Source organism: Rutidosis leptorrhynchoides, chromosome 6 (genome assembly GCF_046630445.1).
Source record: "Rutidosis leptorrhynchoides isolate AG116_Rl617_1_P2 chromosome 6, CSIRO_AGI_Rlap_v1, whole genome shotgun sequence".
In the NCBI taxonomy this organism is placed as follows: Eukaryota; Viridiplantae; Streptophyta; class Magnoliopsida; order Asterales; family Asteraceae; genus Rutidosis; species Rutidosis leptorrhynchoides.
The window spans coordinates 390,761,492-390,833,580 of record NC_092338.1 but is presented as its reverse complement, the minus strand read 5'-3'; the positions used below and the strand labels follow the sequence as shown (position 1 = coordinate 390,833,580).

The window sequence follows — 72,089 nt, the reverse complement described above, 5'->3', positions numbered from 1 at the left end:
TGATCTTTCTTAGTGTTCATGAACTTGTTCATAAACTTACATGTAACCTTGGTCATGATTACTAGTTAATCTTGATCTTATATTTCTTGGATCTAACTTGTTAGTTCAAGAACAACACTTTAAACTCTCTAACTTGTGTTGATTTGACTTAAGAACTATAGATCTAGACTTTGAGTCTTGAATCTTCAAGACCTAACTAAGAACTATGTTCTACAAGCTAAGATCTTGCTTACTTAAGTTCAATTCAAGTTTGTAACTTATTATTGTTTTAAAAGTTCATGTGTGTGCTAGATCTAAGACTTTGACGAAACCTTGGTTCATCAAACATTATACAACTCTTAAGTGAGTTGATCTACATGTCTTAGACTCACACTTGTGTTGCTAGTGTCAAAACTTAGTTAGAATTACTTTCATTGTTCATGTGTGTGTAGATCTAGGACTTGATGTAACTTTGGTTCATCAAATTCATGTCTTAGACTTGCACTAAGGTTGATGGACAAATCTTGGTTAAGATGATGTATACACATCCATGAGTTGTGCCCTTGAAGCTAGACGCATCAAGGATGAGAACCATGATGAGCATCCAACACCAAGATCACCGGAACCCTTGAAAACCCACTGCATTCTGTCCAAAAGTTTCTGACCTACTGCTTCTGGAACAGACCAGTAGACCTGGGCTGTTCTAACCTTGATTTTTAGATAGAACTTTTCGAGTAGATAACTTTTCATATAGGACTCGTCTTAATCCGAGTTACGGTTTAGGATTTATGGCCCTCCGATCGTTACCATGTCCTTTAACGTTGTGCAGAAATTTCTGACCTACTCGCACTTAGACCGTCGCCACGGTCAAACCAAGACGAGTTTGCTTCTGTAAATTTTACCACACTTAAGGGGCTCATAGACGGAGCCATGACCACTGGTCTCACCTTAATTCAGTAAGGGTAGAGGCTGTGGTGACTGACCGAAGTCAGCCTTTGTTTTAAACGACTTTCATAAACGAGTCTTACTTGTTACCTTTTGTTTAATGATGATTGATGATGACCCTTATGACCTTAACTACGTACTTGTAAACCTTTTGAGACGACTTATTGACTTAGTGCTATTTGACTTAGGTTGAGGACGTTTGGACCGTTACTTGCACACCACTTTCCGACTACTACCTTACCATTACTACTAATCATTGTGAGTTATAGCATTCCCTTTTTACTTTAACTTATTTTGGGAACTGAGAATGCATGCGGATTTTATGTTTTACATACTAGGCATGAGTACTTAAACTTTATATATGTGTGGGTTATACAACGGCATAAACATTCCCTTTAGCTCGGTAACGTTTAATCATTGGTTTTTGAACCATGAACGCGAATCTTAGATATGGATCCATAGGGTTTGACATCCCCACTCGGGCTAGTAGCGCTAGCATTTAACGAGTGTTTAATACTTCGAGGTTATACGCACTTGCCAAGTGCACTTTAAGGGGGTACATTAAACGTTAAGTTAGTTACCGGGTGCCCACGGTTAAGCATATACTTTTACATACTTTTGAAACGCTCGTTGTAGCACTGAAATCTCGTGGCCTACTTACATCACTGTTATACTTAAACTATAGCTCACCAACCTTTGTGTTGACCTTTTTAAGCATGTATTTTCTCAGGTGCTTGAAGTCGCTTCCGCTATCTTACTAGTCGTGCTGTAGAACCCGCTGCCTAGTGTTGTTATCGCATGACTACTTATGTTGCATTCAAACTTTTTACTTATGAACTTATGTTATGTAACGACCATTATGGTCACGTACACTTATTTAATGCTTCTACTCAGTGAAGCATACTTTGATTTGTAAAACAATTGACGTATGTTATGACGTCACTTTTATTAATGAATGCAACTCTGTTTTGAAAACGCATATAGTACTTAACCTTGTAATGATCCTGTTGATGATGGTCCGTACATGATGATTTAGTACGGGGCGTCACATTTGGTATCAGAGCATTGGTTGTAGGGAATTAGGATGCATTAGTGCCGAGTAGGATTCACTAATAGGGCTAATCTACAACTTGTTAGTTTACTTGTTTCCGCTGAACTTACTGCATGCTGCTGCTTACTGTTACTGCTATATGCCGTATGCTACTACGTGATTTCACTACTGCATGCTATTACTTGCTTTCGATTGCATGCTAGTTTCGTACGATTACTGATATTGCCATGCTACTTATTGTTATACATGATTTAAACTGTTGGCCTATTATTTGCTTGCTTTATGACATACTGACATGGAAAATTTATTTTTCCTTGTTCAGATGTCGGACGTTCCACCTACTGACATCCCGAGCGGCTCAGGCCCCGTTGTTCCACCCACTGCTGCACCTGTTGCTGCTGCTGCTGCTGCCGACATTCCGGCCCCGACACCCACTGGCGACCCCGGCGCCTCTAGTTCTGGAGCTAGCTCTAGTGTGCCTATCCCGGCGTCTTCTTCCAGACCCCCGAGGCAACTGGCTCGCATTGGTGGAATGGAGATCCCCGCGGAGTTCGGGGAAGGTCCCTTCCGTAATCACTGGTGCACACCTTACCGACGCACTGCCGACGGCCGCTTAGCCGTGATTACGCCAGGCCGACACCGACAGATGTTGGCCGCTTTCGGATATGTTGAGCCACCCGCGCCACCACCGCATGATTCAGACGACGGTTCTTCCACCGATGCTTCTTCAGACGACACCTCATCTGACGACTCCAGTGATGAGGAGGATCACGCTGACCGACCGATTCAGGCACCTTCTACCCCGCCGAAGAAGCGGTATCGCTTCGCTGGCATAATTCCTGGTCGTACTGTCACTGACGCTTATGGTCGGCGTCGTAGGATCACTGCTCGTAAACGGCTGGTGCCGTACCCCGCCGACCCACAGATATTACCGTCTCCACCCAGAGCCGGACCATCCACTTCAGCACCACCGGCTCCACCTGCACCGCCAGCACCACCTGCCCCACCATCTTCCTCTAATGAGGAAATGAGGCGGGAGTTGAGATTCTCCAGACTCGAGTTACTGAGCTCGAGGAGCAGTTGGCTCATGTTTTGGACATCTTGTACCCACCATCGCCGTAGGACTTTGTACTAGATTCTGTATTGTAATCTCTTTTGTAATTTCATATTTCACTTATGTAATGTACGAACTTATTGTAATGTATGAACTTATTATCATTAATGAATGGAATTTGTGTTGCTTACTTCTTGCGCAAGTGTTCTATTTACGTTATCATCTCATGGTTTTGTGGTACTTATATCTGCTTGCGTTATTTAATCAACATGTGTTGTGCTGTTTTCATGTTGGTTGTTATATAATGTACTATTATTATTTGCATAATGGATTTTGACTTAAGTCAAAATGTTTGTATAGAACATCATGGCCAACGGGAGGTCTACCCCTACCGCGGCACAAATTGAGGAAATGATTAACGAGCGAGTCGCTGCTGCACTAGCTGAAAGACAACCCCAAGCTCCACCACCACCGCCTGTCAATCCACCTGTCGTCCGAGATGGGTGTACTTACAAGGAATTTCAAAGCTGCAAGCCACACTACTTCAGTGGCACTGAGGGACCCGTCGGTCTCACCAGATGGTTCGAAAAGTTGGAATCGGTATTCAGGGTTAGCAATTGTTCTGAGGCTAACAAAACGAAATTTGCATCTTGCACACTTTCTGATGGCGCGCTTACATGGTGGAATACCATGGCCCAAGCGCAAGGAATTGATGAGGCGTATGCTACGCCTTGGGAAGAATTTAAATGTGCTATGATCGAGGAATACTGTCCGAGAACCGAGATTCAAAAGATGGAAATCGAATTTATGCAATTGAAAACCGTAGGGAACGACCTTAACAGCTACAACCGTAGGTTTTTGGAATTGGCTCTTATGTGTCCAACCATGGTCACCCCCGAATTTAAGCGTTTGGAGAAATACTTCTCGGGACTTCCTAAGTCCATCAAGGGTAATGTTACCTCATCCAAGCCACCAAGTGTTCCCGAAGCAATGCGCATGGCGCATACTCTCTTGAATCAAATCATCCTTGACGAGCCGGAGAAGGCTAAGTTTGAAACTGTTAGCGGTGAAAAGAGGAAATGGGACAACAACCACAACAACAACAGGGGTAGGAACTATGATCAAAACCCGGCAAAGCGACATGAAGGGTTTAGGCAAAACAACAACATGCACAACAACAACACCAACCCCAACAACAACAACCGCACCAATCCGAACTACAAAGGAACCTTACCACAATGCAATAGGTGCTACAAGCACCACACTGGGTATTGCAATGTTATCTGTGAGAAGTGCCAACGATCTGGACATGTTGGCAAGGATTGCAAGGTTACCACTTTGAATGTGAAGCCAAACCACAACAACAATGGGCCTAAGAAGTGTTATGAATGTGGAAAGACGGGCCATTTCAGAAACGAGTGTCCTAACAAGCGTAAGGATGGCGGACCACCACGTGCTAGAGCCTTCAATGTTAATGCAAGAGATGCACGCGACAACCCCGACTTGGTAACAGGTATATTTAAAATCAAGAATCTTTTAGCTTCTGTCCTATTCGATACTGGTGCCGATAGGAGCTATGTGTGTAGACATTTTTGTGATAAGTTAGATTGGTCGTTAGTTCCTTTGAAGGAAAGTATGCTTGTCGAGGTCGCCAATGGAAAACTTGAAAAGGTCAACCATATTAGTCGTGGAGCTATTATCAACATAGCTGGGGCAGATTTCGAAATTGATTTGATACCTATCAAACTGGGAAGTTTTGACGTGATCGTCGGTATGGATTGGTTGAGCAAGATAAAGGCCGATGTTATCTGTGGAGATAAAGCACTTCGCATACCACAAGGAGATGGCGAACCACTGGTTATCTATGGAGAGAGATGTACCTCGAAGTTGAACCTCATTAGTTGCGTGAAAGCACAAAAGATTATGAAGAAGGGACGCTTTGCTGTCCTAGCACATGTGAAAGCGGTAGAAACTGAGGTGAAGAACGTGAACGACGTTCGAATTGTGAACGAATTTTCTGATGTCTTCCCAGAGGAATTGCCTGGATTACCGCCGCAGAGAGCAGTAGAGTTTCAGATTGACTTAGTGCCAGGAGCTGCACCTGTAGCTCGCGCACCTTATAGACTCGCACCTTCCGAGATGCAAGAATTACAGAGTCAACTACAAGAGCTATTAGATCGAGGGTTTATCCAACCAAGCTTCTCGCCTTGGGGCGCACCTGTGTTGTTTGTAAAGAAGAAGGATGGATCCTTCCGTATGTGTATCGACTACCGTGAACTCAACAAATTGACTATCAAGAATCGGTATCCTCTTCCACGGATTGACGATCTTTTTGACCAACTGCAAGGATCGAGCGTTTATTCAAAGATCGATTTGCGATCCGGATATCACCAGCTGAGGGTGAAGGAAAGTGACGTGATGAAAACTGCATTCAGGACCCGTTATGGTCATTATGAGTTCCTTGTGATGCCATTCGGTTTGACAAATGCACCTGCCGTGTTCATGGATCTCATGAATCGTGTCTGCAAGCCTTACTTGGATAAGTTTGTTATCGTCTTCATAGATGATATCCTCATCTACTCTAAGAGTGAAGAAGAACATGAGCAACACCTTCGGCTAGTGCTTGAACTCTTAAGACAAGAGCAACTTTACGCCAAATTCTCCAAGTGCGAATTTTGGTTGAAGGAAGTACAGTTTTTGGGTCATGTTGTGAGCGACCAGGGTATCAAAGTGGATCCCGCCAAGATTGAAGCCATCAGCAAGTGGGAGACCCCCACTACTCCAACGCATATTCGCCAATTTCTAGGTCTCGCCGGTTATTATCGAAGGTTTATCGAAGGATTTTCTCTGATTGCGCGTCCTTTGACCGCACTGACTCACAAGGGCAAGAAGTTCATTTGGGAACCCACACACGAATCAGCATTCCAAACTTTGAAGAAGAAGTTAACCTCCGCACCTATCCTATCACTTCCTGAAGGCAGTGACGACTTTGTTGTTTATTGCGATGCATCGAAGAGTGGTTTTGGTTGTGTATTGATGCAACGATCAAAGGTTATTGCCTATGCCTCCCGCCAATTGAAGATTCACGAACGGAACTACACTACACATGATCTTGAACTTGGAGCCGTTGTCTTTGCACTCAAATTGTGGAGACATTATTTGTATGGAACTAAGAGCACTATCTTCACTGATCACAAGAGTCTCCAGCACATCTTCGATCAGAAGCAATTGAATATGAGACAGCGTCGATGGATCGAGACGCTCAACGACTAATATTGTGAACTCCGTTATCACCCTGGCAAGGCCAATGTTGTAGCTGACGCTTTAAGCCGAAAGGAGAGGACGGCACCTCTCCGTGTTAGGGCTCTGAACATCACCATCCATTCGAACCTCAACAACCAGATCAGAGTAGCCCAAGTTGAGGCTCTCAAGGAGGCGAACATATCTCACGAGCATTTGAACATACTTGTCTCTCGATTCGAGGTTAGAGAGTCTGGACTCCGATGTTATGCCGGAAGAATTTGGGTACCTTACTATGGAGATCTACGAAGCCTGATACTTGATGAAGCACACAAATCGAGATATTCGATTCACCCCGGTGCAGGTAAGATGTACCACGACCTTAAAGAACAGTATTGGTGGCCCAATCTCAAGAAAGATGTTGCATCTTATGTTAGTAAGTGTTTGACTTGCTCAAAAGTTAAAGCCGAGCATCAAAATCCTTCTGGGTTACTTCAACAGCCGGAAATCCCACAATGGAAGTGGGAAAGGATCACAATGGATTTCATTACTAAGCTGCCGAAGACGGTGGGCGGATGCGATACTATTTGGGTTATTGTTGACCGCCTCACCAAATCTGCACACTTCCTAGCGATGAAGGCAACTGATACAATGGAAAGACTTGCTCAGCTGTACATCAAAGAGGTTGTATCTCGTCATGGTGTACCTTTATCAATCATCTCCGATCGCGATCCCCGTTTTGCTTCCAGATTTTGGCGTTCTTTGCAAGAAGCCATGGGAACTCGTCTTGACATGAGTACTGCTTATCATCCTCAGACTGACGGGCAAAGTGAACGAACGATTCAAACCTTGGAGGACATGCTGCGTGCATGTGTCATTGATTTTGGAAAGGCCTGGGAAAGGCATTTGCCACTCGCCGAATTCTCGTACAACAACAGTTATCACTCGAGCATTAAAGCTGCACCTTTTGAAGCGTTGTATGGTCGCAAGTGCCGTTCTCCTCTTTGTTGGGCCGAGCTAGGTGAAGTGCAACTCACCGGGCCCGAGATAGTCCATGAAACCTCGGAAAAGATTGCTCAGATTCAAAACAGACTCAAGACTGCCCGTGATCGCCAAAAGAGCTATGCCGATCTTAAATGGAAAGACTTTGAATTTAATGTTGGTGATCGTGTAATGTTGAAGGTTGCACCTTGGAAAGGTGTGATCCGTTTTGGAAAACGTGGAAAGTTGAACCCACGGTACATTGGTCCATTCGAGATCTTGGAACGTGTTGGACCAGTTGCATACCGTTTGGATCTACCAGCACAATTGAGCTCAGTTCATCCTACCTTCCATGTGTCAAACTTGAAGAAGTGTCTTGCTGCACCCGAACTCATCATACCATTGGAAGAACTTACTATTGATGACAAACTCCACTTTGTGGAGGAACCTGTTGAGATTATGGATCGTGAGATCAAAACTTTGAAACGCAACAAGATTCCGATTGTACGAGTATGATGGAATGCCAAACGAGGACCTGAGTTTACTTGGGAACGAGAGGATCAAATGATGCGGAAATATCCTCATCTTTTCCCGACTCCTCCATCTACTTCAGCTTAAAATTTCGGGACGAAATTTTCTTTAACAGGTGGGTAATGTAACGACCCTGGTTTTTCCAACGTTATTTATTAATAATTATTATTATTAATACGCTTGATTAAACGAATGTATGTTATTACATTTACATGTTGCTTTAATTGCCCGTACTTGAACTTTAAATGCCCGAAACGTCTTTGTGACACCCGGAACTTGCACGAATAATATTCTAAGATATTATTTACATTCATGATTAATTTTATTAATCATTTTAATTAACTAAGGCCTTTAGTTAGTTACTTGGGCTTAAGATGGACTTTTATTGGATTACTTGCTAACTACTTGCAACTTGGGCCTTTTAAGTGTTAATGGACTAGTGTAAGCCCACCCTACTTATATTATGGATTAAACTAGCCCATGTTTACATGTAAGTATGATACTTGAACTTAAACTAGATGGTTAGCTTGGAAATGGAATCTAGTTGCCATAATCCCCATGAACACCACCTTATTATCCAACTTTAATCAACCTTTACAAGCTTTTAACCAACAAACCATGCACCCTTCCCCTAGGGACTGCAGGCCGTGGGTTTGGGGGCTTCAAAGGAGTCCACACTTCATTATTTTTGCATTACTAATTCACTTGAAATCTCTCACTCAAACACACACACAAAACTTGCTTCATTTTCTCTCAACTTTCTCTCCACTTTCTCTAGTTCTTGCAAGTAAGTTTGAACTTGTTCTTCCTCTTTTTGTTTGACAAAACCGTGGCCTAGATCCACCTAGATCATCATCATCCTTTGTTATTTCTTGATTGTTTGTTGTAATTGTTACTTGTCATTGTTAAAGATCAAACTTAGTAGTTTGTATCTCATGTAATCTTGCTACTTCCATTATGTTTAAGGAAGTCAAGAACAAAGGATCTAAGTTCCTTCATAACTTATGGTTCTACTCTACTTGTTTTCAAGATTTAAAGTTTATAATCTTTATAATTGTTACTTGTGTTCTTGTTTGTTGTATGTTACTAGAATACCACCTTCATGGTTGGTTTAGGCTTATCATTCATTTTCTTTATTTCTTATTGTTAGTTGCTTACTACACATTTGAACAAGGACATGAAACCAACAAGAGCTTACACTTTGGTGCAAGTATCATGGATCCAACACTTGGTTGTGATCTTTCTTAGTGTTCATGAACTTGTTCATAAACTTACATGTAACCTTGGTCATGATTACTAGTTAATCTTGATCTTATATTTCTTGGATCTAACTTGTTAGTTCAAGAACAACACTTTAAACTCTCTAACTTGTGTTGATTTGACTTAAGAACTATAGATCTAGACTTTGAGTCTTGAATCTTCAAGACCTAACTAAGAACTATGTTCTACAAGCTAAGATCTTGCTTACTTAAGTTCAATTCAAGTTTGTAACTTATTATTGTTTTAAAAGTTCATGTGTGTGCTAGATCTAAGACTTTGACGAAACCTTGGTTCATCAAACATTATACAACTCTTAAGTGAGTTGATCTACATGTCTTAGACTCACACTTGTGTTGCTAGTGTCAAAACTTAGTTAGAATTACTTTCATTGTTCATGTGTGTGTAGATCTAGGACTTGATGTAACTTTGGTTCATCAAATTCATGTCTTAGACTTGCACTAAGGTTGATGGACAAATCTTGGTTAAGATGATGTATACACATCCATGAGTTGTGCCCTTGAAGCTAGACGCATCAAGGATGAGAACCATGATGAGCATCCAACACCAAGATCACCGGAACCCTTGAAAACCCACTGCATTCTGTCCAAAAGTTTCTGACCTACTGCTTCTGGAACAGACCAGTAGACCTGGGCTGTTCTAACCTTGATTTTTAGATAGAACTTTTCGAGTAGATAACTTTTCATATAGGACTCGTCTTAATCCGAGTTACGGTTTAGGATTTATGGCCCTCCGATCGTTACCATGTCCTTTAACGTTGTGCAGAAATTTCTGACCTACTCGCACTTAGACCGTCGCCACGGTCAAACCAAGACGAGTTTGCTTCTGTAAATTTTACCACACTTAAGGGACTCGTAGACGGAGCCATGACCACTGGTCTCACCTTAATTCAGTAAGGGTAGAGGCTGTGGTGACTGACCGAAGTCAGCCTTTGTTTTAAACGACTTTCATAAACGAGTCTTACTTGTTACCTTTTGTTTAATGATGATTGATGATGACCCTTATGACCTTAACTACGTACTTGTAAACCTTTTGAGACGACTTATTGACTTAGTGCTATTTGACTTAGGTTGAGGACGTTTGGACCGTTACTTGCACACCACTTTCCGACTACTACCTTACCATTACTACTAATCATTGTGAGTTATAGCATTCCCTTTTTACTTTAACTTATTTTGGGAACTGAGAATGCATGCGAATTTTATGTTTTACATACTAGGCACGAGTACTTAAACTTTATATATGTGTGGGTTATACAACGGCATAAACATTCCCTTTAGCTCGGTAACGTTTAATCATTGGTTTTTGAACCATGAACGCGAATCTTAGATATGGATCCATAGGGTTTGACATCCCCACTCGGACTAGTAGCGCTAGCATTTAACGAGTGTTTAATACTTCGAGGTTATACGCACTTGCCAAGTGCACTTTAAGGGGGTACATTAAACGTTAAGTTAGTTACCGGGTGCCCACGGTTAAGCATATACTTTTACATACTTTTGAAACGCTCGTTGTAGCACTGAAATCTCGTGGCCTACTTACATCACTGTTATACTTAAACTATAGCTCACCAACCTTTGTGTTGACCTTTTTAAGCATGTATTTTCTCAGGTGCTTGAAGTCGCTTCCGCTATCTTACTAGTCGTGCTGTAGAACCCGCTGCCTAGTGTTGTTATCGCATGACTACTTATGTTGCATTCAAACTTTTTACTTATGAACTTATGTTATGTAACGACCATTATGGTCACGTACACTTATTTAATGCTTCTACTCAGTGAAGCATACTTTGATTTGTAAAACAATTGACGTATGTTATGACGTCACTTTTATTAATGAATGCAACTCTGTTTTGAAAACGCATATAGTACTTAACCTTGTAATGATCCTGTTGATGATGGTCCGTACATGATGATTTAGTACGGGGCGTCACAACTATTGTGAATCGTTTGTAATCAATATGGACTTCGTCCGGATGGATTAGGACGGGTCCTTTCAGTTGGTATCAGAGCGGTGGTCTTAGCGAACCATGTCTGCATTAGTGTGTCTAACTGATAAGTCGTTATGATGCATTATTGAGTCTGGACTTCGATCGTGTCTACATATCAAAAGTTTTGCTTATCATTTTGTGTCAAAAATTACCTGCTTATCATTCTTAGAGAATCACTTGTTTATCATTTTTAGTCTAGACACGTTTTACTGCATTGACTGCATGACTAGTGTATAGACAAAATTCATATCTTAGCGTATCTGCTACTTCATATCTTAGCGTATCTGTTACTGTAACTTTGCCTGACAACTTCCGTAGATTCCTCCGTAACTTATGGGATTTTAGTATTATATATGCATATGTAAATTATGTATTGCAGGGTACTAATATACATCCTATAATCTATTTCTTATCGAAAATCCTTCATCTGATCATACGAGATGAATCCTGCAACCAGTTCGAGTCCCTCGGATTCCGATAGTTATTCCGATAGTTATTCCGACAGCTATTCCGACATAGATGTTCACCTAAGCTCCGAAGACAGTGTCATCGGCATCAATCAAGCAATCAGCCATTATCAATTCATCTGATGGGTTCGTAGTTGACTTAATTAATGGAAACGCGCATAAGGTAATCCCTTCCACCAACCACATTCCCCTCTTGGCGAAGAACCTGAAGCACTCACCGGCGAACCAATCCGAAACACCATTTTCACCCTCATTACCTGAATATCTCGCCATGATTATATACTATCTCAAATTCAAAATCTTATTCATCCGCTCGTTCCGACCGACAACCATCCCAGAATAATAGAAGAAGTCAACGAAATCCGCGCTCGAGTAATCAACTTGAAAAATATGGTGCAAAATGTACCAGCTTCAGCAATATCACCGGCAACAACAGTACTACCAACTGCAACATCCACATCTCAAGCCTTAATTTCACAATCTATCCCACGAACATCAACATCATACGCACCATGGATACCAAGGAGTACCAACAGCAATGAAGAATGAAGTATTGATCCATAACTTCATTAATATTCTGTGAAGAATATGTGGATCCTAATAATTAACGATGAAGTATTGATCCATAACTTCATCAATATTCTGTGAAGAATATGTGGATCCTAATAGTTTTAGAGACTACTTATTCTAGCTTAAACCGAAAATCAAATGAGTCTAATATTATATCGACTCATTAAATCCATGATTACATCTGAAGAAAATATATATGTATATATATTTTCATAGGGATTGTGATTAAAATTTCTTTCGTACAAACTGTTAATGATGAAAATATTTTAACGGGTAGGTAATACCCGAGGAATATTTAAGATTTCACATTAATAAGTTACACTGTACATTCTTCAAATCTGATTCAACAGTCATTTCCTATTCTACTTACATCCACAGATATATGGATCCGTTCACCACCGAATAACCAATTCCATTTAAATTTCATATTTGGATTTTGATCTATAGGAATCAAACAAGTGGCATAACGAAGAAAACATTTGACGGAATAAAATTTGTTAGAAACAAACAAATTAACTATGAGAAATTCTGTTAAGAATCCACGCTAATAAAATCCTAGCTAACTGTTCCTAGCTAACTGTGGACTAATCAACTGAGGATTACCAACAGTGGACAATTAAAATGAATTAAAATATTGATTATAACATATGAAACTAAACAATTCTTCAAGTTTGCCACTTGATTTCATCTTAAACCTCATTTGTATCTCGTCGATTACAATCTGCATTCAAACCTTTTATAATTCTTGAAAACACCTCAATCGATAGGATGAATCAACTGCACTTCATCTACGGAAGGAAAGATTTATGTATATAGTATTGCATCTGAGAAACTCTCGACAACTGGGTAAAAGTTTAACACGTAGCCGCGTCAGATCCTTTGGCATTTATTAGCAAAAATAACTTTGTCATCTCTTTTCAAAGTAGCAAATTTTGTCACAGCTTTAGCAAATTATCTATGACTTTTCATTCGAAACAACCTTATTCTCACCTTGATTTATATGTATGTTCTTTTATTGTTACCGGGGAACCTTTTATATTCCACCATATTACCGTCATCGTTTAATCATCTAAAAACACAATTCTCTTGAAATCACCTCGGATCAATAACTAATGATTCAGATATGGTAGCAGTAAATGTAGAGGAATCGGCAATCAGTACTTTGAAAACTCACAGCATATCTACATCAACAGTTATATGTATAACATTTATCTTTTAGAATAATGATCTTCCATTCTGAAATTTTGAAAAGCACCCAGCCTACGAATTAATACATTGAACTATGAAAAAGCTGAATGAAGCAGCAGAAACTGTAGATAACCGTAAACGACCTTAATCGTCGGAAGTTTGATGATAGAGAATAACATGTTGGAAAAGCTCAGAAACGTTAGAACTAGGAAACAGATAGAGTTAACCATGAAGGAGACCAAGGATAAATACAAAGACCATACCCTATATTCAAAGAATCCAGATAATTCTGGATCCGATGAAATCTTTAGAGAATATCTTGCTCCGAAGTTATGTTAAAATCTTGCGAAAAATCTTTCTCCAACAACTATCGAACTTAGAAATTCCAAAATATCATCATCAATATCTTCGATATTTCTGAGGATATTTTCATAAATATTCTCGTCCGAAATTATATACCTCTTCGTGCTTCCTTTTTATCATTATATTGGAAACATTCAATAGAAAATTTAGTACCGAAAAGCAGATTATGCGAAACTATGAAGAAAGCCGTGGACAAATCACAAAGAATAAGTTTGACTTCAAAGAATCCAAATGATTCAATGTCTGCTAAAGTCTTTAGTGAATATCATGCTCCTTACTCTAAACCCTTGCAGACAATAGTTTCTATCATCCTCTGATCTTAGATATTCCGAGATATTATCGTATCTTTCATTATAAATATCCTCCATATTTCTGGAGATAATTTTTATAACTATTCTCATCTGAAATCATTAATCTCTTCGTACTATCAGCATTACATCATATAGAAACTATTAGTTTCTATATTCTGTAAACTTTAGAGCTTAAAATATGAATGTTATTGAAGTAATGTTGGAAACTGATGCATGAGTTAGTATAATATAATGACACTTGATCAACGTGATTATATTAAAGTAAGTCATGCTGAGTTTCTAATGGGACGTGATGATTCACAGATCCTAACGTCATCACTTGCCATGTTACATAACTCTTTCATTCTGATGAACTTCTGAACATATCAAGAAAATATATTCTTGATAGTTCTGTTCTCAGTGATTCTGGTAATTTGACAAATCCAATCGTGCTAGTACGTTCTTTCTTGTTTAGAACTTTAAACTCATTCGAAACTCCACACCTATGAATTCTGGATCGCTACTTACGAAAAGAAAACCAAAGCATGAAGCTCCGAAATAGAAAGGGAGTATAAATCGCAGCAAATAAAAGAGAGTATTAACTGTGGATGACAATGATTATAGAAAACAGAAGCAAGGACTTCGAGGTATAAGGGAAGATATAAAGCCCAATAACAACACATAAATTACAAACCGTGTATATCAATGTTTATAGCAACATAAAGACATGGGAGGATTAAAAGCACTAGCACCCCAAGATAATAGTAGAAGTAAATAGATTTTTCTGGTGGAAGATTGAAAAGAAGGATGACAGAAATGATAATTACGAAAATATCAAGGATTAGAACTGGATTAAGCATTTTTACAATCCTTTGGATGTACGAACTAAGAAAGAAAGTATTGGAATGGTGAAAATAATGGAACGGAAGAAGTTCATTTATAATGGAAATACCTGACAGAGCAATCGAGACAAATGATCGCATTTAATTAAAAAGATCTTAATTTCCATAAATCCCGAAGAATCAAATCTTTAGATTTCGAAGATTTTCTTTAAATCCCTTAAATTCCGGAATTCAACCAAGGCAACGTCAAAAATTAAGACGCGCCTTATTTTCAAAAATTCAACTTTGACTACGTCAAAAACTAAGGCAAATTTCTATTCAAATCTTTTGCGACAGCTTCACTCCTACGCTCCGCATAATCAGATTGTTTTATCTATATTAATCAATAATGATAAAACTCGATTTATCAACTCATATTCGTTAAGAAAACATTTTATTTGTTAGCCATGACCACCTCACTCAAATTTCAGGACGAAATTTCTTTAACGGGTAGGTACTGTGATGACCCGGGAATTTCCGACCAAATTTAAACTCAGTCTTTATATAATTTCGACACGATAAGCAAAGTCTGTAATGGTGAGTCTCGAAAATGTTGGAACCGTGTTCATATAATCAATTGATCTTTGACTATTACCCGACGATTCACGAACAATTGTATATAAATATAAATGTAAATATGTTTATATAAAAATATATATAAGGGAATATATAGTATTTTGAATAAATAAGATACACTTCCATTAAATTAGAATTAAAAATGTAACATAATTAATAGAATAATTAAGTTACTATTAAAATGAATATATATATATATATATATATATATATATATATATATATATATATATATATATATATATATATATATATATATTATATATATATATATATATATATATGTATATAGTTTCATATGTATATATATATATATATATATATATATATATATATATATATATATATATATATATATATATATATATATATATATATATATATGAAATTTGTATTCTATAAATGATATTATATGATTATTGAATATTACATAATAAATAATAAAAGTTAAAAATATAGTTGTTATATTAACATATAATACAAGTTGAAATATAGTTACTAACTAGTACTTCATTATGATGACAATTAATATTAACATTATTATTATTAATATTATATTATTATTATCAATATCAATCGTTATAAATAATAGTAAAATTATAATCGTAGTTACCATAATTAATTTTAATATCATTATTAACATAGTTATTAGAAAATAACACAATTTATTTTTATTAACATTAATAATAAAGTTATTATTCTTATGATTATTAATATTATTATTATTAATAATATAATCACTATTATTATTATTATTAGTATTATTATTATATTTAAATGTTCAATAATACTAATTAGTTACAATATATATATATATATATATATATATATATATATATATATATATATATATATATATATATATATATATATATATATATATATATATATATATATATATCACGATTGCAAATCTCATAAATTCAACATAAGTGTATATAATTGATTATCAGTACAAATCAAGTTAACCCTACAATACAACAATGAGCAAAATCTATTTGCATATCTATCAGTTTATTCTATTTTATTTCTTCTTTATTCCTTTGATTGGAAAAACTCTGTACCTTACGTCCACAATCTGTTAGGCTTCATATCAAATTATCAATAAATACAAATGTCGTACATATCTCAATCAAGTGCTGGCCTCTTTCCTGATTCCCGTGATTTATGTTAACGTGTGAGCTGTAAAGAGTAATATTATCATCATGTGGGTACCAGGAGGATTATAATCGATTATTTCTAATTCCCACTGGAAATAAAATATATACAAAGACATAAAATTTATAGATCACAAAAATTCACAAGTGCAGTTTCTGTTTCGATATCCATCAAACCACCCTCCACTGCTTTCCTTTCAATCACCCAAATAACCTTACCTTCGCTAGAGACTGCTACCATTAACATACATATATTTTTCTTTCTTTCATTCGACCACTGCTACTCAACCTTTAGAAATTTAACACGTGAATAATGAAGATAAAGATGATGGAAGTTATGAGGTCCTGCTGCAGTTTCAACCCACCATTGTGCCACCACTTCGAAATCTATACAACCATCACTATAATCGTGGTATTCACTACTGTTGCTACCACGTTTTCCTCTTCCATATTCCTTATATATTTTCGACAGGAAATCTCATTTTAAACCTGCTACGTAGCATATAATCTAGCTCTGCGAAAGGAGAGGTATTAGAAGAATGGGTTGAGCATAGTTTAGATTGATGAAAATGAGTAGTATATATATATTTTTACAGTTTAAGTTATAAAGCATATATATATTAAAGCTTCTTTTAATATTGTATGGCCAACACATAATGCTCTATGAGCTGTTTTCCTTGTTCTATTTTAAAATGAAACCCACTCAAATGGACCCTATTTGATTATAGTAATGGGGTAGTTGATTTAACTCTTTTTTTTAATTTCGGTTCGTGCTATTAGAGCTGTTAGGGACCGGGATCCTTTTTATACTCTCAATTGATTTTATATTATGAGGAACGTGATTATTGATGATAACTGATTATGATAATTAGAATGAATACGGTTTAGAAGATGAAGATGTTGACAAACACAATGATATAAATGATAACATATATCAAATATGTCGATGATGATGTTAACAAATTACTGATGATGAGGTTGATCCTGATTACGATCATGATCATGGTGGTAGGATAATGATAATTAGTCGATTAGGGTTATGAGGAATGATAGATATAATGGCGAGGTTTATATTGATGATGATCATGAAGCCAACGATAAGAGGGATGATGATGATGTTGGGTACGATTAAAGATGATGACGATGGATGAGAATGATTAATGAAGAAGAAAGGGATCGTAAGATATGAGGGATATTGATGGCAACCGACGGCCATAATGTTTTCTGTCGAACGTAAAAAAGATTAGTGATTATCGGGCTGCTTTATACTTTTAAACGGACTGCTATGATCCATTATTTTGTTGGGCCGCCGGTTATTAATTGGGCCGAGTCTTAATTTTGTTGCGCTGTAGTTGAGAACAGAAAAATACGGGTTATGTAATAAAGAGTCCGAGATTAGATCAAGAAAATGGATATGGCTCGATGGTTTGGAAGTGTTGGGTGTAATCGAGAGGTCGTGGGTTCGAGTCCCGTCGTGTGCAGTTTATTCCTTTTTAATGCTACTAAGGTATTAATGAATATCTTAATTATTATTATCATTGATATTATTATTATTATTATTATTATTACCAATGTTATAAATATTAGTATTATTATTATTAGGATTGTTATTATTGTTATTGTTATTGTTATTATCAACTAATATTATTGATAAATGTAAGTATTATTATCATTATTTCAAATATTATCATTAACTTAGCTATTATTAATAGAATGTATTATCATTATTATGATTATTATTATTAGTGTTATTATGAAATATAACACAAGTTATTATTATTTTCATTAACAGTAGTATTAATATCATCTTAAAAGTATTAGTATTAATATTATTAAGTGTTATAAATATATTGGTTACTAATATTATTATGATTATTAAACAAAAGTATAGTTATTAACAATATCATTATCATTATTAATAGTATCATTTTAATAAAGTTTTATTAATATTATTATTAAATTATTAATATCAAAACTATCATTTTTAAACAGATAAATATTTTGTACCTAAAATATACTTATTACATATACTAAAATTATATTAAAATTTCATATAACTACACATATCAAATCTATTAATATTAGTTACATAAATACATACAAATAATAAAACTATCGATTTTTAAGTATAACATTTAAACAATCACGTATATAAATATGGATATATTAATATAACTATATGAATATTAACCATTTTAAATATATACACAAATTAAATATACGAAATAAAGATATAATAAATAAATTTGTTTAGTTATGATTATGCGTATTAATAAATATACAAATGATTTAGGTTCGTGAATCCGAGGCCAACCCTACAATTGTTCAATATCGTCATATACACTTGTTCAATGTCGTCATATGTATTTTTACTACAAAATACAATAGGTGAGTTTCATTTGCCCTTTTTACTCTTTACATTTTTGGGCTGAGAATACATGCGTTGCTTTTATAACTGTTTTACGAAATAGACACAAGTACTTGAAACTACATTCTATGGTTGGATTATCTAATCGAATATGCCCTTTTTATTAAGTCTGGTAATCTAAGAATTAGGGAACAGACACCCTAATTGACGCGAACTCTAAAGATAGATCTATCGGGCTCAACAAGCCCCATCCAAAGTACCGGATGCTTTAGTACTTCGAAATTTATATCATGTCCGAAGGAGGATCCCGGAATGATGGGGATATTCTTATATGCATATTGTGAATGTCGATTACCAGGTGTTCAATCCATATGAATGATATTTTTGTCTCTATGCATGAGACGTATGATTATGAGAAATGGAAGTATGAAATCTTGTGGTCTATTAAAATTATGAAATGATTATTTATGTTAAACTAATGAACTCACCAACCTTTTGATTGACACTTGAAAGCATGTTTATTCTCAGGAACGAAAGAAATCTTCCGCTGTGCATTTGCTCATATTAGAGATATTACTTGGAGTCATTCATGACATATTTCAAAAGACGTTGCATTCGAGTCTTTGAGTTCATCAAGATTATTATTAAGTCAGTTATGTTTGGATATATTATGAAATGCTATACATGCCTGTCAACTGTCGATGTAATGAAAGTTTGTCTTTTAAAAACGAATGCAATGTTTGTAAAATGTATCATATAGAGGTCAATTACCTCGCGATGTAATCAACTGTTGTGAATCGTTTGTAATCAATATGGACTTCGTCCGGATGAATTAGGACGGGTCCTTTCAAAGATAGGGCCCGTTAAAAGTTCGGGTGGAATTATTTTTTTTTATTTTAATAAAGTTATATATTTACGCTTTCTACCCCTGAAAAAGTCTAAAGTTGAGGTGCCGTTGTGTAAACTGGGTCGAAGGCGAGGGATCGTTTGTAGTGTGAACGCGAACTCAAAGCGACAATCCGTTTAAACTGGAACTACAAACGTTGGCATGTATTTTAGTGTGTAGGGGTAATAAATATGTCTACTTGGGAGGTTTATTTATATATTTACTTTCAGGTTATAATTATTACGGAGTATTAATTACTAATTATAGTTATTTATAATTTTTATAGATAAAAAGAATAGTCTGAAAATCAGATTTTACTAGTATTTTATACTTAATTTTTGCTCAAATAACAGACAACAAAGTCATTGCTCACCATCACGATTGTCCATATTAATATTAATATTTTAACCTGAAAAGCATATAATAAAGCAGGAAAACAACTTTAGGATATAATTTTGAGCTTGACTAAAATGATTTTTCGATTATTAAAATTTACTTAAAACTCTGAATTGCTATATAAAATAGTGGTGTGATTCAACTAGCAGTGTTGGTGCATTGCTTTTGTATCTTTTTGTTTTATTATCAGTAGTATAATTTATAATTTTTATAAATTATAATAATTATAATAATAATAATTAATAATAATAATAAGTGTGCATTGCTTTTGATAATTATAATTATAATTATAATGATAATAATAATACTAATACTAGTAATAATAATTAATAATAACAATATAATAAGTCTAATACCAAACCCATCCCGATGGTCCTTTTCCGGTTGTCAAGTCTTCGGCAAGGGTTCTTGGACACACATTAATTGATTCCTTGTGCCTTGCACTCTCAAAACATTGTTCCACATTCAGCTACGGTGATAAAGGTTGGTAACGGCTTAGATACTAGATTTTGGCTTGATAAAAAGTGTGATAACAACTGCCGTTGTGACAAATTCCATCGCATTTTTTCCCTTGAAGTTACGTTTGGAATTGGCGGAGAAGACTTCGAAATGGGGCTGGATTAGATCAGCTGGCCCATCTAATTTCCTTCATTTCAAAGGTACCGCTCTCCGATGCTTTAGATCGTTGGGTCTGGTTTGTTTCTGCCTATGGTATCTCAGTTAGCAGCCTATGTTCGATTACTGATAGCCAGTCGGCTAGCACCCGTGCAACATATTGGTATAAAGTTATCTCTTCTAGGGTCAACATCTTTATTTGGCGCTTATTCGCTAATCGTCTACAGATAACTGTAACCTTATTGGCCGTGGAATTGATATCTTAAATCCTATTTGTAAACCATGTAATTTGAATATTGAAGATGTTCATCATATTTTCTTTCAATGCCACTTTGTGTCTCAGGTTTGGTCTTTTATATCTTCATGGATCGATGTCATCTTTCCTAGATGCTCTTGATGTGTTGATTTTTGGACGTGGCTTCAGGCCCCTTCACATCTAGCACGGAAGTCTCCTAATCTGGAATCTATCTGTTTTGTTGCGTGGGCTAGTTGACGGTTCAAGAATGGAGTTCTTTTTAGTTCTTCTAACTTTAGAAAGTGCCATATGCTTGATTTTATTGTTTCTTTGTCCTTTGAATGACTTTCTATTAAAGTTAGAAGGGTTAAGTTAGATTGGAACGTTTGGTTACAAAATTTTATGAATTCTTTGTAATTTTCTAGCTTCTTGCTAATTTTAATGTATTATTGCAGTTACAAAGAAAACATAGTGATTACAGCCATGTAACCTTATTTAAACATGCATGAATACGCGGCAAAACACGGACCATTAATTTGATTCATCATTATATTTGCGCCACATCTCTTACATATGTGTCAATCGCTTGAGCATAGTAATCAATACTCAATACTCTAGTTTATTTGACACACTACTCCAGCTAGCTAGAAGGTTAACATGGATGACTAATTAAAATCTACTAATGCAGTAAAGACTTTATTTTAAGTATAACACTATATATGATTTTATATATGTAAGCATAATTTGTATAGCTTTCTCTAGAATAATACAATGTCGACAATAACTTAATATTCGTACTGACCCACTAATAATAATTGTGACTAGTGCTTAATTAGTTTATAGTTCATTACAATTATGCATCATTTACAAACTCATTAGTTTCTATTCAATTATGCATCATTTGCAATCATGCATAACTTAGAATTGTGGTTAGTGCTTAATTGTGACATTTTTGCTCTTATTCAATAAGGTTATCTTTGTCAATTGTTACGAATAGCACAAAATCGCATATACAAGCAATGACGGAATGACTTCTCTATATTCGTAACTGTTGTAAAAAAACATATATGCTACTCACATTATAACTATATATAATATATAATATATATAGACAATAGACAATAAGCAAAATTATAATAACGACATGTATCAATCTCAAATATGATATTTGAGGAATATAAGATATAGACAATCATTCTTAATAAATAGCACAAATTATTAACCCTATAATCACAAAGATATACTAACAATTCGTGTCCCTTATTTTTTGATAAATAATATATGTCATTGTTTTTTTATTTTTGAAAAAACTTAATAATATTAAAACAGATGTGAAGATCAACACGTATAATCAATGCAAAAGAATTCAAAATGGGTTAGACACAAACTAGACAAACTCAAACAAACATCACCAACATGATGAAATAGAAACAATAGTAGCGACTACACTAAACTATACCAACTAACAAACAAACAATATTTGTCATTGTTATGATAGTATACGTAGTCTTTATTCTATTTTTAATACGTGATAAATATCTATGTCACTCCTTTAGGGCAGGGGCGGATCCAGGATTTTGAATCGATGGGGTCACAAAATAATACTAAGTTATATCGCATATAAAATTTAAACCGACAAAGTACGATTGACTAAACATAAAAAGATCAAGTTAAAGTCTAACACAAATTTCCCCTACGATATTTCATATTTTGAAAACGATCCATGACTGCTTCATTAGTAACATTTGCAAGTTCTTGTCTTTCTATTGCACCAAGAAGACAACCATTCAGAAATTCATCACTCATTCGGCTACGCATATCTGATTTTACAAGCTTCATTGCGGAAAAACACCTCTCAACTGTAGCGGTGGCAACGGGCAAAACCAACGCAAGCTTTAATAACCGATAAACATAAGGATATGAAAGATATTTTTCAGTTTCAACCAACAATTTAGCAAGGTCGGCAATCCCTTTTAAGTTAGCAAATTTATCATCTCGACGCACAACCTCAATATACTTACCTCATTAAAACGATCACCAAACTCTCGCATTATCATATCCAAAACCGTATAAAAAATGTCAACCTTGAAGTAATGTCGATTTGTAACATTTGTCTTTCGATTTCTTGAAACAACATAAACTTCATCCATGTTTAACCTTTCAAGGTTGAATTTTTGGCAAAATGAATTTACATCCTTCAATAATCCATCAAACCCATTATCTCTAAAGTTTTGCAATGAATTTTTTGTTCCTTGCACCAATGAAACCGCTTCTAGGATATTTTGATCCTTTCTTTGAAGTGCTTGTGATAACACATTTGTTAGCCCTAGAATGTGCACCATTAAATGCAAATAGAACACAAAGTCAAATGTGTCAAAATAGGCCAGGATACCGGAAGCTTGGCGCCGACCCAATGCATTATCACCTTCTTTTTTCACATGTTCAAGAACCTTGACAACTTCTGGAAATAAATTTTTTAAACCCGACATCGTTTTTTGATGAGAACCCCATCTTGTATCTCCTGCTCTTGCAAGCGAAAGTTCTTGATTTTTTCCCGTTCCCGTTTCAACTTCACCGTTAGCAATTTCTTCTACTACTCTATCTTTCTGAGCATCTCGCATCATATCTTTTCGTTTACAAGAACCAGAAACAACAGTTACCACTAATGCTAGTTTATCAAAAAAATCTCCAACCCCATCATGATGTTTCGCAACTGTCACAACCACTAACTGGAGCTGGTGAGCAAAACAATGTACATAATAAGCCGAGCTATTATCTCTTAAGATCAAAGCTTTCAAACCATTAAACTCTCCAGGCATATTGCTTGCTCCGTCGTAGCCTTGACATCTTACCTATTCAATTATACATTTTAGAAAATACAACAATAGTAAATTTACTATATAAAAAAATAAAATCACTTCAAATTCTTACTTGTTTCAAACTCACATTATGTTCAGCAAACAGAGAATCAATAGCACATTTGAGACTTAAAGCGGACGTGTCTTTCACATGAACAACACCAACAAATCTCTCCTTAACAACTCCACATATATCAACATATCTCAAAACCACGGCCATTTGCTCTTTTCTAGACACATCACTAGACTCGTCAACTAACAAACCAAACACATTGTTACCAATTTCTTCAAATATAGATTTGAGTATTTCTTTGGAAAAGCATTCCACTATGTCTTTCTGAATACCAGGTGAAATTAATTTACAATTTTTCGGAGCTTTATCCATTGCCTTACGGGCAATTTCATTTTGACTTGCAATTAACTTTAACGTTTCTAGAAAAATTCCTTTATATATAGATTCTTCACTCTCGTCATGACCGCGAAATGGTAATGTGTTATGCATCACATATCTAACAGCATCAATTGAGCATTGTAATCGAATTCGATACTCTTGCTTCTCAATATCAGATTGTCTATGAAAAGCTACAGCTATAGATTGCTTTGGCTTCATTAGATCTTCACATTTTTGATGTGCTTTATTATGGAAACTATTAACATCACCTTCATGGACAACAAATCTTTCTTTTTTATTCCAACTACTAAAGCCATCGGTCACAAATGCATCACTACCACATTGTTTTCCAACTTGATCTCTAAATAAATAACACCATAAACAATATGCTTTGTCGGCCTTTACACTATACTCTAACCAACGATATTGATCATACCAAGTTACGACAAAACGTCTATCTTTATCACCTACTTTTTTTATCGGAAACAAATGACCACGTGGTTGAGAAGGTCCTCTTTGCATATAAAGTCTTCTGATTTCATCTCTTTGATTAGGGTCATAGTCAACAAAAATAAAATCAAAATTATGTATGAGTTAATAGATAAAGTTAATAGTTTTAAAGGAGAAAAAATAAAATTTTCATTCCTATATGCACTCAAAAGGATCAGATCATCATAATTACATTCCTAAATGTATCATAATTTATGTATGAAAAATAATAGAGTTACTATAAATCGCCACATAAAAAAAATATTTATACCTCATAATTTTGCTTGAAGATTCTCAAATCTCACTCAAAGGGATCAGCCGATCAGATCAGAGTATCATCCGTCATTCAAAGAATACGGACCTTTTTTTGTATTTGTTTAATATAAAAATTTACATTAAGCCTAAAATTAAAATAAAGGACTAATTTTTCTCTATTTTTTCCAGCTTAAACAAATTGGGCCTACAAACTACTAGTGGATACAAACTACTAGTGGACTGATTTAAATTAAAAAGCTTGGGGTCCTGGACTGAATTGTTGGAGTCCTTAGATTGGGTTGATGGGGTCATATTGTGAAAGTTACAATTTTTATAAATAATATCGTACTTGGGCTCATGGATTGAGTGGTGGCATGGGCTCCCCACCCATCCATATACCTCCGCCCCTGCTTTAGGGTATCCTCGTAATGGTACTCTCTTGAGTCTTGACCTTCATATTTAGACCCATCATTATCTATAGTTTATACTATCAAATCTATAGAAAGATCCGATCTTTGTTTTGAGCAATTACTTCATTTGCTTTTCATTCAAAGATGTGGAGTGGAACCCACGAGAAAAATTCTTGCCGTGTTAAGGAACTTTTGAGCAACTATAACAGTGCTCTCAATGGAGACATGTCTCCACCTTAGTCCTCAACGCCATATCAGTGTCACATCAGCACTTTTTTCTCACTTCCTTTCCAGAACTAAACCCAGGACTAAACACTTCCAACCATGACACTCCTTCCTTCTTCTTTTTTTAATTTTTTATTTTTTTATTATTTCCAAATAATATTAATTTAGTTATAGTTATATATATTATAAACAATAAATATGTAATAACATAAGACTAAAATTTCATTGATAAATAAATAAATAAAAAAACATTACAAATAATTAAAATTAAAACATAGAATTTAAAATAAAATTACATAAAATAATTACTCTTCGTCTTCGTCATCGTTAACGTGTGAAGGTCCCGCCTCATCTTGATTGTTTGGATTTCTCGTTGGATCATGTCGAATTCGATAATTAGGTGGAAGATTATAAACGTGTTCTACTAGCATATCTCGTAGTAGTCGATGAATGCCCACATCTCTTAATTCCGTGTCCGCCCGGATGTGCGCGTGTGACAACCCAGAAATTTTTGACCAAATTTAAACTTTATCTTTAAATGATTTAACGTTTCCGACACGATAAGCAAAGTCTATGAAGTTGAATCTCAAAATTTTAGAACTGTTTCATTACATTTGACTGCTCTCGACGATTCATGAACAATTATATGTATGTATATATATATATATGTACAAGTAAAAAACGACTTTCCTACAGTAAAGCACTATTTGCTACAGTAAAATACTATTTGCTACAGTAAAACACTATTTGCTACTGCTACAGTGAAGTGCTACAGTAAACACTATTTGATGTCGACGAACTAGCAAACAAAAACGGATAAGGCGGCCATGCGATCGCATGGCAAAAACACTGAAAACTCATGCGATCGCATCAGGTACTGTAGCAGGCCACATACTATAAAAGCTCGATTCATTCCTCCGTATTATTATTTTTTATATTATTATTTTTATATTATTATTATTATTATTATTATTATTATTATTATTATTATTATTATTATTATTATTATTAAGATTAATATTATTATTATTAATCTTATTATAATATTATTATTAGTAGTATATATACCTAAAATACTACGACGAGGTTATGAGCGTGTCACATTCAAAATGGGTTTTTGAGCGGGATAGAGCTAAGGAAATTATGGGTTATTGCCAAGGAGGTTATGGGTAATGTTCGAGGGTATATTTGTGAATCAAATCTGTGACAACCCGGAAATTTCCAACCAAATTTAAACTTTAATCTGTATATGTTTCCGACACCGGAAATTTCCAACCAAATTTAAACTTTAATCTTTATATGTTTCCGACACGATAAGCAATATTTGTTAAGTTAAATTTCAAGAATTTTAAACTATGTTCATACATTCATGCAACCTCGACCAGGTTCCAACGATTCACGAACCATTAAACGAATATGATTATATATGTATATGTGTATATATATTATAACTTGAAACGTAAACAAAATGTTAGATTAAATACTTTATATGATTGTATCTGTTTCAAAATGTTTGTCAATGGAATTAGAAGATAAGATCAAATGATTGAATTATCAGATATATTGAATTATGATTACAAGTCTCTGTTGAAAGGCCCACGTTAATTTGAGAAATCTTTTCATTTTAACAATATTCGGAAAATGGTAAAGTGGTTTATAAATAAGAACAAATTGTCAATCATTGAGAACTAGACAAAGGATAGTGGAAGATTGAATCTCATAAAGACTCGATTGATCTATTTAGTTTCAAACGTACAAAAACGTTTTCAGTTTAAAAAGAACTTTATTATTAAAACGTATATAACTTTTTTAAATATCTAGAACTACTTTTGACAACTCATTACTTAACTAGTATGATAAAGATAACGATATTTATATTTTGTTTTATTAATTATATATAACGATTTAAATTAATATTATATATATTTATACGCGTATTATACGTACATAGTTTTATACTTTTACTATACTTAAACTTTACCTTTACTTTATTTTTACTTTACTTTAACTTTAATAATTCACTTTAATAATTCATACTTTAATAATTCACTTTAATAATTCATACTTTAATAATTCACTTTAATAATTCAAAAATCTATTATAAATAGAATTCAATAGGTTTCATTATTTCATAGAAATTTGAAAATATTTTTCTCTAAACTCTCTCAATCGATTTACATATATATATTTACTCCGTATTATTTCAAGATATTATTAGTATACATAAAATATTAAGACGGATTGCTGTCCGAGTGATTTCGAAATTGTTTTTCGAGTAGGATAGGATTAAGGAAATTATGGGTTATAACTACGGAGGTGATTGAGTATGGTTCATGGGTATGCTCGTGAGGTCAATATAGTGTTTATCATTTCCGCTGCGTCTACGTACCTTTCCTGCAATATTGAATCTCAATATTGATACGTGAGTACTCATAATTTAACTTTTACATACTAATAGTGTATCCCTGACTAGTGCTTGAGTATTTAGGATTATGCATGCTTATACTTTTGATATTGCCCTTAGACAGGTTAGGTTGAATCTTGAATTAGTTACACTTGCGGTTGAGATAAGGTATAAGATATGCATGTCCTTGGAAAGCCAGTGAAAAATTAAGAACTTTTCCTTTAGATATCGAATGGTTTCGATGAACGGATTAGAAGTTATAATCAATTGAATTTTCAATATTTTTATTAAAAATGATTATTATTATCGTCGTTTTTATCGTCGTTCTAGTTTTATCTTATTATTATCATTATTATTATCTTTATCAATAAAAGGGATTTATCATTAAAAATTGTTATTTTTTTTTTATTATTACTATCGTTATTATCGTTAAAATTATAATTAGTATTATTATTATTATTCAATTATTATTATTATTATTATTATTATTATTATTATTATTATTATTATCATTATTAATATATATATATCATTATTTAAAAATGGTTATTGTTATTGTTATTATTATTACTATATTATCATTAAGATAATTATTAGTATTATCGTTAATAATGTTATAGTAACTATCATTATTAATATTAGTGTAATTAAAACAAATATTTGTAACACCTAATTATTTTGATTACTATTATTATCATTATTATGAACACGATATAAAAGACGATTAAAAGCTATTAAACGAAACGATTAGGAAATAATGAGTAAGAGTATCATGATGAAATTAAAATATTATAAGATATTGATTTAGATAAAATTATCGTTCTTATTATTTTTATCATTACTATTATTATTAAAAGTATCGTTAGTATTAAAACTATCATTTTAACAAAAATTATCATTTTAATAGAAATGTCATTGTTACTATAAAATATCATTATTATTATTATTTTAAATAGAATTATTATTTTAAAGATAATATTAAAAATTATCGTAAATATTAAAGTTATCATAATTAAAATTATTGTTTTATCATAATGTCATCTTAATAATTATAAATATTGATATTTTTATAATAATTATTATTATTACAAAATAATACAACTTTTACTTACTATCATTATAGATATTATTTTATCAAATAAATATGTGATACAAACATATTTTACTACGTGTAATAACTTACTTTAATAATACCTATCATATTATCTTTATGATATTAAATGAACCCTATAAATTTTATTACTTAATATATATAAAAGTATGTTTTATTATATAAATTTAATATAAAATTTTATTTATTACTAAATAAATTATATTATATACTCTAATAAATCTTTTAAAAATATTTAAAAATATAAAACAACGATATTTAAACTATATATTAATCATGTATAGATTTTTGGAAATTATTTTGAGTCAAATTTACTTTTGTTGACTTTTGCATATTAGTCTCGAGCATTAGGATTGTGGTACACTATAACTTGACCTAATTTGTTAGACAAATATTGACCAACACATAAATATATATATAATTAATTTAGGTTCGTGAATCCGAGGCCAACCTTGCACTTGTTCAATGACGTTATATGTATTTTTACTAAGAAATACAGTATGGTGAGTTTCATTTGCCTTTTTACCCTTTATATTTTTGGGACTGAGAATACATGCGCTTTTATAAATGTTTGACGAAATAGACACAAGTAATTGAAACTACATTCTATGGTTGAATTATCGAAATCGAATATGCCCCTTTTTATTAAAGTCTGGTAATCTAAGAATTAGGGAACAGACACCCTAATTGACGCGAATCCTAAAGATAGATCTATTGGGCCTAACAAACCCCATCCAAAGTACCGGATGCTTTAGTACTTCGAAATTTATATCATGTCCGAAGGAGGATCCCGGAATGATAGGGGATATTCTTATATGTATCTAGTTAATGTCGGTTACCAGGTGTTCACCATATGAATGATTATTTTTGTCTCTATGCATGGGACGTATATTTATGAGAACTGGAAATGAAATTCTTGTGGTCTATTAAAATGTTGAAAATAAATGATTATGATAAACTAATGAACTCACCAACCTTTTGGTTGACACTTTAAAGCATGTTTATTCTCAGGTGTTAAAGAAATCTTCCGCTGTGCATTTGCTCATTTTAAAGATATTACTTGGAGTCTTTCATAGCATATTTCGAAGAACGTTGCATTCGAGTCATTGAGTTCATCAAAGATTATTATTAAATCAATTTATAGTTGGATAGTGGATATTATGAAATGGTATGCATGCCTGTCAATTTTCGATGTAAAGAAAGTTTGTCTTTTAAAAACGAATGCAATGTTTGTAAAATGTATCATATAGAGGTCAAATACCTCGCAATGTAATCAACTATTGTGAATCGTTTATAATGTATATGAACGGGTCCTTTCAGTTGGTATCAGAGCGGTGGTCTTAGCGAACCAGGTCTGCATTAGTGTGTCTAACTGATAAGTCGATAGGATGCATTAGTGAGTCTGGACTTCGACCGTGTCTGCATGTCAAAAGTTTTGCTTATCATTTTGTGTCAAAAATTAACTACTTATCATCCTCAGGAAATTACCTGCTTATCATTTTTAGTCTAAGACACGTCTTGCTGCATTGATTGCATGAATAGTGTATAGACAAAAATTCATATCTTAGCATATCTGCTAAATCATATCTTATCGTATCTGTTACTTTAAACTTTGCCTGACATATCCCGCAAAGTCCTCCGTAATCTACGAAATCTTTTGATCTATATATATATATATATATATATATATATATATATATATATATATATATATATATATATATATATATATATATATATTCTATGTAATTAGAATACCATCCGTTAGCCAAAATCATTTCATATCGAAAAAAAAAATCCTTTATCCAATCGTACGAAATGGAATTCGTCATCAGTTCAAGTCACTCAGATTCCGAAATGGAATCCCATTCAAGCTCCGAAAGCAGTGTGACCGGAATAGATCAACCAATCAGTCATCACCTATTCTGGATGAATTGGGGATGGGTCCGTAGCCTCCTCAATCATTGGAGACAAGAAGAAGGTGATCCCTTCCATCCACTACATTGCCCTCTTGATGAAGAACCTGAAGCACTTACCGGCGAACCTGTCCGTAACACCATTTTCTCGCTCATTTCCAGAGTATCTCGCCACGATTATATATTACATCAAATTTTAGATTTTATTTATCCGCTCATCCGAACCGACAATCACCCCGATGTAATAGAAGAAGTCAACAAGCTTCGCGCTCGGGTAGTAGCTTTGGAGAATATGGTGCAGAGATTACAAACACCAGCAGCAGAATCAGCAGCATAACCAGTACCACCATCATCAACGCCAACAGTACCATTACCACCTCCAACCACAACCGCGTCGTAAACCTCAACTTCACAATCTGTCCCACGAGCATCAACGTCATACGCACCATAGATACCAAGGAGTACCAACAACAATAACTGACGAAGTATTAATTCATAACTTCATTGGAGAAACATTCCGCGGCGATTATGTAATCTCTAAAGTCTTAGAGATTATCTAATCTAGTCCTAACCATAAATCAGTTAAGCGAACCAAAATGATAGAAGGAAGAGTAGAAACCCTGACAAAAATGGTGTGTGATTAACAAGCTAAACTTGCTTTACCAACAGCATCAACAGTACCGTCAGCGTTACCAGCATTGTCAGTACAGTCAACATCCGTATCAACAACACCGATAACATCACAAACTCCGTCAGTTCAAGAATCACTGTGGACATCATTACGAATCAATAACGTGTCTATTGTATCAACGAGTTATGAAGAATTAACTCATTCCCTCTGAAGAAATTATATGTATATTATATATATATATATATATATATATATTGAAATAAATCTTTCTGTGCTAAGCTATTGTGTGTGAATCTTAAGTACTCGGTTAATTCATATTACAAATATGCAATAATGTACGTCCTTCGGCCGCAACTTAACCAGCGTTAACTACAATCTCTGTCGCAATTCAACAAATTCCAATTCATAATAAATCAAGTATATATTTGATTTTACACTTTCATCATCGATGTACCCGAAACTTTTCAGATAACATCATTCGTACTTTGCGAAATTCACAAGAATTTCACGAACCAAACATCATACATCAACAAATTACGAAGTATTGATTCATAATTTCAATGTCATTAAAGAAATACTGCGTAAAAGTTATGTACTTTTTAAAGCCTTTAGGGAATATTCAATTCTAGTTTCAACCGTAAATCAAATGAGTTTAATTTAACATTAACTCATTAAATCTATGTTACATCTGAAGAAAATATACATATATATATTTTCATAAAGACTGTAATAAAATTCTTTTGTACAAAATATTAATTGTGAAATTTTTTTTAACGGGTAGGTAATACCCGAGAGATATATAAATTCACAATTAATATGTTACATTCTTCGAATCTGATTCAGCAAATCATCCATTATACTCCCTACTTTCACAACAATATACATTCTTTTATAGAAATCAAAACAACCATACTCATTCAAAATTTAATTACATATTCTGATTTTGAAATCTCAAAATTCAACTTGAGATATGACCAAAATCATCACTCTTAGATCCTTACATCTTTCACAAGCTATATTTTGACTTCAAAACTGTGTTAGAATATCAAATGTATGTTAACGATTACAGTCTGTGTTCAAACCCTTCAAAAATTTCTGAAGACACTTCGAATGATGAGCAATCGAGATGATGATCCAACCACATGTTACCCACAGTTATGTACCCGAAAAACTCTTGAAACCAAAGTAAAAGTTTAAACAACGTATCTGATGATGTAACGTGAGGGTACGAAATAGTATTATTTTACTAGGAAAAACTATTAAATACGATACAATTTTACACAAGATATTTATTTATTTATAGAATGGATATACTTAAACCTTGCTACAACACTTATAGGCAGTGTACCTAATCGTACAGTAGTGTAGTTTTTAGTAAGTCCGGTTCGTTCCACAGGGAAATCTTTAAACAAAGCTTAACGCTATATTAGTTTACTTTTTTATAAAAATACAAATATATATATAAGTAATATTATTATTATAAAGGGGGTTTTTTACCGTTTAATGACCGGTTTGTCGATTTTAAAACTTTAGTCGCAGTTAAAACCTAATGTAAAATATTAAATAAATAAAAGACTTAATTTAAAGCGTAAAGTAAATAACGATAATGAAATTGCGAATAATAAAAGTGCGATAAAATAAACTTGCGATAATTAAAGAGTACGATAATTAAAAGTGCAATAAAATAACAATAAAAATGCGATAATTAGAAGTGCAATTAAATATAAAATAAAAGAAATTAAATATGAAATAAAAGAATTATGCTTATTTAAACTTCCGTAATCATGATGTTTGACGTGTTGATTTTAGTTTTATGCCCATGGGTTAATTGTCCTTTGTCCTGGATTATTTAATATGTCCGTCTGGTTTTTGTCCATAACAGTCCATCAGTCATAAATGTAAAGTGCGAGTGTCCTCGTCAAATTATCCTTATACCCGAAGTTAAATATTCCAACTAATTGGGGATTCGAATTGTAACAAGGTTTTAATACTTTGTTTAATGAATACACCAGGTTATCGACTGCGTGTAAACCAAGGTTTTACTACTTTGTTAACAATTACACCAATTACCCTTGAATGTAATTTCACCCCTGTTTTAATTATTCTAGTGGCTATTAATCCATTCCCGTGTCCGGTTAAATGAACGATTATTCGTACATATAAATACCCCGCCCATCGTGTCCGATTGAGTGTATATGGTAATTTATAGGGACGCCCAATTGTAAATCTTTATATTAACATTAACAAACTTTCATTTAGTTAAACAAATATAAAGCCCATTAATAGCCCATAGTCTAATTTCCACAAGTGTCGTTCTTTTGTCCAAACCCCAATTATGGTACAAAGCCCAATTACCCAATTTTAGTAATTAGCCCAACATCATGATTACTTCATTTTAAATAAGCATAATAATAACTTAGCTACGAGACATTAATATAAAAAGGTTGAACATAACTTACAATGATTAAAAATAGCGTAGCGTTACACGGACAGAATTTCGACTTACACCCTTACAACATTCGCTAACATACCCTTATTATTAGAATTATAATTAAAATTAAAATTAAAATATAAATTATATATATATTTTACGTATATATGAGAGAAGAGAGAAAGATGGATATGTTTTTGGTTCACCAAAGCTCGATTTTTATAGGAGGTGTGGCCTGACTTTTCATGCCATGCGATCGCATGGACTTCCTTCTTCCTGGCCATGCGATCGCATGGCCAGCTGGGAGAGCTCACATGTTGCTTGTTTCCTTGTGCCGACGTTTTATAAATAATATAATATATTAAATAATTATAAGAATTATTTAAATATTATATTATATTTATGTGCATAGTTGACTTGTAATTTTTAGTCCATTGCGTCGAGCGTTGAGAGTTGACTCCGGTCTAGGTTCCGGATTTTAGAACGTCCTTGCGTACAATTTTATATTTTGTACTTTGCGTTTTGAATCTTGTACTCTTGTAATTTCGAGACGTTTCTTATCAATAATTGGAACCTCTTTGATTGTCTTTTGTACTTTTGAGCTTTTTGGTCGTTTGCGTCTTCAATTCGTCGAATCTGTCTTTTGTCTTCACCTTTTATTATTTAAACGAATATCACTTGTAAATAGAATAATTGCAACTAAAAGCTTGTCTTTCTTAAGGAATAATGCTATGAAATATATGTTCGTTTTTAGCATTATCAAATATTCCCACACTTGAGCGTTGCTTGTCCTCAAGCAATATCGTCTTGAAATACTAGAATCACTTCTTTATTCTTCACACTTTGTACATCAGTGATTTTTATACGACGGTATAAACAATGGTAGTAACGATATGGTTTACAGTCCCACATGACTATAAAAATTTAGATCCATTAAGGAAATTGGATTTTTATGAAAACATTTGATCTTTTGAAAATTAAATCTAGTTTTTACCCTAGATAAGTTTTCTGGAATAACCCTTTACCGGTGTTTGCAAAATATTTTTGTGGGTTTGGTGGGTTTCAGATTTGAAAATTTTAGCTCAAAACTTGCGGTTTTGTGTCACCCACTTGCTAACCTTGTATTTGGAAAGCAACACGTCCAGTTTACTTGTCCCGTATATTACCTTTCGGTAAACTACCGTCCGGTTGTAAAGGAGAGCGTTGAACAAGCAACTGTTAAGGCAATGTCCCCTGACATGCTTTTAATTATGGTCTAAAACGTGTCGGACGCAATTACTATCCTTGGTAGGAGCAATAGTAAAGCTTACCCTTATGATTTTTCGGTATGGCACAAGGTCCTGTCTTTGACCACTATGCAACCACCGTTCTTACGGTTGACACCCGATTTGGTTCAGGTGACCTAATGAATTCCAGGTGAATTCCTAGGATTTTACGTTCAATGGTAATGAACGCATTGAAAATGGGTTTTCAGAAAACAAATCGGTTTATAATTTTGATCAAAATATTTTCTCGTTCAAGCTCGAGTTTAGATATCATTGAATTCCATGAGTTTGTAATTCTCAATCTTTAAGGTCAATCTCTAGGATTGAGTAATATCAGTCTTAAAAGCTGATTTTTAATCTTTAAGGAGATTATCCTTTCTGGGGATCTGATTCATTAGTCTTATCCAGCTAATTTGCATGGTGCCCCCCCATTGTACGAGATAAATCCTTCTCATGGTTAGGATAAATCTGACCACTTGGCGACCCTGTTTAATGCTGAAGTCCGTGGATTTCCTGCTGATTTTAGTGATGACTTTTCTAGATTTTTCGTCAACCTACAGCTGGTCTGGACGACAACTTCATGACCTAAATCAAGAAGCGCGTGTCTTTTTCGGAAGACTTTACTTCCTTTTAATGATGGAATTGATTCATCGTGTAGATTCATATCTTCTTTTCTTTCATCGGGTAAAACAGTTTAGTTTAGTCCAAAGCAAAAGTATTTTCAGTTATTTGTTACAGATATATGTGATATATGTTTTGAATAACTTGAAGAATTTTCCCACACTTGGCTTTTATTTTCCTTTTTATCGTCCTCTATTCCATTTTAAATGAATTTCAACATTTTGGTTTGTTTCTCAATTTATGTCCTTTCCGAGGTAACAATAATTTCGGTGTTAACACCTAGTTTTATCGTTCATAAATATGTATAAACATGATTTTGAGTTCATTTAATTGAAAATTTTGAAAAATTTTACTAGAATTGGGTAGTCAGTATATAAGACTAGGGCTGTTCTTTATTATCAGAGAGCACTAGATTCTAATACAACTACTACGTTACTAGTATTTTTAATGGTTACCAAGTGTATAAAGTAAAAATTTTTAAAATCCGAAAGAATTTAACCCCTTCCCACACTTAAGATCTTGCAATGCCCTCATTTGCAAGAAATCAGTAACAATTTAAATTATTGAGGGTGATTTGTGTGAAAATGATTAAATTTTACCAAAGTTTCCAAATATATTGGCGTTTGTTTGCTGAATGATAAATGGTGCACATCATTTGTTCATTCCGTCTGTTGTGACATCACATTTATTTGTCATCTTGTCATCAAAATTAGTAGCTTTTGCTGAACTTAATGCCAGTCTTTGAAAATGCGTTGTTTTACCCTGTTTTGAACAATCGACAATATACATACATACAAGTATAATCATGCATGGCAATTTGAAATGGGACTTAATATCCCACTTTCAAATTCTAAATATGAAATATTAGTACACAATAATAATAAAATAATAAAAATTACACAAATTTATTCAATAACATAAGTTTAAACATGAAAAAGTCAAAAGATAAAAACATAAAAATCATAAAAATAACCAATTGGAACTAAATCAGTCTGGATAGGGGTTCCAGTTCATCTCATCGGGTGGGTTCCATTGTTGGTTATAGGTGTTCTGATAGGCTTGGTTATAGTCATACCGGTTAAAGGGTGGTCGGATATCGGGGCTATGTGGCGGAAAATGAGCAGGTCGAGTAGGTACATAGTTATTTGGTACCTGATATGATAGCTGGCTCATGATTTGGTGCTGATGAACTAACCAGCTATCGTGTTGGCGTCGCCTATAATCCTCGTATACTCGCTCGGAGTTCCACTGCTCATACATACTATGTCTTGCCGCGTTCGTCATTGCTTCCTCATCTATACGAACGTGAACGTCAAGAATAGCATCTCGAAAGACATCCCTAATGTCTTCCGCCTCCTCCATTTCCTCGTCTGAGCCTCTCTCTACCTGAGGATGAGATCCCTCATAGGGTACTGCCTGGTTACGTCTACTTTTCAATACCTTAGCACCCACATAAACTTTCAATCCTAGGGGCTCAACCTGTTCTCTACAAATCTGTAATGGACCCCCTTGGTTCCTATCAACACCTAAATACTCTCCAATGAGAGTAACAAAAATACCTCCTCCTATTATACTCCCGTCCTGCATTCCCTCTACCATTTTAGATAAATAAAAAGCAACACAGTAAGGGATATTGACAAAGCTTCTAGGATCCCGAATACACTTTAGGTAGAATAAATCATATAAGGTAATTTTTTCTTTATTATGACCTCTTTGTGTAATCGAGTTGGCCAAAAATCTATGAATAATACGAAGCTCGGCTCTGTCAATATGTGTATAGGAGTGTCCTCCTGCTCGTGTAAAAACATCAAAATGTGGCATACGCCTCCAAATGGCGTCAGCGTCAAAGTTACTATCTACCCGTTCACCATAATGAATCAAGTTTGTACAATCGGGTAATAGTAACTCACCAGGAGTATATATCTGTAAGGCCCTGGCCATGTCCAGCATGGACATTCTGTACATCCTACCGCCAAGGATAAACCTAAGAAATCTTCTATCATCTATCCTAACTATATTTGTATCAAGTGATACAGTACTCATCAACTCAACACACCATTCCTTATATACAGGTCTACGAATGGTGAAAATACGTTCCCAATCTGTAAAAGAAGAACTGCCATACCTTTGAACTAAAAGCTGTCTAACACGGTCAGCTAGATGGACCGTTTCCAAAGGGGCCCAATCAATTACCCTTGGCACCTCTACATTTTTTGTTACCAATTTGAATTTGTTCCTTTGATATATCTCGTAATCTCTCCATCTTCTATCAAATCTCAGATTAGGATGTAGAGTATGCTCAGGAATCGTTGGGAATTCTACTGGCGGCCTCATTAGGAATACTATGAATTCATCAACAAACTGTACCGGATCATAATAAGGTATGTGCTGATCAGGCTGTTGTTGTTCCTGTTGTGGTTCTTGTTCGTGTTGCATTTCTGGTTCTGGTTCTGGTGCTGGTGCTGGTCGTCTAGATGATGATGCTCCTGAACCTCCAGTATCGGCTCTCTGTAAAACACATTAAACACAAAAATTGTGCATCCAAATATGCATTAGTGTTAGCAAAATAACAACTTAAAACAATCACTATAACATGTTAAATCAAAATTAAATTTATACACATTTTCACAATTTTTCACAATTCTACACTTTTCAAATAAGCACATATGAAAATGTATACAAAATTCATAAGCATTTAACTCAAATAACATGTCAAAATATTCATTATTAATAATTAAACAAGTCTCAAATGGCAAATATATCACATTAATCAAGTTCATGAATTTTGGACTTAAAAAGTCCACTTTAATCTCCAAAAATCATGTTTAGGATCATTGTTTGGATCATTTAACTATCTAAACATGTTACACTACTCAATTTAGCAATAATTCATGACAAAAATCGGCCATAACCTGTTTATATCAAAAAGCCCCAAATTGCTCAAGAACACAAACCCTAGATTTCTAAAAATTTTGAAGTTTTTGGCTTCAAATCATGTTAAATAGCATCAATCTAGGTTATACATGCATAAAATACTAACAATTTAACACTAATTACACTAGAAATTAACAAAATTTCATTAGGTAAAAAATTGGTAATTATCACAAAAACTAGGAATTTATAGAGTTTAGGAGTGTAATTTTTACCAATTTGCTGAAGAATGAGAATCTAGGCATGATTAGAGCAAGAAAAATGACGAATTACGGTGGAAAAATGGCGAAAATTGGTGAATTTTTGGGTGAGTTTCGGGTGTATGTGTGTGTGTTGTGGTGGAGAACAGACCCACTGAGAGTTTTTATCTGGCCAGTTTTCCAGCCTCATGCGATCGCATGAGGTTGGTGTGTAAACCCCATGCAATCGCATGGGGTTCCGGCTACAGTGTTTTCAGCTTTTTTTTTTTTTTTTTTTCTTTTTTTTTATATAAAACCTTATGCTTTATAAAACTTATAATTAATTAAATTTTAAAAATTTTGTTTTCCTTTAGGAGCGAGGGCGTTTCGGATCGTTGTCCTAGTCTGTCCCTCGACAAAATTTTAAAATTTGTCAAATCAAAGCGCGGTTTTTAAAAGTAAAGATTTTTGGGTTTTTTAATGTTTTTGGCATACTTTAATTCAATAAGATTAAAAATAATGATAATAAAAATTCTCGTCCCTCCCTCGGGTAAAGCAATTTCGGTTCAAAGACCTAGTCTTCAACTTACGACGAATTTTAAAAATTATATTTTTAACTTAATGAGATAAAGTAAATTTTTGTTTTTAAATTCACACAACTTAAATATAAAATAAAAAATTCACACCAAACTTAAAATTTGAAATGCATAAAATTAAAAATTCATATTTTAAAAATTAAAAATTCACACCAAACTTAATTTTAAAAATTCACATTATAAATTCACACCAAACTTAATTTAAATTTTCAAATATTTACATTTTTTAAAAATATTATTTTTACAAAGTTTACAATATTAATTTAAGATTTAAATATTAATTTTAAAAACATGGTAAAAATAAAATTAAAAATCTTTTTGGCTTTTTATCCCACTTTAATCAATCAAATATTATCAAAATTATGCGCCCCTCTTTTCGGTAAAGTAATTTCGGTTCCAAGACCTAATTTAACTCATGACGAATTTTTGAAATATTTTGGGTTGATTGATTAAAGATATTTATACCTTAAGAATAAACGTTAAATTTCGCAGTGATGTAATAAATTTTTGAATGATATCAATAATTTCGGTCGCCAAACCTAATTTTATTCAATACCAATTTAATACTTTTTAGCGAACAAATTAGCGTTTATTATCAAAAGGTTAAAAATAAAAATAAAAATAAAAACTGTACAGACATACCTGTGAAATAGATTTCTTAGTTATATGATCTATCCCATTCATAAGATAGTCGGTTTAATTGGTTTTCCATGGCTACATAGGCGTAACCTCGAGCATTCAGTGTCTTTTCTTCTAAACATATGAACGGTCCGTCTCTGCATAAAGTAACAAATTCGGTATTTGAATAGGTTTGATTATTTGAACATTTACCTCCATGTGACCATTTTCCGCATTTGTGACATCTTTCTAGGTGTCGTGCTCTTCTTTTCGCTGCGGATTTTGATTTTCCTTTACCAAATTGTAACTTATTATCTTCGCATCTGGATTCTTTTCTAACTCCGTCCATTCTTTCTCTGATTACTGATACTATTTCACTCGGTAGTATGTCATTATTACGTTTAGTGATCAAAGCGTGTAGCATTAGACCATGGTTTAGTTCACAGGCAGTCTTCATTTTGTAAAAACCTAAAAAAAATAAAAATTCAGAATGGGGGGAGAAGACTAGTTCTTTAGGGTCTGCTAGGGAAAGTCCATTCGGGTTCCATTTTCGAGAACTACACGAAAACAGACAATCTAACTCTAACAGAAATACATATTATCCTTTAAAGACTTGATTCTCCCCACACTTAGTTAGCTGTGGTGTCGAAATTGTGATTAACTTCGTTGTCGACTTCCATCGGACCATGTATGTAATGTTTAACTCTGTGACCATTAACTTTAAATTCAATCCCATGTGAATTTATTAATTCTATCGTTCCGTATGGGAAAACTCTTTTGACTATGAATGGTCCAGACCATCTTGATTTCAATTTTTCAGGAAATAGCTTGAATCGTGAATTGAAAAGAAGAACTCTGTCTCCTTCTTTAAATTCTTTTGAACTTCTGATTCTTTTATCATGCCATTTCTTCGTTCTTTCTTTATAGATTAACGAATTTTCGTATGCTTCATGTCTTAATTCTTCTAATTCATTTAGTTGACTTAATCGTAGACGTCCGGCTTCATGTAAATCAAGATTACATGTCTTCAAAGCCCAAAATGCTTTGTGTTCAATTTCTACTGGAAGATGACATGCTTTTCCATAAACAAGTCTAAAAGGTGTGGTTCCAATTGGAGTTTTGTAGGCTGTTCTAAAAGCCCAGAGTGCATCCTCCAATTTAATGGACCATTCCTTCGGATTTGATCCTACGGTTTTCTCTAGAATACGTTTTAAAGCTCGGTTGGTATTTTCAACTTGTCCACTTGTTTGTGGATGATATGCGGTGGAGATTTTATGAGTTACTCCATATCTTTTAAGAACTTTCTCAAGTTGATTATTACAGAAATGAGTACCCCGATCACTTATCAAAGCTTTCGGTGTTCCAAACCTTGCAAAAAGACGTTTTAAAAAGTTGACTACAACTCGTGCATCGTTAGTTGGGAGAGCTTGTGCTTCCGCCCATTTAGATACATAATCAATGGCTACGAGTATATATAGATTATTATGAGATTTTGGAAATGGACCCATAAAGTCAATACCCCAAATGTCAAATACTTCACATACTTGGATGACATTTTGTGGCATTTCATCACGTTGACTTATTTTTTCGACCCTTTGACATGCATCACAGGATTTGCAAAGAAGGTATGCATCTTTATAAATTGTAGGCCAATAGAATCCAGCATCATAAACTTTTCTTGCTGTTAGTTGAGGCCCATAATGCCCTCCTGTTGGTCCTGTGTGACAATGGTTTAATATTTTACTAGCTTCATCTCCAAATACACATCGGCGTATTATTCCATCGGGACAACTTTTAAACAGATGTGGATCTTCCCAGAAATAGTGTTTTATATCACTGAAGAATTTCTTTCGTCTTTGGTACGATAATCCTTTTTCAAGGAATCCACAAACTAAGTAGTTTGCATAGTCTGCAAACCATGGGATTTCATTATAATCTATCTTCAATAGATATTCATCAGGAAAGTTGTCTTGTATGGCCGATTCATTTAGAACTTCTAACTCAGGATTTTCAAGACGAGAAAGATGATCAGCGGCGAGATTTTCTGCTCCCTTTTTGTCTCGGATTTCAATATCAAACTCTTGTAATAGCAAGATCCAACGAATTAATCGTGGTTTGGCATCTTGTTTCGAAAATAGGTATCTAAGAGCAGAATGGTCGGTATAGACCACCGTTTTTGCTAGAACGAGATATGATCGAAATTTGTCAAAAGCAAAGACAATAGCAAGGAGTTCTTTTTTAGTAGTTGTATAGTTCGTTTGTGCTCCTTGTAATGTCTTACTAGCATAATATATAGGTTGAAATCGTTTTTCAATCCTTTGTCCTAAAACGGCTCCCATTGCAAAATCACTTGCATCGCACATTAGTTCAAATGGTAGATTCCAATTTGGTGTTATCATGATCGGCGCATTAGTGAGTTTCTCTTTAAGAATATTAAAAGATTTGATACACTCATCTGAAAAGATGAATGGAGCATCCTTTTCTAGGAGTTTATTCATAGGAGTGGCAATTTTATAAAAATCTTTTATGAAACGTCGGTAAAAACCGGCATGCCCTAGAAAACTCCTAACTCCTCTAACATTGGTGGGATGTGGAAGTTTAGCAATTACATCTACTTTAGCTCTATCCACTTCAATTCCTTCTTTTGAAATTTTATGTCCAAGAACGATGCCTTCTTTAACCATGAAATGGCATTTCTCCCAATTAAGTACTAGATTTGATTTTTCGCATCTAATTAGCATTCGTTCCAGATTAACTAGACATGATTTAAATGTATCACCGAATACTGAAAAGTCATCCATGAATACTTCCATGCATTCTTCTATCATGTCGTGAAAAATCGCCATCATACACCTTTGAAAGGTTGCAGGGGCGTTACAAAGTCCAAATGGCATGCGTTTGTAAGCAAAAGTACCATAAGGGCACGTGAATGTGGTTTTCTCTTGGTCCTCGGGTGCTATTGGAATTTGAAAATATCCGGAAAATCCATCTAGAAAACAATAGTAACTATTTCCGGCTAATCTTTCCAACATTTGATCTATGAAAGGTAAGGGAAAGTGATCTTTTCTGGTGGCGTCATTTAATTTTCTATAATCAATACATACACGCCATCCTGTTACAGTCCTAGTAGGAATAAGCTCATTTTTCTCATTTGTAATGACAGTCATGCCACCCTTCTTAGGTACACATTGAACTGGGCTTACCCATGGACTATCAGAAATTGGATATATCAAACCTGCATCTAGCAGTTTAATAATCTCTTTCTTAACTACATCTTGCATATTAGGATTTAGTCTTCGTTGGCGTTGCACATACGTTTTATGACCTTCTTCCATAAGGATTTTATGTGTGCAATACGAAGGACTTATTCCTTTAATATCATGAATCTTCCATGCAATGGCTGGTTTATGAGCTTTCAACACAGAAATGAGTTGTGATTTCTCATTTTCAGTAAGAGAAGATGATATTATTACAGGTAATTCAGATTCACCATGTAAATAAGCGTATTCCAAATGGTTTGGAAATGGCTTTAACTCTAATTTCGGAGGTTCTTCTATCGATGATTTGTATCGATATCTGTCTTCTTCTTTTAGCATTTGAATTTCTTCTGTTGTTGGTTCATATCCATTAGCTATAAGTGTAGCTAACATTTCAGCTTCATCAATTGGTTCATTACCTTCTCCTAAAGAACATTCTCCTGTTCCTTGTAATTCTGGAAATTCTTTTAATAATTCTGCATGTGCATCTATAGTTTGAATATAATAACATGTATCATCTGCAGATTGTGGTTGTTGCATTGCTCTATCAACTGAAAAGGTAACACTCTCATCCTCTATACTTAGGGTCAGTTTCTTACCGAACACGTCTATCATTGCTTTAGCCGTGTTTAAGAATGGTCTTCCTAATATGAGAGGAACTTGAGAATCTTCTTCCATGTCCAGAACAACAAAATCTACTGGAAATACTAAAGTACCAACTTTAACTAGCATGTTCTCCATTATCCCTCTAGGATATTTTATTGATCTATCGGCTAGTTGTATGCTTATTCTGGTTGGTTTCAATTCTCCAAGGTCTAGTTTAGCGTATAGTGAATACGGCATTAGATTTATACTAGCACCTAAGTCTGCCAATGCTTCTATTGAACTAAGACTACCTAGAAAACATGGAATTGTGAAACTTCCTGGCTCAGATAGTTTTTCTGGTATCTTATTCAACAGCACTGCTGAACAATTAGCATTCATGGTAACAGCCGAGAGTTCTTCCATTTTCTTTCTATTTGAGATTAGATCTTTCAAGAATTTAGCATATCTAGGCATTCCTGAAATCACATCAATGAAAGGAAGATTTACATTTATCTGTTTAAACATATCCAAGAATTTGGATTGCTCGGCTTCAAGTTTCTCTTTCTTCATTTTACTCGGATAAGGAAGTGGTGGTTGATATGGTTTAACATAAGGTTTATCCTTAACTGTGTTATCTTCATTAACCTTTTCAACTACCGGTTCTTTTTCCTTATCTTGATTAGGTTGTGGTTCTTGTGGAGTAGGAATAGCTTCATCAGAAGTTACAGGTATTTCAGGTGGTTTAAGCGTTGTACCACTTCTTGTGGTAATGGCTTTAGCTGTTTCATTTCGGGGGTTAGCGTTTGTATCACTAGGTAGACTTCCCGGTTTTCTTTCACCTATTAACCTTGCTAGGTTACTTACTTCTTGTTCCAGATTTTGAATAGAAGCTTGTTGATTTCTAAATGCTTGAGCATTTTGTTCATTGGTTTGTTTCTGAGATGTGAAAAACTGCGTTTGAGTTTCAACTAGCTTCGTCATCATATCTTCTAAATTCGGCTTTTTATCATCGGTTTGTTGTGGTGGTTTGTTTTGAAAATTCGGTCTTTGCTGGTTGTAAGTATTATTGGATACTTGTTGATTGCTAGGACCTTGTTGGTTGTTGTATGGAATATTTCGGTTATAATTCTGGTTTTGATTGTAAATCGGTCTTGGCGGTTGATAATTATTCTGATAATTATTTCCAGGCCTTTGGTTTATGTATGAAATATTCTCTCTTTGTTCCATTGTTAATTCAATACTGAGACAATCTTTTGTCAAATGTGGTCCTCCACACTGCTCACAACTAATTCGTATTGAGTGAATATCCTTAGTCATCTTTTCCATTCGTCTCTCCACAGCATCTATCTTTGCGGAAATGGAATCTAAGTCATGGCTAGAATCGGCTCTAGCTGCTTTAGATGATCTAATGATATCTTTTTCTTGGTGCCACTCATGTGAGTGGGAAGCAGTGTTATCAATAATTTTGTAAGCATCAGTTTCGGTTTTCTTCATAATAGAACCACCAGCTGCTATATCTATGTCTTTCCTTGTAGTGATGTCGCATCCTTGGTAGAATATTTGTACTATTTGACAGGTGTCTAAACCATGTTGCGGACATCCTCTTAACAACTTTCCATATCTTGTCCACGCCTCATATAGAGTTTCATTTGGCTTTTGTGTGAACGTAACAATTTCTGCTTGAAGTCTTACGGCTTTAGATGCAGGAAAGAATTGTTTAAGAAATTTGTCAATTAAAACATCCCATGTATCGATCGCCCCTTCAGGTAACGATTCCAACCAATCTTTGGCTTCTCCCTTTAAAGTCCAGGGAAATAACATGAGATATATCTGTTCATCCTCCACTTCTCGGATTTTAAATAATGTGCAGATCCTATTAAAGGTACATAGATGTTCATTTGGATCTTCCTTCGGCGCACCACTAAATTGGCATTGATTAGTCACCATGTGTAGAATTTGTCCTTTGATTTCATAATCTGGCGCATTAATGTCTGGATGAGTAATTGCGTGACCTTGGCCAGTGCGTTTAGCTCTCATTCGGTCTTCCATACTTAAAGGTTCCAGATTCTCCATAATTGAATTTGTTGAATCGGTATCACTAGATGATTCTGATTTAATGGTTCGTTCCTCAACAATCTCTGTTTGAATGATTGGTGGTTCCGGGGGAAAGTTTAGTGGTTCAGGATCTACGAACCGTTCCTGAATATTCTCCGGATTCTCAATTGTGAGGTCGGGTTCAAAAAATGGATTATCGAAAATTTGAACTGAAGTACTTGGTCTAGTGGATGACGATTCTAAAGAAAAATCAACGGCGGTTATATTTGCTAAATGTCTTGATCTAGTTACAGGTGGTGAACGTACAAAAGGTGGTGAACGTCTTGCTCGGTGCATTCACTGAATATCCTATTAGTTTTAAAAAGGAAAGAAAAATTATAATAAGTTATCCAATCAATAGACTTTTCTGATTTTTGCCCACGTTTCGAATAGCCAAAAGATGCAGCAGAGGGGCATGATTCGTTTGGTCTCAATATAATTGAGGACTGTTTGGCTCCAATAACCCGGTCCACGTACAAATCCAACTATCACTACGAACTAGAAAATTTTGATGTCTATCAATTTAACCACTCAAAATAAATTTTCGTAATTTTAAGAAATTTAGATAAGAAGTAGAATAAAAATCTATGTCCTAAAACTAGAATAGCGAGAAATAAGAAAGAAAAAGAGTTCGTCGAAAAAGGTCGAAAAAGAAAAATGGTTGAAAAATAAAAGGTGACGAAAAAATAAAAGAAACTTATAAAACTTAAAAATACTTTACTAACCTAACCTTATTACTACAACTAACTTAAAATTATAATCGCAAATTGAGATTACTAATTGGAATGATAATTGATACATAGTAAAAGGTCGTCTAAAAATATTAAAGCTTACAAGAAAAACTAAATCCCAAATAAAAAAAACTAAAACTTAAAAAGGCGTCGCAAAATTCTAAAGTACCTAAATCTTAGTCTAAAGAAAAAGCACTTAAGGAATTCTACGGCAAAGCCTAAAAATCTAGGAGTAAAAATGACTATGGCAAAAACTAAGTTTAAAACTAAATATGAGCTAAAAATACAAAAGTTACGCTAAAAGAGTACAAAATATAAAAATATATAAAAAATTGTAAAAAGTACAATTTTTATAAAAATATTATTTTTATATTATTTATTTTATTAAAATATTAATTTTAAAATTTAATTAAACTAAATAAACTTAAATATATAAATTAAATAATAAAACTAAACTTAATTAATATTAAATATAAAACTAAATAGGGTTTTATAATAATAATAATAAATAATACCCGTAATTAATGCTGAATCAGGGCTACAGTTGGCGTGTCAGCAGGGCTCATGCGATCGCATGAGTCCTCAGTTTCCCAGCCATGCGATCGCATGGGCTAGGGTTTCGGGCCAAAGCTGGGCTGCTACAGTACATGCCGAATTAAATTTTTTTTTTTTTTTTTTTTTATGTTTTTGCTGTAAAATATAAAATATATTTATTAATTAAATAAAACTTATATTTTTACAAACAAAAAAAATTGGAAATAAAGAAACTTTATAAAACTTAAATATTTATCAAACTCCTAAAAATATTTATATTTTTGTTTTTCTTTTTATATTTTCGAATATTTAAAACATATTTTTATAAAAACGAATTTTAATAAAAGTAAACTAAAAATCTTCTTTTTTTTTATATTAGCGTTGCGCTTCCGGCGTTTAAGACTTCCCCGGCAGCGGCGCCAAAAATACTTGATGATGTAACGTGAGGGTACGAAATAGTATTATTTTACTAGGAAAAACTATTAAATACGATACAATTTTACACAAGATATTTATTTATTTATAGAATGGATATACTTAAACCTTGCTACAACACTTATAGGCAGTGTACCTAATCGTACAGTAGTGTAGTTTTTAGTAAGTCCGGTTCGTTCCACAGGGAAATCTTTAAACAAAGCTTAACGCTATATTAGTTTACTTTTTTATAAAAATACAAATATATATAAAAGTAATATTATTATTATAAAGGGGGGTTTTTACCGTTTAATGACCGGTTTGTCGATTTTAAAACTTTAGTCGCGGTTAAAACCTAATGTAAAATATTAAATAAATAAAAGACTTAATTTAAAGCGTAAAGTAAATAACGATAATGAAATTGCGAATAATAAAAGTGCGATAAAATAAACTTGCGATAATTAAATAGTACGATAATTAAAAGTGCAATAAAATAACAATAAAAATGCGATAATTAGAAGTGCAATTAAATATAAAATAAAAGAAATTAAATATGAAATAAAAGAATTATGCTTATTTAAACTTCCGTAATCATGATGTTTGACGTGTTGATTTTAGTTTTATGCCCATGGGTTAATTGTCCTTTGTCCTGGATTATTTAATATGTCCGTCTGGTTTTTGTCCATAACAGTCCATCAGTCATAAATGTAAAGTGCGAGTGTCCTCGTCAAATTATCCTTATACCCAAAGTTAAATATTCCAACTAATTGGGGATTCGAATTGTAACAAGGTTTTAATACTTTGTTTAATGAATACACCAGGTTATCGACTGCGTGTAAACCAAGGTTTTACTACTTTGTTAACAATTACACCAATTACCCTTGAATGTAATTTCACCCCTGTTTTAATTATTCTAGTGGCTATTAATCCATTCCCGTGTCCGGTTAAATGAACGATTATTCGTACATATAAATACCCCGCCCATCGTGTCCGATTGAGTGTATATGGTAATTTATAGGGACGCCCAATTGTAAATCTTTATATTAACATTAACAAACTTTCATTTAGTTAAACAAATATAAAGCCCATTAATAGCCCATAGTCTAATTTCCACAAGTGTCGTTCTTTTGTCCAAACCCCAATTATGGTACAAAGCCCAATTACCCAATTTTAGTAATTAGCCCAACATCATGATTACTTCGTTTTAAATAAGCATAATAATAACTTAGCTACGAGACATTAATATAAAAAGGTTGAAGATAACTTACAATGATTAAAAATAGCGTAGCGTTACACGGACAGAATTTTGACTTACACCCTTACAACATTCGCTAACATACCCTTATTATTAGAATTATAATTAAAATTAAAATTAAAATATAAATTATATATATATATATATTTTACGTATATATGAGAGAAGAGAGAAAGATGGATATGTTTTTGGTTCACCAAAGCTCGATTTTTATAGGAGGTGTGGCCTGACTTTTCATGCCATGCGATCGCATGGACTTCCTTCTTCCTGGCCATGCGATCGCATGGCCAGCTGGGAGAGCTCACATGTTGCTTGTTTCCTTGTGCCGACGTTTTATAAATAATATAATATATTAAATAATTATAAGAATTATTTAAATATTATATTATATTTATGTGCATAGTTGACTTGTAATTTTTAGTCCATTGCGTCGAGCGTTGAGAGTTGACTCCGGTCCTAGTTCCGGATTTTAGAACGTCCTTGCGTACAATTTTATATTTTGTACTTTGCGTTTTGAATCTTGTACTCTTGTAATTTCGAGACGTTTCTTATCAATAATTGGAACCTCTTTGATTGTCATTTGTACTTTTGAGCTTTTTGGTCGTTTGCGTCTTCAATTCGTCGAATCTGTCTTTTGTCTTCACCTTTTATTATTTAAACGAATATCACTTGTAAATAGAATAATTGCAACTAAAAGCTTGTCTTTCTTAAGGAATAATGCTATGAAATATATGTTCGTTTTTAGCATTATCAGTATCCGCGTCAGATTCTTTGGCATTTATTAGCAAAAATAACTTTGCGACTTCTATTCAAAGTAGCCAGTTTTGTCACAGCTCCAGCAAGTCAACTTCGACTTTTCAGTCAGACTAACCTTATTATAACCTTGAGATATACACCATCGTTACCAGGGAACCTTTTACATTCCACCACATTATTAGAAGATGTACCAACAACTTCATTACCCTTTGACTTTAGCCTCTCCAAAAAGTCATTATAATTATTCATTGAAACCCCATCATTTACTCATTCACATCTTGTAATGAGAATTGCCATACTAATCATTGGGAATTAGCAATCAGTATTTTGAAATCTCGCAGCATGTCTACACCAACAGTTATATGTGTATATATAACGTCTATCTTCTGGACTTAATTTGAATGTGAAGTTTCTGAAAAACACTCCGAACTACGAATTAGTTCTCCGAAAATGGAAAAAATGCTGATGAAGCAGTAAAAACTATAAAAGACTTTAAACGGTAAAAGCTGGATGATAATGATGAAGTGTGCTGGCAAAGCACAGAAAAAGAGAAGTTTTGGAACTGGAAAACGGATTGAGCAAAGTAGGAAGGAGGCTGTGGACAAATTACAAAAACTGAACCTGACTTCAAAGGATCCAAATGATTCAGTACCTGCTGAAGTCATTAACGAATACCTTGCTCCTGACTCTAAACCCCTGCGGACAATATTCTTCATCATCCTCTGATATTAGAAATTCTAAAATATCATCATATCTTTCATTATAAATATCCTCCATAATTCTGAAGATATTTTCTTAATTTTTCTTATTTGAAATCATTTACCTCTTAGCGCTATCTGTATTACATCATAAAAGAAACTATTTTAGTTTCTAAATTCTGAAACATTCAAGTTTAAAATAGGAATATTTTGAAGTAGTGTTGGGAACTGAAGCATGAATAGTATAATATAATGACACTTGATCAATGTGATTATATTACAGTAAGTCATGCTGAGTTTCTAAATGGAACGTGATGATTCACAGATCATAACATCATCATGTGCCATGTTATACGACTCTTGTATTCTATTTAACCTCTAAAATATTAAGAAAATATTTCTTGATGATTCGGCCTTTTTCAAGGTATTCTAGTAATTTTACAAGTCAAGATCGTGCCATCACAATTTCCTTCCTAGAACATTAACAATGTTCATTCCGAAATTCATATCTATGAATTCTGGACCATTACAAGCGGTGATTAATCGCAAGAAGAAGAAACGAAAGGACAAAACTCCGAAATAGAAATTGGGGTATAAATTGCAGCAAATAAAAGAGAGCATTAACTGTGAATGATAATGATTATAGAAGATAGAAGCAGAGACTTTGAAATATAAGGGAACATATAAAGCCCAACGACAAACCAGAAATTATAAACCATATATATATCGATGCATATAGCAATATAAAGACACGGGAGAACTAGAAACACTATAAACCCAAGAGTATAGTAGAAGTAAATAGATTCTTCCGGCGGTAGATGAAAAAGAAGAATGACCGATATGAAAGTTAGAAGTATATCGAGAATCAGAACTGGATGGAGCATATTGATGAATACTTTAAAATATGAGTTGAGGGGGAAAGAATAGAAGGTGATGAAACATGACTAGGAACTTAGAAATCAATAGATTTAACTCACACAATGGCGGAATAAGTTAATCAAACCCTCTAGTGAATAGGTTAAGTTTTTTTTTATTTTATTAATTTAGTCAAACCACAACTAAATCAAGTGTGATTAGATCAACACCTAGAGCTATTATTCACCACCTGGGTGATTTGGACTGAGAGAGAATCGGATGAGCTCACTAGATCTGAGTGTGTGTAATAAATGAGAGGCTTAACCTAAAATAAAGAACATAAGACTTTATATACCCCTGCTGTTGACTCACCCATACGATTCATTCATCACACGTACGAGTTGGCTTCATCAGCCGTACGGGTGATCACTCACTCGTGTCTTCTCATTTAGGTTGTAATTGTGACTTAGCTCAGCATCAACCGTGCGTATGAGCCTGTCAGCCGTACTAGTGAGGCTTCACTCGTACGTCTGACTAAGTCTAACATAGTCAAACATCTAAATCTCGTTCCTGCAGTTCCTGTAACATATACAAACACAGATAGGATAATAACGAGCAATCATGGTGGCCTGTAAACTGTTGTACCTGCAATGGACGTGGGTAGATGTCTAGGGACTTGCATAAAATGCATCAACAGAAGGTGTGAGTTGTAAGGAAACGAAAGAGGTGAATTTATAAGAAAATCTCCGACAGAACAATTAAAATGGACGATCGCATTTAAAGCGGATCCTAATTCCCTTGATTACCAGAGAGTCAAATCTTATTAAGAAGATTTTCTTCAAATCCCTTGAAATCTGGGAATCAATCATATCTACGTCAAATGATAAGATGAATCTACACTTACTCATTTCACTCTTCTATGTTAGCTTCATTCGTACTCTTCATATAAATTGATTGTTTATCCAAATTATTCGCTGATGATAAAACTCTAATTTTCAGCCCGTATGCATCATGAAAACATACTTATTATCATTCACGACCTTTCCACTCAAATTTCGGGACGAAATTTCTTTAACGGGTAGGTACTGTGATGTAACGACCCGACCAAAACCGTTATTGACGGCGCCGTTAACTTAGGTCCCGTTGCGTGGTCGCAGTCCTTATATGAGACTCGTTTGACCAAAATTATGTCGCATTCATTTGAAAGGTACAAGACTTGCAAAGTTTAGTTTACAAACAATTCGACAACAAGTTTAAGATTACAAAAATTGTAAAGTATAAATGAAATAACTTGCGACATAATATAAGTTGAAAATCACAGTTGCTATAGATAGCGTAAATATGTATGCTTTAAGGTTTAATCCAAAAGTGCTATCACTAGCGTATGCATGTATGCTTGACCTCAAGCAAGAAATCAAAGTGTGCGGAAGCATGTATCAAGTAGCCGAGTATGAACCTGAGAAACATATAGAAAACTATCAACGAAAAACGTTGGTGAAATCATAGATGTATTTGTAAACGTTGTTTTTGAACCACAAGATTTAGTATTCCCGTAGTTGATTATCAAATCGTTTGCATTCCAAAAGTATTGTTCGCGAGCACCCAATTATCAAGACTTAACGTTTCCTTCCATAGAACCCCATCACAATAGTGTTAGAACATACACTGTTTCTCGAAAATATATTTCATCCGTAGACGGTAGCGAACCGTCCATAATGAGGGTTTGTCAAACCCGTATGGCCACACAATATAAGTTCTCGCTTACACCCTGCAAGTGTAACTAATGATAATCGAATTGAGGATTTTTGTTCTAACTCGCTGTGGAATGTTTGTTTCCTTGTACTTGTGTTCAAAGTATAAAAGTAAGTAGTACAAAATGTGACAAAGTATATGTTTCTCAGCCTACAATTTAAAAGTATAAAAAGTTGTTGAAAAGGTGGGACTATGATCTCACCTCGAGTGCACGAGTATAAAAGTACTTCACAAAGTAAACGTGTGCATGAATGTTGCTTAGCCTTGACCTAAACAAGTAAGTTGTATCAATTAACCGGTTACGACACAAGGTCGGGTGAAATGTGTTCAATTAGTCCTATGGCTCGTTATGACTCGAATAGTATAGCATGTGAATCACGTTGTCAAGTTTCATGCAAGAATCAAGTATAAAAGCACGTTAGAACGATTGCATAAACGTTTGGTTAAGTTTAACTAAAAGTCAAACTTGGTCAAAGTCAACGAAAAAGTCAACACGTTCGGGTCGGGTCCCGAACTATTTTTCTAAGCTTAGAAGTCATATATGAGCATGTTGGCCAAGTTACATGTTAATCGGAGGTGCGTAGCATAGCAAACATTTTTCGAAATTTGACAAAGTAGGTCAGAACCCAAACAAGGCTATTGCCGCGCCGCGGCCAGAGGTGTCGCGCCGCGACATTAGGCGTGGCCTGGTACCTGGTCAGTTTCAAAAGTTCAAGTCTTGATCCAAAATTCAATTTAGCACAAAACGCAAACCGTAAACACTTAGAATACGCATCTTATATCATTGGAAAGCTCTTTTGACAAGGAATACAATTAACTACCTTTCACAAGCAAAAACATCAATTACAATAACCGAAAACTCGTCAATTGATCAAGAAGGGTTTATTTTCAAAGTTTCAAGTTCGTAAAACGTATTTTATGATTCGGGAATCCAATTTACACATACGATATGCCGTTCCGAAGGTAGTTAAGCATACAATGCATCTAAACACTTACTAACAACATTAACAAGCATTCAACGCATCAAAAGTTCATTTCAAAGTCTATCAAACCCTAACCAAAATTCACAAAAATCAATAATCATGTGTTTGAAGTTTTCTTAATCAACCTACGCATCAAAACGAAGCTAGTGATACTAGTAACACAATTAAAACATGAACTTTAACAATCAAACAACATTTAATCTTCCAAAATGCAAGATTAAGCAAACCCATTTCAAATGTTCAAACTAGTTACTCAAAACAACAAATCGAGCAAGTAAATCATATATTCATGCTAGACACGAGCCATAGACACTAACTAACACCATTTTAAATCAAAAACATGAATTTAGAGAAATCTAGAGTTTTAGAAATGTTACCCAAACGAGATGAAGTTGGTATCAAATTGTAGAGGATGAAGAGAGGATTCCAAATATGTAATTTGTTTTGATGTTTGCTTCTCCAATCGGATTTAGATGATGAATGAATGGAATGGGTTTATGTGTGTGTTCTTGAGATGGAGAGAAAAAAAGATGAGGGAGATGATGGAATGAATGAATGGTGGAAAAATGGGTTGACTAGTTGACCTAGTCAACTAGTTTGCCCATTTGGCAACTCCGGTCCCTCGAGTTTCAAAGCGGGTGCGGGATTTAACCGATCGAATATTTTTAAAACGCAAGTTAACGAGAGATGTTGTAATCGAGTAACGGGATTATCAAGAACATTAGTTAACGAAGTGTACGAATATAGGTGACGAAAGATGTTATTTTTAAAAAAAAAAGACGGTGTTAAAATAAATTTAACGGAAAAACGCGGGATGTTACATTATCCACACCTCAAAAGAAATTTCGTCCCGAAATTTAGTTGGAAGTAGTAGTTGTTGAATCTTCCTCGAGATCTTGCGTTGTAAATTCTACGGATAAGTGAAGGTACGTCCTTGGGCATTTCAACGAACTTCGACGGTCGGGATTTTTACGTTGGATTGAAGTTTGGTTTCACGATTCATAATTTCAACCGGTTCTCCTAGGAAGGAAAGTTTATCGTCGATAGTGAGCCCATCGAAAAGGAATAACAAGTTCTTGTTTCGCAAAACACGTCTTTAAGTTGATACATCGAATGTAGGATAAACGGAGACTCAAAATGGGTCAGAAAATCTAAACGGCTAGCAACGGGTCCAAAACGCCCCAAGATTTCAAAAGGATTAAAATATCACGGATTTTGTTTTCTATGTTTCCCGAAACGGACTACACCTCCTCAAGGTGCGACTTTAACGTTACGCGGTTTTCCACATGGAATTTGAAAAGTTTACGTCTAACAGTGGCATAGCTCCTTTGGCGACTACGGTCGTCTCGAGCCTTTCTGAGGTTAAAGAAGTTTCTTGGTTGTTCCATGAATTAGCTCGGGTTCGGTGGTTTGATTATCATTAACTTGGTTCTACAAAAGGAGAATGACGTTTCTGGTCACATAAGATTTCAAAAGGTGTGACGTTAAAACTAGAATGAAAATCATTGTAGTAAGAGAATTAGGCTAAAGGAAAATACTCTTCTCAAGTAAATTTGGAGTTGATAGCACAAACTCGTATTACGGTTTCCAAGGTTTGAATCGTACATTTGCTTTGTTCGTCGGTTTATGGTTGATGCGTGGTACTCATGTTTAAACGTGGTCCCGAGGCTTTTCGAAAAGCACTCCCAAATCTAGAAGTGAAACGAGAATCTCGATCCGAGACGAGGTACATTTCTGTAAGGTATATTCGAACAAGTTTGTTAGGACTTAAAAACGTTTGTTAGAAAAAGTTTCTGTTTCTCGAGAATTTCACGCCGCGAAAGATTTATCGGTTTCCGAAAACGTTCGTTAGGACTATTCACCCTCGTGGCGAATACTAGTATAACGTGAAGAGTCTCTCCCTCCATTGAGAATTTAGATAAAATATTTTCCTTAAACGGAAGTACGAGTGTAATACGAGAGAAATTTCCACCTCGATGTGGGCATATCAAGCATATTGTAGTTCTTCGATGAAACCGTGCGAAGACGAGATAGCATATGCGTATAACATATGTTTGAAGTTGAAAGAATTTTCCATTCATTCGGAAGCATAAATATGGTTCGACAATAATCGAAGATGTGTCCCGGGTATGGTTGTTATCAATATTCTCGGAGTTTTCGGATATCCAAACAAGAAAAGTGAAGTCATGTACATGGCACATGGTGGTGATTAGGTTGATCGAGTCCAACCACCATCACGTGTCATTAGAACTTTGGTATGACTTACCGTAATATAACTACGTTGATCAAATGACGTTATATTACGCTAACTCATACCTCCATTCCCACATCACTCCATAGAATCAAGTTCGTGTAATCGTGAAAATTTAAAATAAACAAAGTGTAACGACGTCTCTAACGTGATTCGTATTGAATCGAAAGAATTTGTGCAACTCTAAAGAAGCGTTCCCCGAGGGAAGTGTATAAATAACTGTTCACGTCAATGTGGTTCGAGTCAGACAATAAGGTATTCAGGTATGAAAAGAGTAACGAGTCATGATAACGAGTAGCACGCAACCGTAGTGATAAATGTTGATGACGATACTCACCTAGAGTAGTGATGGTAGTAACACCAAAAAGTAGATAGTAAGAAACACCAGTGGGAAACCGATAGTAAGTTGAAACGGTGGCAAATAACAATCCGGGAGACAGAGTTCCCGAATAAGTGTGACTAATGAAGTCGTCGTCATCCATACGTGTATGAATCATGAATTTACGTGTGTTACCAAAAAGTGGCGGAATACGAGTTCGTAAGATGAAAACTTGGTACCATTAAGAAGTTTGCCTAAGAATGATTCAAGTATAATGCACAAGTAGTCAAGTAAGTGCTATCTATAGCAAATGTATGTCAGAATGCAATGGTTAACTATCCGGTTGTAGTCTAGATTCACTAATGCGTCCTAACGACTCTGTCAGACACACTAATGCATATCCTAGTTCCCTACAACCAACGCTCTGATACCACTTGTAACGACCCGACCAAAACCGTTATTGACGGCGCCGTTAACTTAGGTCCTGTTGCGTGGTCGCAGTCCTTATATGAGACTCGTTTGACCAAAATTATGTCGCATTCATTTGAAAGGTACAAGACTTGCAAAGTTTAGTTTACAAACAATTCGACAACAAGTTTAAGATTACAAAAATTGTAAAGTATAAATGAAATAACTTGCGACATAATATAAGTTGAAAATCACAGTTGCTATAGATAGCGTAAATATGTATGCTTTAAGGTTTAATCCAAAAGTGCTATCACTAGCGTATGCATGTATGCTTGACCTCAAGCAAGAAATCAAAGTGTGCGGAAGCATGTATCAAGTAGCCGAGTATGAACCTGAGAAACATATAGAAAATTGTCAACGAAAAACGTTGGTGAAATCATAGATGTATTTGTAAACGTTGTTTTTGAACCACAAGATTTAGTATTCCCATAGTTGATTATCAAATCGTTTGCATTCCAAAAGTATTGTTCGCGAGCACCCAATTATCAAGACTTAACGTTTCCTTCCACAGAACCCCATCACAATAGTGTTAGAACATACACTGTTTCTCGAAAATATATTTCATCCGTAGACGGTAGCGAACCGTCCGTAATGAGGGTTTGTCAAACCCGTATGGCCACACAATATAAGTTCTCGCTTACACCCTGCAAGTGTAACTAATGATAATCGAATTGAGGATTTTTGTTCTAACTCGCTGTGGAATGTTTGTTTCCTTGTACTTGTGTTCAAAGTATAAAAGTAAGTAGTACAAAATGTGACAAAGTATATGTTTCTCAGCCCACAATTTAAAAGTATAAAAAGTTGTTGAAAAGGTGGGACTATGATCTCACCTCGAGTGCACGAGTATAAAAGTACTTCACAAAGTAAACGTGTGCATGAATGTTGCTTAGCCTTGACCTAAACAAGTAAGTTGTATCAATTAACCGGTTACGACACAAGGTCGGGTGAAATGTGTTCAATTAGTCCTATGGCTCGTTATGACTCGAATAGTATAGCATGTGAATCACGTTGTCAAGTTTCATGCAAGAATCAAGTATAAAAGCACGTTAGAACGATTGCATAAACGTTTGGTTAAGTTTAACTAAAAGTCAAACTTGGTCAAAGTCAACGAAAAAGTCAACACGTTCGGGTCGGGTCCCGAACTATTTTTCTAAGCTTAGAAGTCATATATGAGCATGTTGGCCAAGTTACATGTTAATCGGAGGTGCGTAGCATAGCAAACATTTTTCGAAATTTGACAAAGTAGGTCAGAACCCAAACAAGGCTATTGCCGCGCCGCGGCCAGAGGTGTCGCGCCGCGACATTAGGCGTGGCCTGGTACCTGGTCAGTTTCAAAAGTTCAAGTCTTGATCCAAAATTCAATTTAGCACAAAACGCAAACCGTAAACACTTAGAATACGCATCTTATATCATTGGAAAGCTCTTTTGACAAGGAATACAATTAACTACCTTTCACAAGCAAAAACATCAATTACAATAACCGAAAACTCATCAATTGATCAAGAAGGGTTTATTTTCAAAGTTTCAAGTTCGTAAAACGTATTTTATGATTCGGGAATCCAATTTACACATACGATATGCCGTTCCGAAGGTAGTTAAGCATACAATGCATCTAAACACTTACTAACAACATTAACAAGCATTCAACGCATCAAAAGTTCATTTCAAAGTCTATCAAACCCTAACCAAAATTCACAAAAATCAATAATCATGTGTTTGAAGTTTTCTTAATCAACCTACGCATCAAAACGAAGCTAGTGATACTAGTAACACAATTAAAACATGAACTTTAACAATCAAACAACATTTAATCTTCCAAAATGCAAGATTAAGCAAACCCATTTCAAATGTTCAAACTAGTTACTCAAAACAACAAATCGAGCAAGTAAATCATATATTCATGCTAGACACGAGCCATAGACACTAACTAACACCATTTCAAATCAAAAACACGAATTTAGAGAAATCTAGAGTTTTAGAAATGTTACCCAAACGAGATGAAGTTGGTATCAAATTGTAGAGGATGAAGAGAGGATTCCAAATATGTAATTTGTTTTGATGTTTGCTTCTCCAATCGGATTTAGATGATGAATGAATGGAATGGGTTTATGTGTGTGTTCTTGAGATGGAGAGAAAAAAAGATGAGGGAGATGATGGAATGAATGAATGGTGGAAAAATGGGTTGACTAGTTGACCTAGTCAACTAGTTTGCCCATTTGGCAACTCCGGTCCCTCGAGTTTCAAAGCGGGTGCGGGATTTAACCGATCGAATATTTTTAAAACGCAAGTTAACGAGAGATGTTGTAATCGAGTAACGGGATTATCAAGAACATTAGTTAACGAAGTGTACGAATATAGGTGACGAAAGATGTTATTTTAAAAAAAAAAGACGGTGTTAAAATAAATTTAACGGAAAAACGCGGGATGTTACATGTGACAATCCGGAAATTTCCAACCAAATTTAAACTTTAATCTTTATATGTTTCCGACACCGGAAATTTCCAACCAATTTTAAACTTTAATCTTTATATGTTTCCGACACGATAAGCAATATTTGTTAAGTTAAATTTCAAGAATTTTAAACTATGTTCATACATTCATGCAACCTCGACCAGGTTCCAACGATTCACGAACCATTAAACGAATATGATTATATATGTATATGTGTATATTTATTATAACTTGAAACGTAAACAAAATGTTAGATTAAATACTTTATATTATTGTATCTGTTTCAAAATGTTTGTCAATGGAATTAGAAGATAAGATCAAATGATTGAATTATCAGATATATTGAATTATGATTACAAGTCTCTGTTGAAAGGCCCACGTTAATTTGAGAAATCTTTCCATTTTAACAATATTCGGAAAATGGTAAAGTGATTTATAAATAAGAACAAATTGTCAATCATTGAGAACTAGACAAAGGATAGTGGAAGATTGAATCTCATAAAGACTCGATTGATCTATTTAGTTTCAAACGTACAAAAACGTTTTCAGTTTAAAAAGAACTTTATTATTAAAACGTATATAACTTTTTTAAATATCTAGAACCACTTTTGACAACTCATTACTTAACTAGTATGATAAAGATAACGATATTTATATTTTATTTTATTAAATATATATAACGATTTAAATTAATATTATATATATTTATACGCGTATTATACGTACATAGTTTTATACTTTTACTATACTTAAACTTTACCTTTACTTTATTTTTACTTTACTTTAACTTTAATAATTCACTTTAATAATTCATACTTTAATAATTCACTTTAATAATTCATACTTTAATAATTCACTTTAATAATTCATACTTTAATAATTCACTTTAATAATTCATACTTTAATAATTCACTTTAATAATTCAAAAATCTATTATAAATAGAATTCAATAGGTTTCATTATTTCATAGAAATTTGAAAATATTTTTCTCTAAACTCTCTCAATCGATTTACATATATATATTTACTCCGTATTATTTCAAGATATTATTAGTATACATAAAATATTACGACGGAGTGCTGTCCGAGTGATTTCGAAATTGTTTTTCGAGTAGGATAGGATTAAGGAAATTATGGGTTATAGCTATGGAGGTGATTGAGTATGGTTCATGGGTATGCTCGTGAGGTCAATATAGTGTTTATCATTTCCGCTGCGTCTACGTACCTTTCCTGCAATATTGAATCTCAATATTGATACGTGAGTACTCATAATTTAACTTTTACATACTAATAGTGTATCCCTGACTAGTGCTCGAGTATTTAGGATTATGCATGCTTGTACTTTTGATATTGCCCTTAGACAGGTTAGGTTGAATCTTGAATTAGTTACACTTGCGGTTGAGATAAGATATAAGATATGCATGTCCTTGGAAAGCCAGTGAAAAATTAAGAACTTTTCCTTTAGATATCGAATGGTTTCGATGAACGGATTAGAAGTTATAATCAATTGAATTTTTGATATTTTTATTAAAAATGATTATTATTATCGTCGTTTTTATCGTCGTTCTAGTTTTATCTTATTATTATCATTATTATTATCTTTATCAATAAAAGGGATTTATCATTAAAAATTGTTATTTTTTTTATTATTACTATCGTTATTATCGTTAAAATTATAATTAGTATTATTATTATTATCCAATTATTATTATTATTATTATTATTATTAGTATTATTATTATTATCATTATTAATATATATATATCATTATTTAAAAATGGTTATTGTTATTGTTATTATTATTATTACTATATTATCATTAAGATAATTATTAGTATTATCGTTAATAATGTTATAGTAACTATCATTATTAATATTAGTGTAATTAAAACAAATATTTGTAACACCTAATTATTTTGATTACTATTATTATCATTATTATGAACACGATATAAAAGACGATTAAAAGCTATTAAACGAAACGATTAGGAAATAATGAGTAAGAGTATCATGATGAAATTAAAATATTATAAGATATTGATTTAGATAAAATTATCGTTCTTATTATTTTTATCATTACTATTATTATTAAAAGTATCGTTAGTATTAAAACTATCATTTTAACAAAAATTATCATTTTAATAGAAATGTCATTGTTACTATAAAATATCATTATTATTATTATTTTAAATAGAATTATTATTTTAAAGATAATATTAAAAATTATCGTAAATATTAAAGTTATCATAATTAAAATTATTGTTTTATCATAATGTCATCTTAGTAATTATAAATATTGATATTTTTATAATAATAATTATTATTACAAAATAATACAACTTTTACTTACTATCATTATAGATATTATTTTATCAAATAAATATGTGATACAAACATATTTTACTACGTGTAATAACTTACTTTAATAATACCTATCATATTATCTTTATGATATTAAATGAACCCTATAAATTTTATTACTTAATATATATAAAAGTATATTTTATTATATAAATTTAAAACAAAATTTTATTTATTACTAAATAAATTATATTATTTACTCTAATAAATCTTTTAAAAATATTTAAAAATATAAAACGACGATATTTAAACTATATATTAATCATGTATAGATTTTTGGAAATTATTTTGAGTCAAATTTACTTTTGTTGACTTTTGCATATTAGTCTCGAGCATTAGGATTGTGGTACACTATGACTTGACCTAATTTGTTAGAAAAATATTGACCAACACATAAATATATATATAATTAATTTAGGTTCGTGAATCCGAGGCCAACCTTGCACTTGTTCAATGACGTTATATGTATTTTTACTACGAAATACAGTATGGTGAGTTTCATTTGCCTTTTTACCCTTTATATTTTTGGGACTGAGAATACATGCGCTTTTATAAATGTTTGACGAAATAGACACAAGTAATTGAAACTACATTCTATGGTTGAATTATCGAAATCGAATATGCCCCTTTTTATTAAAGTCTGGTAATCTAAGAATTAGGGAACAGACACCCTAATTGACGCGAATCCTAAAGATAGATCTATTGGGCCTAACAAACCCCATCCAAAGTACCGGATGCTTTAGTACTTCGAAATTTATATCATGTCCGAAGGAGGATCCCGGAATGATAGGGGATATTCTTATATGTATCTAGTTAATGTCGGTTATCAGGTGTTCACCATATGAATGATTATTTTTGTCTCTATGCATGGGACGTATATTTATAAGAACTGGAAATGAAATTCTTGTGGTCTATTAAAATGATGAAAATAAATGATTATGATAAACTAATGAACTCACCAACCTTTTGGTTGACACTTTAAAGCATGTTTATTCTCAGGTGTTAAAGAAATCTTCCGCTGTGCATTTGCTCATTTTAAAGATATTACTTGGAGTCTTTCATAGCATATTTCGAAGAACGTTGCATTCGAGTCATTGAGTTCATCAAAGATTATTATTAAATCAATTTATAGTTGGATAGTGGATATTATGAAATGGTATGCATGCCTGTCAATTTTCAATGTAAAGAAAGTTTGTCTTTTAAAAACGAATGCAATGTTTGTAAAATGTATCATATAGAGGTCAAATACCTCGCAATGTAATCAACTATTGTGAATCGTTTATAATGTATATGAACGGGTCCTTTCAAAATCTAGTGTTTATCATCTCTGTTGCATCTACGTACTTTCCTACAATATTGAATCTCAATATTGATACGTAAGCACTCATATTTTATCTTTTATACATTAATTGCGTATCCATGTCTAGTGCTCGAGTATATATATTTATGCATGCTTGTATGCTAAATTTTGTCGTTAAACAGTTATGATGAATCACGAAGTAAATACATATATTACTGATAAAAGGTATATGATATGCATGTTTTTGGAAAGCTGGCGAAAAATCAATAATTTTTCATTTAGAAATCGCGTAATTTCGGTGAACGAATTAAAAGATATGATCAACTGAATTATGATTGACATTGATTGAAATTGCTTTTGAAACTTGTTTGTAAGAATGATAAATTGGATTTTTGAATATTACCAGCAAGTAAATGAATCCATATATAAGGCACGTCTCGTTTTGTTGAATTATTGTCAAAATTGACTTTTTGAAACGACTTTGGATAACTTTTGTATGTCGATCTCGAGCATTAGGATTGTTATACACTATGACCTGACCTAGCTTGATAGACATTTATTGACCAACATATGTTCTCTAGGTTGAGATCTACGGTTATTTGGTAATCCGAGTTTCGATCACATTTTGGTGAACGACTTTATATGCTGCTAAGGTGAGTTTCATTTGCTCCCTTTTTAATTGATTCTGCAATATATATTTTTGGGCTGAGAATACATGCAATATATTTTAAACGCAATGGATACAAGTACATACTAAATTCTACACTGAGTTTGAACCGAAAATCCCTTAACTTTGGTAACTAGTAACTGCCAGTTATAAGAACTGGTGGTCGCGAGTAGTAGTATATGGATCCATAGGGCTTGATATCCCCGTCTGAGCTAGAGCACTAGCCTTTTAACGGACGTATGCTATTTGAGAAGCGTACACGTTGGTTTGCGTGTATTATTAAGATGATTATACAAAGGGTATAAATTATATATACGTTAAGTTTAGTTACCAGGGTGCTCAATTTCGTAGAATATTTTGATAAACGTTTCTGGATTGAACAACTGAAATCTTGTGATCCACCTTTATATACAGATTATGCGCAACATTAAAACTATGAACTCACCAACCTTTGTGTTGACACTTGTTAGCATGTTTATTCTCAGGTTCCCTAGAAGTCTTCCGCTGTTTGCTTATATGTTAGACAAGCTATGTGCATGGAGTCATACATGACATATTTTTCAAGAAAACGTTGCATTCACCAAATCATCACCATGTATCTTATTTTGACTGCATTATCAACGGAAGTATTATTGTAAATTATTATATTACGGTGATTGTCCATATGTAGAAATCATCAGATGTCGAAAACCTTTGATTTAAATATTCATTTATGGTGTGCCTTTTCAAAAGAATGCAATGTTTACAAAACGTATCATATAGAGGTCAAATACCTCGCAATGAAATCGATGAATGACGTGTTCGTCCATATGGATTTGGAGCGATCATCACAGCGCGTCAACCCTTTCTTGGAAAGTTCCTCTTGCACGTCGAATCGGCCGATAATTCTCTTCAAGTCCACAAATGCACGGCCGTTGTCCTCGGTTATCATATTGTTTAATATCACACATGTTAACATAATCCTTCTAATTTTTCGGATATAATATGGTCTTGCCGGATGCTGCACAATCGTCCATCGACCTTGTAGTATTCCAAATGCTCGTTCAATATCTTTTCTTGCAGATTCTTGATACCTTTTGAACTTTGATTGTTTTGGATCAATCGGATTTCTGAATGACTTAACTAGCGTGGACCATTCCGGGTAAATTCCATTCGCCAAATAATAACCCTTATTAAACGTACACCCATTCACCGTAAACGTGCATGGTGGAGCCTCGCCGACTAATAAGTCGTTAAACAAATCAAATTGATTAAGTACATTAATATCATTATTTGATCCCTCAGTACCAAAGAAAGTGTGCCAAAACCATCCATCATAAGACGCTACCGCTTCAAGCATAATTGACGGGTAACCATGGTCACCTCGTGTGTAATGACCCTTCCAACGTGCCGGACAATTTCTCCATCTCCAATGCATACAATCGATGCTTCCTAACATCCCCGAAAATCCATGTATTTGAGCATGTTTAGTGGTCGAACGTTGCACATCTTGTGCAGTTGGTTTTCTCAAATACTCTGTTGCGTACAAGTGAAAAATACATTTGCAAAATTTATTTAAACTATCATATGCGGTTTGTTCACCCATATGCAAATACTCGTCAAAAAGATCGGCCGTCGCAGCATACGCTAGTTGACGTATGGCTGATGTTACTTTTTGAACAATATTAAAACCTAGTAGCCCATAAGCATCACGTTTTTGATGAAAATAAGTAAAATACTCAGGAATCGGAGTTTGAGAAAAATTCATTATACCTTGACATATCCGAAGAAACAAAGGTTTGCTCATGCGATAACGTCTACGAAAATAATCGGCGGGAAACGTACAGTTGTCGGAAAAATAATCATTCCATAAAGCTTTTGCACGGCCTTCACGATCTCTATATAAAAATATTCTCGGTGCCCTTGGAATGGGTTCAACTTCTTCTTCGTGGTTTAACTCATCTAAATGATCAAGTCTTGCGATATCTTCAAGCGCTCGATTATTTGTGGTATTCAAGATCGTTAATACCAAATTCATATCCGGATCGGAATTTGGGTTATTTGGATTCATATTAATAAATATAGTGTTTGATAATTTGAGATAGAATTGATGAAAATGTATGAAATATGAGTGTATGTGTGTGTGTATGAAATTGTATGAAATATGAGTGTATGTGTGTGTATGAAATTGGAGTGTATATATAGAGTTTAAAAAAGAAAAAAGAAAAAAAAAAGAAAAAAAAACAAATTCATCTCCAACTGCCAAAAAATTGACCGTTGGAGTGTTTTTCCATTCGAAGGGCTCGTCCACAAATCTGACCAAAAAAGGCGATGCACAACACGAAATGCTGGACGGAATCGAGGGCAGCCCCCTGGGCTAGCCGTTGCCATCGCCGCCCAGGAGGGCGCGGTGGTGGGCGCGGTGGTGGACGCTAAGGTTGGGAAACTCTAATACATACATCTTTCCCAGCAAAACTGTGACCATTTCTAATAAAGAAAAAAGAAAACATAATGATTAAGCATTTAATGGTTCAAATAAAAGCAAAATGATTAAGCGTTTGATGATTCAATTTCAAATCCGAATAATTAAAGCTTCTAATAAATTGATTTTGAATGATAATAAGTCTTTTGATAATTCTTTTAACGTACCTTCCGTATTAACATTTGACATGAGTAAATATGAGAATATAGTTGTTTGATAAATGTTAAACTCACGATTTTTGTTGTATAAATCATCATTTGTCATTCAGAAACTACAAACAAACGCGTCAAATGCCATATATTTAAACAGAAATGAATCATTACATTCAGTTGTAAAGAAACACAACCAACATCACATAAACAAATGTACCTCTAATTCGTTAAACATGTACCTAATTTAATGTCGGACCTAGAAATTTTCACCACAATTAACTGAATATAAATTGTTGTTCACTTTGTTTTACATCTCAAATTCTTGTTTCAAAATACAAAGTAAACCCAATAAAATCACTACTGATTAACAATGTGTTTACCTTTTTAGTATTAAATCTCATCTCATGTGTGTATAAACGTCACTATAAATAAATATGGGAGGTGTTCCTGAACAGTTATTATTTACTTTTAGGATGAATAAATACTTCGAAAGATAGATGATAATTTTCCTCTTATCTAAATAGTTATCAGTTAACTCAAACTATAACTATTTGGATTATCGTAGAAAGAATAAGAGGAGCCGCTTTGACTCATAATACAAGAGCCAGTCTAATATCCTGTAGAATTATAATCACAAATCAGCCCAATCATCCAACATTAAAGATTAAATGTAATAGCATCACGTTATCGATTAAATAGGATCTTAATATCAACATAAATCTTTAACACAGGTTATAGTATACATTATCAATATCAATGCTGGAGTTGATCAGTATTAGCCCTAGTGGATGCATTTAAAGGAAGAAAAATATATTTATCTTTACAAAAAAGCTTTAACAAGGGAAATTAAGAATTGAATACCAACATACGATTAATGTGGGAAAGAAAACGCCACTTAGAAAAATATGATGGAGACACCCATTGTAAAGCATCCAAACGCCACCCACGGGCTCAACCGTTCACCTGATACAACGAGTAAATGCAAGTTAGATGCCACATTTACAATTTGCCATCTAAATACATTTTCTACAAAACCTAGCCCAACCAAGCCCATACCAAAAAAATACCCGTTGTGCCACCAATTATACAAATGTAACCCACCAAAAGACAAGGTTAAATCATCAAAATAAACCTATGTTAATTGTAAACTATGTTAATCACTATTATTGAAGCATGGGTGATATGTTGAATTCTGCAATGGCTTGTTTATTCTATGATTAGATAATTTAAAGTTTATATTTTTAGTTCGAGTTGGTAGACAGGGTTTTAAACTGAGAGCATAATGGTGTATATGACCATCATAAATTTACCTATTCTTGCAGCCTTCCAAAAGAAACCCCGAAATCTGCAATAGAAAGAATTAGAAATTTATTTTAGTAAAATCCAACAACTATAAATGTAGCGAAAATATCAATGCATCGCCTGACATGATAATAGCAAGCACAAGCAGACTTGCGGACACGTTGACATGAGATTGACCTTGATAGGTACAACCGTTCAACCTTTCTAACAAAAATTATTCCCACCATAAACCATGGTTTCTCGGAAGTAAACTAAGAATTGTTATTAAAAAAAAAAAAAACTTTCGTTTTAAAGTAAAACGACATGCAAAATTTGCGATGGGTCCCTAACAGATTTATCCAAGTTTAAGTGTAATGAAGTTTGAGTAATTGCACCAAGAACTTTTCCAGATTGTTCTTTTTTCTATATGAACCAACTAGGTATATATTATGTTGGAAAAATGCAGATACATCATGTGGTACACACAGGTCATGACATCGAGAGAACATAAATAGAACTACAAAATACACATATTCCCTTTACAAAAACTGTATATACACCAATGGAGTATATAGATAAAAGTAAACAAATACAACCTCATTACACAACATTACGCATTAATCCCAAAAAGATCTTTTAGTTTGGTAAATGTATTCATACACATGTAACAGATCAAAAGCATAATGTGAATAGACAATTTTAAACAAGTGTAAGACAATATGCTACGATGATGTATGCTGAAATAAAAGCACTACTGGAAACAAGTATTAAATGATACACACATAAATTTGTTTTACTAAATTTATTAAGCTGATTGGTTTATACTCTTAGGGGGTGCTTGGTTAGTTTAAGGGAATGATAATGACAATAGTAATGATAATGGAATGGGAATATAAAGGAATGATATGAGTATTATCATTCCATTGAGGCATTGATTGTGCTTGATAAACTTTAAAATATATTTCATCATCTCATCATAATAAAACCATAACATTGAACTAAAATTTTTGATGATGACTAATTAATATTCAAAATAGATACGGGTACTTGATAAGGATTCAAATTTCTTTACGTTAGATCTCTAGATTTGTTAAAACTTTGATGAAGATGAAAATCAATAAAAATTGATAAATTAGACAAAGAAGTCATGCGTATATTTTTTTTACTGTGTTTGTGCATTTCGTGTTTTCTTACTTATACTTGTTTTTTGTTTATATCTTTGTTACATTGTCGTGCATTAACTGAGACGGAGTGTACGTGAGTTACTTGGAGAATAAAAGAAATTGGGTTGGAAATTAGAAACTCTATAATAAAAGGAAAATAGAAGCATGAAGGGAGTCAAGGGACGGCTACAGAGTGGTAGTTATATCATCTCATTACCCCATATTCAATACCCCCAATTTATAGGGTAATGGTTCATTACCCACTAATTAGCATTGATTCCTTTCCGTAAAACATACCAAGCCTAGACAATGATAATCATTATCATTCCATACCCTCTAATACCCCCAACCAAGCACACCCTTAATCTCAAATAGCCATCTATGAATCTGATCATCACACGCAATGTAGTATTAAGAAATCATAGTGAAGTCTTGAAGGTAGTTTGTTAGACATTATCACGCGCAGCTACTATAATTTAATAGTAACAGTATCTCGGAAAAAATTTAAAGAACTGACAGTCTACACCAGGTAAACTTTAATACAAAGTGTGTCCAGCCAAAAAATAGTATTAATCATTAGAAGGGCTATTGTATTAATAGTTCATATACATATTTCTGCAGAGCAGGTATCCTTAAGACTCATGCTAATAGGTTTTTGCAATAATACATAACCCCCAAACTTGTGAAATATGATAGGACCCAACTACAATATTGTAGTAATTTTTCTTTTTAAAGGCAAGCTGTCGGCATCACCCAGAGGGGATTTAACCACCTTCGCGATCATATGCCACGCACGCACGCGCTTTCTGGAGGAAACCCGAATCGTATTGTAGGAACCCGATCCTTAAGCCATCCCGAGGGGCAGGCAGACCGGGTTTGAATCCTGAATGGATCTGGGAGAAAATCTCCTAGGGTCAATCTTGAGCTCCATATTTCAGGCAGATTGATTAATAGGATGGGCAGAGCGAGGCTCGAACCCATGACCTAAACCCAAGCCCCACACACAAGGTGTGGGGATACCACTGAGGCAAACCTGCAATGGTACTACAATATTGTTATATATACAAACAAAGACAGTAGACTATCTTATTGATCATCGTTTGTATCTTAGTCACCTTTGCACCACTTTGTAACTGTCTACTACGGAGATATCTTAATCACCTTTTCTCTATGCAAGGTGAAGTGTAATAAGTGAATCAAGAATCCAAAAATGTACAATGCCTAAGAAACCTAACCACTGAATTCCTAAAACTATGTTACAAGACACTTACAAAGGCATCAAGATCGAATCTTTTATAAATGTCAAAGCATGTATTCTCCATTGACCATTTTGAACCTTTCAACCTTATCATAAGCTTGATAAAGTTATGCCTAATCTCTTGTTTCTAATTGTGCGATCATCATGGCCAGTGCAAGATAAAGAGCAAAGTATATAGAAATCTATCCAACCACCCGTTGTATGCATTCAACTTAAAAATATTAGCGAACTTTCAATTATTTTGCTATTGTAAGTATTTTTAATCTTCATTGGGTACCCGCCTAACCAGTAAGAAAAAAGTAAACTTTCATAAGATGGTTTTTGCTGACATGGCCGCCACATAAGTAGCAAGATCATCAAAATCAGTACCACATATATACAATAGTAAAACAGAGATAACTAATTAACTACCTTTTATCACACAACAACAACAAAAACAGGGGAGGTAAAATATAGACAATGCTTACTCTACCCTAGAATAAAAACATTCAAAATGATAAACTACCTTAACCATTCATAATGATAAATCATTTTAAGTTAATTAAAACCTACAATAAACAGATTAAAATTAGGGCTTTTGGAATAAAGATCTAACCCAGTTTTTTCTTCAAGGATAGCAGGAAACTGCAGCTTCAAGAAAGTGCATGTACAAATAACCAGTAACACCACCGTCAGAAATGAATGAAAATTGAACAACGCTGACTGTACACAATCAAATTTAACATCTTTTTAGTTGGATCACAATGTAAGATATAAATTCAACATCCCTAAATTAATTAATAAAATAAAACTTACCATTATTGTGAAACGGAAATTGGGGATTTAGGGTTCTTTCGTAACTGTTGGATTATTAGATTTGTTTACACGGGCAAGAAAAGAGAGTACAGAGAACTCATTGAAAACATGTGAACGACAGCGTTTTATATGTAAAAATAAAAAAGTGCCTAGTAGTTACAGTTTACCATGAATAGAGCATAAGTCTTGCGATGCATTCGATAAAACTGATAGGTCCTGAATCATCCAAAAGTTTCAAATAAATTTAGGTTGGCGTTTGATAAAAATTAATGATTTAGCGTTAAATGGTTCAGAATCTGAATTATTCAGAAACTTTGAATAAAGTTTGTTATTAATGAAAATAAGCTGTTTGAAAATCATTTAGAACGAACGATATGAACTAGGTAAAATTACCTTATTAACGTGTAACATTAATAAAAAATTTAATATAGTTGTTGATTAAGTGTTCAGGATATGATTTGAGAAGAATATTACAGATAATTTAGGCTCTTAATGGTTAATAGAGCATTTCAGCTCTGAATGGTTCAGCATCGAATTCTGAACTATTCAGCACCATATGTCATTCAGAGGTCAGAAAGAAACGCGCTGAATACTGAATGGTTCAGTATTCAGCGCTGAACCATTCCATTAAGAAGCAAACAAACACACCCTTAGTTTCGATGACATGTTAGATAATCATTAGAATAAATAATTAACATAAATAACGTAAAATTACATTATTAAGTTTTGGCTTAACAAAAAAACATTATAATTATTTAATAAATGTAACGTTTGATAAAATTGAATGATTAACAGATTAAAGTTCATAAAACGAATGATTCAAAGATTATGAATAAAGTTGTTTTTGAATAACAATAACATGTTACATAATCATTTGATT

The 72,089-nt window shown here is 33.7% G+C and overlaps 1 protein-coding gene and 1 pseudogene across 1 annotated transcript; both read right to left on the bottom strand.

Annotated features, from left to right (window-relative positions):
• Window positions 1–22,715: 22,715 nt before the first annotated feature.
• LOC139854986 (uncharacterized) lies at window positions 22,716–66,149 on the bottom strand (annotated as a pseudogene).
• A 1,254-nt stretch (window positions 66,150–67,403) lies between these two features.
• Window positions 67,404–71,326, bottom strand: LOC139855518 (uncharacterized). The gene is made up of 4 exons (XM_071844751.1): window positions 71,210–71,326; window positions 71,010–71,116; window positions 68,023–68,057; window positions 67,404–67,675 (listed from the first exon to the last, which is right to left on the bottom strand). The coding sequence occupies exons 1-4, from the start codon at window positions 71,210–71,212 to the stop codon at window positions 67,608–67,610; spliced, it is 213 nt and encodes a 70-aa protein (XP_071700852.1). The 5' UTR covers window positions 71,213–71,326; the 3' UTR covers window positions 67,404–67,607.
• Between the last annotated feature and the right edge of the window lie 763 nt (window positions 71,327–72,089).

Bases quoted from the DNA above. Each gene is read 5' to 3' on its own strand.
- LOC139855518 (XM_071844751.1), bottom strand. The intron at 68,058-71,009 runs GTTAGATCTTTA...TTTCTATTGCAG, and splicing joins ATCCTTGAAGAAAAAACTGG to ATTTCGGGGTTTCTTTTGGA. The intron at 67,676-68,022 runs GTAAATTTATGA...TCGTTGTATCAG, and splicing joins TTGGAAGGCTGCAAGAATAG to GTGAACGGTTGAGCCCGTGG.